The 72,089-nt window shown below is 43.0% G+C and overlaps 1 long non-coding RNA gene and 1 pseudogene across 1 annotated transcript; both read right to left on the bottom strand.

The window, feature by feature from the left end:
- Nucleotides 1-698: 698 nt before the first annotated feature.
- LOC118012200 lies at nt 699-54,059 on the bottom strand. The gene is made up of 3 exons (XR_004679637.1): nt 53,863-54,059; nt 1,931-2,035; nt 699-1,131 (listed from the first exon to the last, which is right to left on the bottom strand). It is a non-coding gene; the product is annotated as an uncharacterized LOC118012200 (long non-coding RNA).
- On the bottom strand, nt 46,914-47,478 carry LOC118012190 (annotated as a pseudogene).
- Nucleotides 54,060-72,089: the final 18,030 nt, after the last annotated feature.

A 72,089-nucleotide genomic window follows, 5' to 3' on the forward strand; every position in this document is an offset into this window, starting at 1 on the left:
TGACTCATCTTTGAGGAAAAGTTTCCTCTGTCATGTGAAAAGATTTAGGTCCCTTAAAAAAGAGCCCACTTCAGACCTAGGCCCGGCTTAAAAAGATATAAACAGGGGCACCTGGCTGGCTCAGTCAGAGGAGCGTGCAACTCTTGATCTTGGGGTCATGGGTTCAAGCCCCACGTTGGGTGTAGAGATTACTAAAAAAATAAACTTTAGAAAAAAGATAAACAGAGTTGTAAGTAATAAGGAAAAAAGATGCTTACAGACCTCAAGATTCACAAATTAGTGACTAAAATAGCACCTAATACTATTGTCAATAAATAGCTGAGGAAGGAAGGGGGTGATGAGAAGAAGTGATGAATAATGTGGAAATGCCTTAGAAAGGAGATTAGCATGGCGCCTGGGTGGCTCAGTCAGTTAAGTGTCTGCCTTTGGCTCAGGTCATGATCTTGGGGTCATAGGATCGAATTCCACCCTTGGAGCCTGCTTTTCCCTCTCCCTCTGCCCCTCCCCCTGCTTGTGCTCTCTCTTTAATAAATCTTAAAAAGAAAATTTTAAAAAACCCCAGTGGTTCTTAATGACAGTGCCTGTAGGAAGCAGGCAAGCCTTCCAGAAGGGGTTAACTGTCTGTGTCTCTATCTTCTTAGACCTAGTGAAGACGCTAATGATGAACGGGGGTGGGGGTGGGGGGCAGAAAGCTGAGAGGGGCCTGAGGAGGGCAAAGTTATCAGACATCAGGAATTCTGAAGCTGCTCTGAAACCACATGAGGAATCCAGGAAGGGAAAGGCGAGAATTACTTTGGATGTTGCAGAACCACAGCCACAGGCAAGGGTGTTCCGTGCCCGGAGTTACATGTGCAATTCTGTAGATTCAGGCAAAAAGTCAGGTCACGATACTGCGTAGATGAGTTGAAATCATTCTTTGAGAATCTGTCGATTTGGAGCTAGTTTCTTTTTATGCCCCAAGATGGAGCTAGAGCGATGCTGTCCTCCCAAAACTCAGTGTATTGATTGCTGGAAGAACAGGGGAGATTATGGGCCCTTCCGCCTGTCCACACAGCAAGTGCAAGAGAAGGGAGGCATCGGGTTTTCTTCTTCTAAAGCATGATGTTTTCCAGCTCAGGACCATGCCGGAGCCTGAGAGAAGCACAGAATCATTGTTAATGGTTTGGGCCAGCTTCTTTTCTCCACAAGGTCCCACTGTTTTCTCCCGGAAGGCAAGCCCACTTTCCAGGGCAGGCCCACAGGTGAGGTTTTGAAGGCCGGGGATTTGTTTCTCTCCCTTGTTATCCTTCCTGCCCAGGTTTTCACCATTCCAGAGGAATCAAGGCTAGATTGAGAGATACCGAGTGGGCCAGAAGTTGGATAAATAACCAGACATTTTCATAAAATGCAGGAGTTTGGTAATTGCCAGTTTACCCTGGGTTTGCTTCCAGCTGGTTCCCTTTTCAGCTGACTGACCCAAGTGACTATTGAGACCAATAAAGCATTTAAGGATTGAGGAGGGAGGAGTTAGCTCCGTTTTCTATTTCCTACTTGCTTGGGTAACTCTGCTTCCTCCTGAGCAAGGAGCTAATGAAGACCTCATCACTGGTTTTTTTAATGGAGAGAGATAATAGGTTTTTAATCTGCTTCTTGCATATAAGGACCTCTTAGCAGAGACTGAATCTTTAAAATATGATCCTGTATTTAAATAGAGCCAAGACTAGAAAAAAAAAACAAAACAAAAACCTCAGATATGGGGTTTCTAGAGTCACAGAGTTTTAGGCATACTGTATGACTATTTATCATTTATTGAGCACTTGCTATGGGCTGGCCACAGCACTAAGCTTTTGGTAGCTCATTAATCCTCACAACAACCCTATGAAGTAGCTGCAATGATTATCCCCATTTTACAGATGGGGAAACTGAGGCTTACAAAGGTTAGGTAACTTACCCAAGTCCGAAGAGCCAGCAACTGGTGGCACCAGGATTCAAACCCAAGACTGTCGTCTTCTCAATCATAGCACATGACAGGTGTGGGCTGGAATACCTTCCAGGCCTAAATAACATCAATACTTAACACAATTAGTGAGCGCTTATCATACGCTAGGCCCTATTCTAAACACTACACGTATCTACTCACGTGTCACAAGCCCGTGAAGACGGTACTATGATAAAAGGGGGCTACGGAGAACAAAATTTCCTACGTTCCGGGAACTGGTACTTGGTGCTGGGCTACCCGCTTGGGCGGTCTGACTCCAAAGGCCATCCTCTTAACCCCTAAGCCGTATGGAAGGTAATGTGTTCATCTCTGCGTGAGCCAGCCTAGTCCACTTGGAACACCAGCTTTCTTGTTAGACGGTTGGGCCTGTAACTTCTCCGAAGCCAACTGTAGAGTTCAAGAGGCCAGCCTCCAGCTGAGCCTCTTGTTCAATTCCTTCCCCAAATGCGTGTCTCCATTACCCCTTAGCTCGCGTCTTTGAACAAACTGATGGATGGGGAGTTGGGCAACGGCCGATCTCAGCTGTGCTTCCAGCATGTTTTCCATTTGATCTAAGGGAGATCTAATGAGGGATCGTTTCCTGATAACACACTGCTTTCCACATCACCAGGAAAGCACTCCGCTGCCAACAGTCTCCATTTGGGCATAATTGCCTTTGAAAAGGGGGCCCAAGAAGCGGCAGAAAGGCCTCGGAGTTTGGGTCTGATTTCCTGTGGTGTTCCATTTCAGAGGAGGCCCCTGACAACAGGCAGAGAATAAAAACAAGTGCGGTCTGGGGCAGACAGTGTTTTTCAAACAGTTGGCCAAATCTCTCCTGGCAGCCGGGAAGCAGCTGAATCATCAAACGCCAGGCGTCTAACGACATGGAGGCTGGGCCGCACTGCAGAGCATTCCAGACGGACTCCGCCGCCCGCCCCGAGCTGCCGCTTTACCAGCGCAAGGCTTCGCACAGCCCCGGTTTCATCTCTCCTCTCTCGCTTGATTTTCCTCCTCCTTGTGATTTCCCATGCAGCGTTTGCCTGCCTTTGGGCGGAATATTTGAATGACTTTGGGGTCACCCCAGGTAGCCAAGCTGAAACTAAGGAAACCCATTTCCTTGCCGGGAAGTCACTTGAGATGGGGCACTTGGGGACTGGGCAAGAATGGGCACACATTCTTTTCCGAGAGGCAGGAATGACGTAGGCATTCAGAAATTGCAAGCCAGGTGTTTGGATAAAACCCTAGACCCAATTTGAATCTTCAAAGTGTTGAAATCCCTTAGGAAATCCTTTGACTAAAGCTTCAGAGGGTGGAAGGTAAGGAAGGGGGCCTAGGTAGGGTCATGCTCCTTGCGAAGAAATAGATGCCTCCGTTTAGATCAGAAACAAAACAAATGTTTGGCCTCATGAAGCATGAAGAATGAAGAAGGCACGATATTTTCTGTGTCCTTTAAAGGTGACTACCTGCAGTTCGCACCATCCTAAGCCTCAGTCTGAGTGAGCACAAAAATATGGGCTTTGTTTCTCCATCTCTGTTAATGTGCATAGAACTATTGTTTAATTACATTTGTCTCTAATAAGTATGAGGAAAGTAAGTCATAAATATGTAAGTATAATCAGGAATAGGTAAGGGGAAAGATTCGGGGCCTTATACCCAAAAGTGCCATCCCGGGCAAGATCACAACCTGCTCAGATAGGTTTCTCATCTAAAGGAATATAGTGGAAGAGAGGAGCCTTCTTCTTCACTGTTAACAGTCAACTGTGAATGCATGAAGTGGGGGAGGTGTTGGGGGTGGGGAGAGGGAGGTTGTGACTTGGAAAGAACCTTGAAATTCCACAAAACTATAATCCATTGTCTGGACTCTGATGGGAAAAAGAAAGAAAGTGGATTCTCCTCCCTTCAGTCTCTGCCAACAGCATTCCTCCTCCAGTCTGCTCTCCCTGACCCCACCCATAATAATAATAATGTGTGTTATTTTTATAAAACCCTAAATCACTTTCACACACGCTTATATTTGGGCTGTATAACTTTGAGGGGATGGAAAGAAGAGATCTTTCCCTTTTTGCAGGTGAGAACACTGAGGTCCAGAGAAATTACTGGACTTGCCCAAAGTCACACAGGAAATGAGTTAGAGGGCCAGGTCCCCTGGGTCATCCGTTCCTGATGCTACTACTCTTTTTATACACCAAACCATGTTTGTTTGGGGTGCTGGTTCTCAAATTGTCCAGTGCCTCAGAATCCCTGGGAAGCATTTCACAACTGCAGATTTACAGATTCTACCCTCAGAAACAAAGTAGCTCCGGGATAGGTGTCCAGAATCCACATTTTTCACTGTTTTATTTTATTTATTCATTTGAGAGAGAGAATGAGCCAGAGTGGGGGGAGAGGCAGAGGGAGAAGCAGACTCCCCACTGAGCTGGGAGCCCGACGTGGGGCTCGATTCCAGGACCCTGAGATCATGACCTGGGCCGAAGGCAGACGCTTAACCATCTGAGCCAGTCAGGCGCCCTTAGAGAGCTATTCTTACAAGGACCGTGAGATGAGGGGTAGAGGAGAACTGATGTTGTCTTTGGCAAAGTACACTTGCTCCCCCAACTCCCTTCCTCTAAAACCCCTTTTCCGCATGAAGGTGGAGTCAAATGAGCATCAAAGGAGGCCTTGAGGATAAGGATATTTTGCACACCAGCCCCTAGATATGTGGCCAATGGCCAAAGAAAGGGAGTTTGCAAACATGGCTCAGGGCTGGCTTTATAAGGATAGATGTACTTGAGACTCAGGCCTTTTTTTTTTTTTTTGCACAGTTGGTAGGGTTGGAATCCTCCCTGTGCCAATTATTGGCTGTATAACCTTGGGCAAGTCACTTAAATTTTCCATGCCTTAGTTTCCTTATCTGTACAATGGAGATAAAATTACTATATATTCCCTAGGTGTGTTGTAGGGATTAAATGACCTAAGGTGCGTCTACCGCGTCTAGCAAGCAGTAGTCGTATTATGTCAATTACAGTTTCCCTGAGTCACTGCTGAGCTGCAGTCAATAAGGGAGGGCTTGTGCCTAGAATTACGCATTTCTGTGGTTTTCTGTCTCTGCCTCGGTAAGTGAGGAAACAAAGGTGCTCTGAAGAGCCGTAGATGGCAGTATTATGGCACTCTGCTAAGTTCCTTCCCCAGGCTAAAAGATGAATCCTGATGACCTACGGGGCTTCAAGCGTTTTCTTTCTTTCTTTCTTTTTAAGATATTAGTTATTTATTCATGAGAGACACACAGAGAGAGAGAGAGAGGCAGAGGCAGAAGCAGGCTCCCCGCAGAGCAGGGAGCCCGATGCGGGACTCGATCCCAGGACGCTGGGATCATGACCTGAGCCGAAGGCAGACGCTTAACCATCTGAGCCACCCAGGCACTCGCTTCAAGCGTTTTCTGTGGCAGCATCACGGGGCAAAGAGATATGTGACAACCAAACACGATACTTTTTCTCACCTCTTAAAAATTATTCAGTGGGGGCGCCTGGGTGGCTCAGTCTGTTGAGCGTCTGCCTTCGGCTCAGGTCATGATCCCAGGGTCCTGGGATTGAGTTCCACATCAGGCTCCCTGCTCTGTGGGGAGCCTGCTTCTCCCTCTCCCTCTGCTGCTTCCCCTGCTTATACTCTCTCTCTGTCAAATAAATAAATTTTTACAAAATCTTAAAAAAATTATTCAGTGGGATTTCATATAAATCCGGTCAGTGTTGGTATATAACAAAAATACCCAGTCAAAACACTGTAGGGCAATGCTATTATTCCTCTTTCAACTTTTCCATCTCAAGACAGCTCCATACGTGATGAAGGATGATGATGATGATGGTGGTGGTGATAATGATGATGGAGATACCAGGGGCCTGAGGCTCCTTTAAGAGTATTAGGAAGGCCTGCGGGGACACAGGCTCAATGCACCGCACAAAGGGCATGGCGGCTGGTTATAGAAGTTATACTCAGGGACTGGCTTCCCAGAATTTGCTGAAGGGTGATACTTCGGGATTTGGGCAGGGTTTCAGAGTTGGTAGATTTATTGGAAGCACGTTAGTGTCTGGAGACCCTAGGATATAGGTGTGTGTGTGGGGAGAGGAAAGAATAGAGAGACAGAAGGTGGAAGAAAGAGAAAGAAAGAGAGAAGTTAATGGAGACAGAGAGGAGGTTGAGGATGCAAAACAAGAGGATTTTTGCAAAGGGATGATGGGAGATGGGGAGGGGCCTAGCACTGTGTCTAGAATCTCCTAGAAGCTTCTGGAGCACATCACGTCTTGCAGGGAAAGCAAGAAAGTTTCATTCTAGTCTGACTCAGCCCACCTACCAGCAGCTTTGCTCCCTGCTGTCTGTACTGTCACTCATGTCCAGGCACATCTGCTCCGGTGTCCCCAAGCCATTTCATGGTAGATTCATCTGTACCTTCGCTGCTCATGTGACCGCCAGCCAGCCAGCAAGGCATCAGAGTACCAGCAAGTAGCCTAGGTGGGAGTGCAAAGGAAACACTGACAAATATAAAATACCTACATGCATACGTGTCTGGTACAAATTACAGCCAGTTAGCACTTAAAAAATTCAAGCAGTGGTATCAATATGGAGGCCCAAAGGCTTGTGCCTTTGATTATGTGCATGTGTGCATCTAAAGAACACACCTGCACACAGAAATCTTTCAGTAACTGGCAATTTTCATGAAAATGATGTAAGAAGGGTAAGTCCATGCCTTGCTTTCTCTTTCAACAGGTTCAGTTACATAGTGCAAACTGTTCACAGATCAGACCATTCATTCCCTGATGAGTGTCTGTTTGGCCTGGGCCCAAGGCCCGCAAGGCTGGGGGGCTCCGGTGGCTGGGGGAGCAGCTTCAGCTACTGCACTTTTTGCGTATATGCAGCCCCCACATAGTGCCCTTGGAATTGGATAGCCCCGTGCAGAGTACATTGAAATTGGAGGACTTTTTTCCACGTAATTTGCAGCCTCCAAACACAACCAAGGCTTTTCTTTCTTTTTTTTTCAATTTTATTTTATTTTATTTAAATTCAATTAATTAACATCCCAAGGCTTTTCTGATAATCGCAGTTCAGCCGAACTTTGACCAGCTCTTATACAAAGTTCAGGTGAATCATTTGAACAGAAGGACACCGTGGAATATGTTTTCATTGTGATTATTTTGCACCTAACTGGGAGACAACCACCAAATAAAAAGGCTTTCAGGATTTTTTTTCCCCCACTAGACTATAAAATCTCTTTAATTCTTCAATGGACATACAGTTTGGATGAACTAAAACCAGGGTTTATAGAAGGTCAGGAAAGAAGGCTAGAATTAATGGAAATTAATGGTTTTGCCTTTGGAGACAAACTGAATCAGACAGAACTATTTTTCCAGAGCCAGGTTCTTAAAAAATACCCAATGGAACAGAGAATAAAGGCATATCCTTTCACACTTCAATGTAAAAAAAAAAATTAAATAACTGGCTTTGGTGATAAACACGATTGAGATCATTTTCAGCAAGTTACATGTACCAGTATGGTTTGGAAACGTAAATCATCTGTGTCCTGTGTTTGGGATGTACCTTGTAGAAATCCTGACTGCATATCTTAGGACAGTTATGAAGATACACACTGGCCCTGGTTTACAGACCTTTTAATTTAATTTTTTTTAAAGAATTTTATTTATTTATTTGACAGAGAGAGAGACAGCGAGAGAGGGAGCACAAGCAAGGGGAGTGTGAGAGGGAGAAGCAGGCTTCCCGCGGAGCGAGGAACCTGATGCGGGGCTCGATCCCAGGACCCTGGGATCATGACCTGAGCCAAAGGCAGACGCTTAACGACTGAGCCACCCAGGCGCCCCTACAGACCTTTTAAAAAGTTGGTGAGGGTTGAGTTTTGGAAAGCTTTCTCTGAGCCCCCTTGAGTTGGGTAAAATGTCTGTCAATATATTTCTAAGTACTTAGCTGTTTAGATGTCTGTCATTCATAGTACACGGTGAGATCCTTGAGGGCAGAGGGCATATTCTACTCGTATTTAAAACACTACTACCAGCATCCTGCATGATATAGAGTAGGTGCTAAATAAATACTTGTTAAACTGTTGATGGAAGTCAGGCAGTGGGACAAATGAAAATTGGGCAAGGGAGTGGCCTAAAATGATTATTAAAAATATGGCCCACTTTCTACTCTGACTTCCTTGATTTGTATAAAAATGTATACTTCTGGATCTGCATGACAGGGCCAGGTTTATATAATATGATTAAAAAGCCCATATCACTAAATCTCTCCTAAACAGTATTTTATTCTGTCATTTTTCCTGAAACCTCAGGAAAATGAAATCCCTTTTGTAAAGTTTGAGAATCCTTGAGGGCCTTCCAAGAGATCATTCCTCCATATATTAGTATAAAATTGTTGGAGCAGGTTGCTATATTTTTAACACCTAGCTGACATTAGCACTGAGGTTAAAAAAAAAAAAAAGTTTTGACTAAAGAGGTAGGAGGATGAGAGAGAGGGTGCCTGATTAAGAGAGAGAGAGTGGAGGTGCCTGGATGGCTCAGTCGGTTAAGCGCCTGACTCTTGATTTTGGCTCAGGTTGTGATCTCGGGGTTGAAGGATCAAGTCCATCATGGAGCCCCATGTTGAGCCCCATGCTGAGTCCCACATCAGGCTCCATTCTCAGCAGAGTCCGCTTCCTCCTTCTCCCTCTACCTCTGCCCTCCCCGCCCCCTCACCCCAGCACACCCCTCATCTTTCTTTCTTAAATAAACAAAGAGAGAGAGAAAGAGTGTTTTTTAAATTTTATTTTATGATGTTATGTTAGTCACCATACATTACATCATTAGTTTTTGATGTAGTGTTCCATGATTCATTGTTTGCGTATAACACCCAGGGCTCCATTCAATATGTGTCCTCCTTAATACCCATCACCGGGCTAACCCATCCCCCCACCCCCCTCCCCTCTAGAACCCTCAGTTTCCCAGAGAACATATTCTCTCATGGTTCATCTCCCTCTCCGATTTCTCCCCCTTCATTTTTCAATTTTCTTTCTCTGATTGACTTATTTAGCTTAGCATAATATCCTCTAATTCCATCCATGTCTAAGTCTGCATTTTTACTTTTATAGCATTCATTCTCACCTTGGTCCCCATTCTCATCACCTCTCACGTGGATTACGACAATAGTCTCTACATTGGTATTCCTAGACCTATCGTCTCTCGTCCTCCAACTGATGCACACCTGTGACGGATTAATATTCCTAAAACATCACTTTAAGTGTATATGTCATAAATCTGTTCAAAAGCATTTCGTGCTCCTCACTGACCGAGATGAAAGGCCAAATTCTTATGCTGACTTCACAATCATCCCCTTTGTCCCCCTTTGTATTCATCTGCTTATGGATGTGTTTTGTTCCTGACCCTAGATTCTAAATTCATAAGGGCAGAGACTCTAGCTTCTTGTCTTCCAATTCCCATATCCTAGCACAAATTAGGCCCTCAGTAAATGTTTCTTCCTGACGATGATCACTTCTTACAATATAATATTAAAATATTTTCATTTAATATCCCATAATCAAATTTACAGAAGACATTTCTGCATTTGCTAAGGGCTGATGTCGTTAGTTATTTGATTTAATCTTTTACCTTTAGTTTTCAGAACATTTCATACTATGTATTATTTTACACACATGCTCACATTCATGTAGAGTTAAGTCAGGCTCTGGCTGAGACTGACCTAATTCCTTCATATGTATCCCAAACACCTACGCTGTTAGGACTTGACTTGCCTTCCATTGTTTAAACTTAAATTTGTCTTATCACTACTAAATATACAACCCATTCTGGGCAAGAATACCAGGAGGAAACAAATAACTCTCCCCTCTCTTTGTGCTTTGTGTTTGTTCTTTGTACTGGTTCCCACAGTAGGTATATTCCCATTGGATCCACAGGGAGTCAACGGGAGTTTAGAGGAAGGCAAATGATGGATTACGCTCACTCGGAGAAATTCCATACTCATTTTCATCAAGCTGGGAAACAAGATGTCACAGAGAAATCACTGACTTGGCAATCAGAGTAACAGGGTTCTAGACTTGGTTTTGCCAGGAATTAACAATATAATCTTAGAGTCGTATAAATACTTGCCATGAATCTATTTCCACATCTACCAAACAAAGGGGTGGTAGATTTGATTCATTCATTTTACAAATCTCTGATGCTTGCTGAATATGTGACAGGCATGGGGCAAGACACTTTTAAGGAATGGAAAGATGGACCAGACATGAGTTTCTGTCCTTGAGAAGATTATAAGTCTGGATGGCAGAAGGTACACGCTCGAAGGACTGAAGTACAAGGCAGACAGTCATAAGAACCACAAAATAGGTAACAAGAAATTATGTAATGATCTCACAGTTGCCTTCAGCTTCAACATTCTATGATGTATAATTACTTTTTCACAGAGAAAAGTCTTCTCTTCCCAAAACAGAGATATTATCCTTATTTATTAAAGTGATTTCTTCATTAGCATTACCCCCCACATCAATGAAAAAGTTAGGAAAGTCCCAACTGAACGATTCTGGGCCTTAATCCCAGAGAAATAGAAAAAGGCCATTTTGCAGAAAGAGTTAATACTCTTTGACAAGTCAGCAAAAGAAAACAACAGGAACTTTTTAAATGAGTTATATTTTTTAAAGTAACTATTTTATAAACAAATGTTGAAAGCAAAAAAATCAATCAGTCATTGCTGAGTCTGCGGTACTTCTAGCCCTCCTCAAGCAGTTGTAGGAGTTAAAAATGAATTTCAACATCTGGTGCTTCCCCTCAACCTAGTTAGCTTGTAAGTAGGTAGATAAGGACTAAATACACAGAGGATGATTTTTTTTTAAGATTTTATTTATTTATTCCAGAGAGAGAGAGAGAGAGAGAGCAACTGGGGGTAGGAGCAGAGGGAGAAGGATAAGCAGATTCCCCACTGAGTTTGGAGCCCGAAGCATGGATGGATCCCAGGACCCTGAGATCATGACCTGAGCCGAAACAAAGAGTCGGACGCTTAACCGACTGAGCCACCTAGGTGCCCACACAGAGGATGATTTTTAAACAGTTCAGTATAAGATTGCAATGATGCAGAAAGATCTGTCTTTAGAATCTGTCAGACCGCAGCGCCTGGGTGGCTCAGTCGGTTGAGCATCTGCCTTGGGCTCAGGTCCATGATCCCAGGGTCCTGGGATTGAGCCCCGCATCAGGCTCCCTGCTCTGCGGGGACCCTGCTTCTCCCTCTCCCTCTGTCTGCTGCTCCCCCTGCTCGTGCTCTCTCTCTCTCTGTCAAATAAATAGATAAAATCTTAAAAAAAAAAAAAAAAAAGAATCTGTCAGACCTAGGTTCAAAACCTTCTCTGCCACTTACTGGTTATGTGACCTTGGGCTCACTGCTTAACCTCCTTATAACTCAGTAACTCAATTTCCCCCACTGTACAGTGAGGATAGTTGTAGGACCTGCCGTGCAGGTTTGTTGTGAAGATTAAATGAGCTAATGCATGCTAAGTGCCAAACACAGTGGCCCACAGAGAGGTTTAATGGCTATTTGTTGATTTTGATAGTCAAGGTCAGTAGGAATACCTGAGGAAGAAGTTCAGACCCAAGACGGGCATTTAAAGATGGCAGAGAAGAGGAGTAGGTTGCAATTTTGACCTGTCAGGACAAAAAAAATCAAAAGAGAAAAATACACCCTATCTTATAGACTTCTGCAATATATGTAACAATAAACTAATGTCAGCAAACGCCAGCTAATAGCTAGTGATAATTAACGATCTAGTACTGGTCTGGTTGGCACACCTCTTATCCACTTAGTCATTAAACTCTCTCATCAGTGAATCTCCAAGTATCATTGCCCTATTGAAATTTGGTTCATGGATTATGAGAGTAAACACCAGCACAAGTTATTATTTGCTAAGTTTGACACATTTTCTTTTGATCTGTTAGCAGCCTCAGATGACAAAAGCTTTGAGAAATATTTCCAAGTAGCATAACTCTTTCTTACATTGACCTTTTAAAAATTGTCGAAACCGGGGCACCTGGGTAGCTCAGTCGTTAGGCGTCTGCCTTCGGCTCAGGTCATGATCCCCACATCAGGCTCCCTGCTCGGCGGGAAGCCTGCTTCTCCCTCTCCCACTTCCCCTGCTTGTGTTCCCTCTCTCGCTGTGTCTCTCTCTGTCCTATAAATAAATAAACAAACAAACAAACAAATAAATAAATAAAATCTTAAAAAAAAAATTGTCGAAACCAAAGTATTTGACCAGCCTTACACCTTTTTTTTCTTTTCACGTAGGTAATATTATGATGACTGGCAGACCAAAAATATCTTGGTGCTTTGGGATGAAATGTATTATTGGAAACAGAAGATACAAATCATCAAAGATAAAATTTGGAAGAAAGAGGCGTATCTACAGAATTCAGGTTCAAGGAAGAACACTGAGCACATTATCAAGAAAAAGTTGTCTTCTGAGTTCGATATGAACTATAGACACACTATCTTCTCGGAAGCATGAGCAGACCACAGTCTTGTGGTCTTTGACACAGTAGAGCTATTCTGAAAACATCACATCCCACTTTGAGTCAAGAAAATTAATTTGGAAAAAGCAAAATTCCCTCCTATTTAATTTCCCAAATAAAGTGGATTCCTGTTGTGTGTCCCCATTACTTGACTTTGAATGGAGGTAACCATACTCTTCCTAAGGTCCCTCGTGAGTAGGAAAACTCACGGCAGCACTGGCTCTAGATCAGCCTAGCCTGACCCAGGCAACCACCCCTGGGATCCTAGTAAGGCATACTTCCAGAGGTTAGAAGAAAACCATTTTCTGAGGAATTGATGGCATTTTGGAAGAGAGGGAAAGAGTTCATACAGGTATTTGCCAAGACCGAACACTTTATTTATTTATTTTTAAAATATTTTTATCTCTAAGGAATCTCTATACCCAACACGGGGCTCGAACCCACAACTCTGAGATCAAGAGTCGCACGCTCCATGGACTGAGCCAGCCAGGTGCCCCAAGACTGAACACTTTGTTTTTTTGGAAGATTTTATTTATTTATTTGAGCGGGGTGGGGGGAGAGAGAGCACGAGCAGGGGAAGGGGCAGAGGGGGAGGGAGAAGCAGACTCCCTACTGAGCAGGGACCCCGACGTGGGGCTCATTCCCAGGAATGCCGAGATCTTGACCTGAGCCAAAGTCGGATGCTTAACTGACTGAGCCACCCAGGCGCCCCAAGACTGAACACTTTAAAATGAAGTTCTTTTCAGAGAGTTCATCTTTCCGTATACAGCCAATACTTCCGAGAGAAGTAAATGTCACCTCCCCAATTCTCCATAACTGAAAGATTTCTATCATTTAGAGAGATCACCCCCAGAGGAGTGCATTTATTGTTAGAAGATGAGGCGTAAGTCTAGTTATTGAAATCAATTATTTAAAATCTCTCAAGTTGATCAGGAGTCAGGCAGCAGTTTTAGGAGTTAGTGATGTAAGCGTCCTTAAATAAACTTGAAGCCTGAGCCACAAACAGGAAGTATGTCATGTTCCTGTGGGGGACAAGCCCATTATTTCCTCCAAAAGACTTTTACAGAAATTTTAAAAATAGTCAAGTGTGTCTTGTAATAAATGTAATGGGACTTATTTTGAATAAACAGGTAATAAGATGCAGGCACACAAAAGACGTAATAAAATTGTCCTTCCGGTGACTAACATTAATAAACATTTTTCACAATTAAAGATTTTACGATGTTGTCTTTCCATCTGGAGATGGTTTTAACATAAAAATATGGTAAACGAAATGGATAATTCAGGTTGCAAGTCTATGAATTTTATATCCCTTTCCAACTGCCTGTTGTTCCCTCCCCAGATACCGTCTCAGAGGTTTGCCAATTACAACAGTGTGACTATTTTGAAAGAATGTTCATTTGGGTTCCCAGCAAAAATAAGTTTGAGGAGACATTGCCATTCAAAACACTCACAAATGAACTCCATACTTCATTACCTCAATTGCAGGCACAAATATAAAGGCAATATGGCTTTTTCATTCCAAATCTGTTTTGGACTGAAACAAACAAAAAATCACGCTCTCCATTGGGAAAAGATGCCCAAGGAAGGGGGAAGGTAGACTTGTCTCTACTGCTAATGGGAACTTAAGCGTTGTGTTCTGTTACTGACAAGGACACATACATTTTGTTCCCAGTGGAGCCTGTTTTACTACCTCTGACCATTTTATGACTGTTTAGGTTTGTAGGCTGTCTAATATCTGTGCCCATGGCAAACCACTGGAGATCAAATGTGCAGAGGAAAGAGAATGTTGTTTATTGGATGCTAAACTGAACTGAAAGCCAGCAGATTTCAGTTCTATTTCTGGCCTCTCTTTGGACAAATCGTACCTTTCTTGACCTTGAGCAAGTCATTTACCATCACTCCACCCCAGATGGTGCAATTAGGCCTCATTAGAAGACAACTCCAATGCCACAGTTTTTCCATAGCAGTATTTATAAAGTAGGGAATAAATGTAAAATGCATTCATTGAAGAATGGCTCACTCGAAATGTTTCAAAGCCCCACTGCCTAATGGTATCATCAACTGCATAGCGGTCCTCAGGTGAGGTCTGAGGGCACAGTGATGGGGAGAAAAGTAGAAACCCAGGACAAAGATGTGCCGTTTTTCTCCCTCCTTCCCTTCCTTTCTTCTAGTTCTTCCTTCTGTGGTTTTATTGGAAAAGGAATGGGAATTGCTGAATGTTGCCTGCATTAGGGACATCCACGGTGATGACACCACTGACCAGAGTTTTATAGGTGAGAGGAAGCGGGACAGTCCCATCATCAGCCCCTCTGATAGTGGAATCGAACTTCCAGAACAGGAAGCCAAGATGATTGCCAGAATATCTGGGGTTTTTAAGCAACGAGACTATAAACCAAGCTGCACTTTTGGGGCAAACTTTATTTTCAAGTTTGGGAATGTGACTTTTAAAAATGGGATGCCTGACCTGCCTGGGTGGCTCAGTTGTTAAGCGTCTGCCTTCGACTCAGGTCATGATCCCAGGGTCCTGGGATTGAGCCCCGCATCAGGCTCCCTGCTCCGCGGGAAGCCTGCTTCTCCTCTCCCTCTGCCTGCCACTCTGCCGACTTGTGATCTCTCTCTTGCTCTCTCTCTGTGTCAAAAAAAAAAAAAAAGGGATGCCTGAAATATACATCTTCAGCTGGGGGAGGATAGTAGTAAAGCAGAATTTCTTTTATTCAAGGTTGTTCTACCAAAAAAAAAAAAAAAAATCTAAGGATGCATTTATTTTGCATATTGAAGGATAGTTAGACCTGGTGATTATGATTCCTGTTCTATTTTATGGCATCAGCTGTATTCAGTATAATAATAAAATAGTGAGTTTGGGAGCTTGAAAAGCAGTATTAGAACCAAGCCAAGGGGGGCACCTGGGTGGCTCAGTCATTAAGCGTCTGCCTTCGGCTCAGGTCATGATCCCAGGGTCCTGGGATCGAGCCCCGCATCAGGCTCCCTGCTCTGCAGGAAGCCTGCTTCTCCCTCTCCCACTCCCCCTGCTTGTGTTCCCTCGCTCGCTGATTCTCTTTGTCAAATAAATAAATAAAATCTTAAAAAAAAAATGAACTAAGCCAAGGCAAGTAAACTGAGGCACAGAAAAAGAAAGTGTGTTGCCCAAGAACACCACTTAGTAAGTATTGAGATGAGAAATCTAATCTTCTGAATCTTTTTATAGCAATGAATATTCATTGCTTAGATTTGACATCAGATGAATTGACAAGTTCCTAAAAGTAGCACCAATTTGAATCTTCTTCTTTTCCATAAGAGATCCAATTACTAAATGTGAAACCAGTTGCTGAAACCATAATGGACCTTAGTTGGATGTTCCTTAGTTTTCATTTTGGCTTTAATTTTTCCACCAGTATGGCATAAGTTGTTGATTATTATGGTCGTTATGATTAGTCCCCACAGAATAACAGGAGGAGAAAAATATTAAAAGATTAAAGTGTGTTGCCCAACAAAGTCAGAGCACCTTCTACAGAAAAGTTTTAATAGGGGGGAAAAAAAAAACTACTGATTACTTACTTTCCTGCCTAAAGACAGCAGACAAAATTAATCTTTTCTTTCTTTCTTTCTTTCTTTCTTTCTTTCTTTCTTTCTTTCTTTCTTTCTTTCTTTCTTTCTTTCTTTTTTAAGTAACTCTACACCCAATGTGGGGCTCGAACTCACAACCCCGAGATCAGGAGTCACACAGTCCACCAACTGAACCAGCCAGGCACCCCAAAATTAATCTTTTCTAAAGTGGCAGTTCCTGTAGGCAGATGAATTGAGGAAGAAAAGAAAAAAGAGTCCCCTCTCAGCACAAGCTTCTGGAAGCACCTGTGCCAGTGGGATTTCCCCACTTCCTGCCCATCCACCCAACACCTTTGTGCAGTGTGCAGCCTGCACAACCTTAAGCAGAGACCCTGGGCATTGTCCTCCTTATTCCAAATGCTATCACTCCTGTCTGCATCTCTTTCATTAGTAATAAGTTAAAAGTCAGCTGCGGACAACACCCAGTCTTGAGTTTCCTTGGCTTGACTTCAGTATCAACAGGGACAGGAGCCCCAAGGCTCTGTGGTGTCCTAGCAGTAAGCATGGACTTTTGACGTTAGCGAATTCATCGACCCATTCCCACCCATTTGCCCACTGCCCTGCCCACCCCTTCTCTCTAGCCAAACCCCACTGATGCTTTAAGGCCTCCTCTTCTCTTCCAAGTCACCTTTGCTGACTCATTCCAACCCTCACTGATATTTCTTCTGCACATCAACTAAGACTCATTGTCTGCTGAGGATTTGGCATTGATTAATGTGGCGTGGGCTGGCATTTGGGGAGAGAACCCCACTTAACCACGAGGCCACGCGAAGATGACCACGGCATTCCTGCAGGAGTGGTTTCAGGACAAGGTGCAAGTCCGTCTGCAGGCTGTCTAGCAGCTCGCATGTGGAGTAAGGTAAACGTAGAAGAAAATAAGCACCCGGCTGCCCATTGCACCCAGTATCAGCATATGCTGCCCAGAATTCCCGCACCCCACCTGGGCTTCTGAAAACATGGGGTCGATCTCTCCCTGTGGCAGTTGTAAATAACAATTGAAAGTATGTCTCTTAAGTCATGGAGGCGGGGCTTTTATATCTCCATTCCCTTCAACAGGAGAAACTTCTGTAGCCTATTTAAAAATGTGAAGAAAGAGGGTCACCTGGGTGGTTCAGTCAATTAAGCGTTGGAGTCTTGATTTTGGCTCCGGTCATTGATCGCAGGGTCGTGAGATCAAGCCCCACCTTGGGCTCTGAGCTGAACGTGGAGCCTGCTTAAGATTCTCTCTCTCCGGGGCACCTGGGTGGCTCAGTCCCAAGCATCTGCCTTCGGCTTGGGTCATGATCCCAGTGTCCTGGGATCGAGCCCCGCATTGAGCCCCGCATCGGGCTCCCTGCTAAGCAGGGAGCCTGCTTCTCCCTCTGCCTGCTATTCCCCCTGCTCATGCCCTCTCTCTCTCTCTCTACCTCTCAAATAAATAAATACAATCTTAAAAAAAACAGATTCTCTCTCTCCCTCTGCCCCCCCTCTTTCTTTCTCTCTCTCTCAAAAAAAAAGTGAAGAAAGCTACTAAATTAACTGTCAGAGTAATGAAGAAGTTTATTTTCATAATGTAGCTAATCCCCTAAAACAGTTGCTACCAGATGCCCCCTTTCTTGAACTTGGTGTATGTTTGTGTTAAACAGATACAAGCATTTCAAGTCTACCTTTTCATCTTGGGAAGGGCTGAGCAGAGTGGGAGGAATAAGAGTAATTGATGTGACTCCTGCTGGTAGCTTTATCAAATATGTATGTGTGCTTATTCTTTTCTACTGGTTTGTATTGTGGTGCTAATGACTCTTACTTTTGAGGTTGCTTTGAAGTAAAGCTTGCCTTTCTATGAAATAACAAAGCAATCAAAAAAGGGGAGAGGGAGACCATTTTACTTCTCTTTCTATCCCAAAACCCATTTCAAATCTTAGCACTTCAATTGAGGAAAGGCCAAACAAGCCGATGAAATGATAGAAGAAAAACACATACTCATAAGATCCAGTGCCTAGATAGGTGTGTGGGGGGGTAGGGGGCGTTGGGTTGGCTCTTACCTAGCCACATGCAACTGAACACAGCACCGTAAGACAGACAGACAAGACAGCCCAGCTTGATCAGAGCAGCCCTTAGGCTCTTATGGAAGGGAAAGAGCCCACCTTACTCAATGACTCTAGTCACAGCAGAGTGAGCAACCTCTAAAGGCCATAATTATTTGGGGGGCATTTGAGTATATTCAATGTAATGCACATATTAGAACCTAGGGTGGTCTCTGTTTTATAAAATGTTTGTCTTGAAATCCCCAGAAAGATTCAAAACTCATTCACTAAGTGCCAGGCCAATATCCACACCATTTCTATTTTCTCCAGGGCTTAACTGAGACACATAGTAAGTGCTCAGTCAATAGGTATATGATTTGGGCGCCTGGGTGGCTCAGTTGGTTAAGCGACTGCCTTCGGCTCAGATCATGATCCTGGAGTCCCTGGATCGAGTCCCGCATCGGGCTCCCTGCTGGGCAGGGAGTCTGCTTCTCCCTCTGACCCTCCCCCCTCTCATGTGCTTGCTCTCTCTCATTCTCTCTCTCTCAAATAAATAAATAAAATCTTTAAAAAAAAATAGGTATATGATTTATGTAAAAACAAATCTTGGGGTTCCTGGCTGGCTCAGTCGGTAGAGCATGCGACTCTTGATCTTGGTGTCATGAGTTCAAGCCCCACATTGAGCATAGAGCTTACTTAAAATATAATAATAATAATAATAATAATAATAATAAAATAAATATTTTTGAAACTCAATATAACCTGGTTTTATAGATATGAGGATCATGGGATGGCAGAGTCTATTCAACGGAGGTAGAAAAGAGTTAAGAACTGGCAAAAGAGTTGAAACCATCAAGAGTGGTTCCAGTGGATGAAAAAAGCATACCCTCAAACCTTCTAATTATAGACTGGGTTCTGTGATTTAATGACATTTCTTTATAAGCATGTGATTTTTTTTTTTTTTTTCTGTCTGGAAGCAACACACAGTCAGGAATTGAGACAAACATCAATAGAACAAAAGCTGTAGCTCAGCTGTTTGGAGGAAATCAATTCAAACAACTCATAATTTGCCGGGTGACACACCATGAAGCATTAAGCTAAGTGGCGGCACCTGGCTTCAGAAGCGTGATCTCTAGGACAGCTACCAATTTATTCATGGCTGAAAAGGAAAGTCTCCCCCTCCCCACCTCTTTCATGTAAAGCTTATAAGCCAAAATGAGAATGATATCAAAGGGCTCTAAGAAAAAAAAAAAAAAAAAAGCTTCCCAACAGACAGTTATCTCTTTGTCAGGTTACTTCATCCAGCTTTCTCAAACAAAGTGAACCATGAGCTTTCCTAAGGAAATGCCTTGAGATCTCCAAGCCGTGAGCCAAACTGTTGAGGTTCAGTACGGAAGGGAGGCCTGCAGGGTGGCAGAATGCCGGTATAACGGAAGTCTGGTTCACAACCTGGCGAGGTTGTCAGTGAGGACATTTTCATTGGTACCTGGGGTCGGAGAAGGGAAGCACAAGCACCTCTGTACCTTAAAAATGGCAGACAGAGAAATGGGCACTGGTTCATCATGGTCAGTTATTGACTGTTGCAGAGAAACCAACGAAAGTGGAGTTCACAGAAGGGAAAAGGGAGGGGAGGCTGACCTTGGGTAGACTGAGAAAGATGACTAAACAAGGTATTAAGTGTCATGGAGGAACTCTGGGGAGCATTCACCACGACATTGCTGGCCCCTAGTACATGTTGAATGGAGACTTACAATATGGCGAGCTTGAGCTAGTTGAGATGGGGGATAGGGAAGAAATGTAGCCATTTTCCTCAAAGAATAATATATCATCTAATGGAGACAAGATTAATAGTGACCACTGAGGGCACCTGGGTGGCTCAGTTGGTTAAGCAGCTGCCTTCGGCTCAGGTCATGATCCTGGAGTCCCGGGATCGAGTCCCGCATCGGGCTCCCTGCTCAGCGGGGAGTCTGCTTCTCCCTCTGACCCTCCCCCCTCTCATGCTCTCTCTCTCTCTCTCTCATTCTCTCTCTCAAATAAATAAATAAAATCTTTAAAAAAAAAAGTGACCACTGAGTGTGTACCGTGTGCCAAATAGCGCTTTATATGTGTTCTCTTACAACATAGTCCTCACAAACCCTCCCAATGAAGTGGGTACTGTTATTGCCTCCATCACACAGATGAGGAGACTGAGTTCCAAAGAGGTTATGCATCTCGTGGAAAATCATTCATCCAGTAAGTGACAGGGCCAAGAAGTGAATCATGGCCTTACTCTAGAGTCTCTGTATTCAGTCACTAGGGCCAGCTGTAAAGTGGGGATAGAAAGGTTGTCAACCACAGAGTTGTTAGGAGAATAAATGAGTTAATACGTGAAAACAACAAGGAGAGCGATTGGCATGGAGCCAATGTTCAAAAACGGTCAGCTGTCATCTTTAATGTCAGCAGCATTGCCCTACATCTTAATGCATAAACCCTTTTTACAATATCCTTGACAGATAGTTCCCAGCTCCTGACTATACATCTCCCCAGGGGCAGGAAACCCAGGACTTGAGCAAGCTGCTTCATTGAGCAATAGCTATTATTGTTTAGAAGGACTTCCCTTGATTGGCTGAAACAAACCTTCCCATAACTTTTGCCTACTGGCCGTAGTTCTGCCATTGAGAATAACACAGAATAAGCTGCCACCCTCTTCCATTTGACATGACAGATTACATATGGGAAGAGGTAGAGAATCATTTAAGATGCAACAAAAGGGAAGGCAAGTCTAAGGAAGATGTGTCTGATGAGAATAAGCAGAGCTGGGTTGGGGAGCAGTGAGAATGGAGAGAGGGGGACCAGTGAGGAGGATGTGGCAGTGATCCGGATCACATGGACCAGGACAAGAGCCGTGGCGGTGAGAATGGAGAAGCAGCACAGAAAAAGGAAACGGAAACCTTTTGTGAGAAATTTGACAGAGCTTGGGCATTGGCCGGGTATGGGGTTGAGGGCATAAATGAAGTCTCATTGATGATCCTAAGTTTTCCACCCTAGCTATTGAGAGGAGCCAAGTTGTTGGGTGTTTTGGTTTTGTATATTTGTTTGGGAGGTGGGATGCCTTTGGAGGGTAGAAAGATGATGAGTTTGGGTTTGAGTTGACAATTAGATAAGCCAAAGAGATGATATCTAGTAAGTAGAGATTGGTGACCGGCAAGAGATATCTGGGTAAGAGATACTACTTTTTTTTTTTTTTTTTAGATTTTATTTATTTATTTTAGAGAGAAAGAGAGAGTGAGCAGGGGGAGGGGCAGAGGGATAGGGAGAGAATCTCAAGCAGGCTCCAAGCTGAGCATGGAGGCTGATGTGGGGCTTGATCTCATGACTTTGAGATCATGACCTGAGCAGAAACCAAGAGCCGGATGCTTAACTGACTGAACCACCCAGACGCCCCGAGATACTAATTTTAAAGTCATCATCCAGAAGGGTTAAATAGGTTAAACAAAATGTTGATTCAGGGCTTTGGAATGGTAGGGTGAAAATCTGAACATGGTCCAGCATGTAGGGTCGGCCCCGTGTGAACCCCTGAAGGACCTGACATTCTGAAGCCTCTAGCTGCCCTCCCACTCTTGGCTGTCCTTTTCTTTTCTTTTGCTGCTGTGCTTTTGTTTTTGTTTTTTAAAAGTAGGCTCCATGCCCAATGTGGGGCTTGAACTCATGACCCAGAGATCAAGCGTTGCACGCTCTACCGACTGAGCCAGGCAGGCGCCCCTGTCCTTTTCTTTTGATGGTGCCTGCTTCCATACCACTTAGGTCTCTGATACTCTTATCTCTTTCCACTTGCTTTCTTATTAATATCATGATGAAGGCAAAACTAATCTGGATCAAGGTGGTCATGTGGCAAGAACATAAACTAGTAGTTGAGAAACCTGGATTCTTATCTCAACTCTACCACTCCTCCTGAATCCCAGAAGGGCTCAATGGGCCCCTACGGCTCAAGAAAATCAATGTGTGTCCAACCTGCCTGTACTGAACATTGCCCCAGTTCACTGGCTCTGTGCCATGAACCTGTTTCCAGATTCTCCACTCACCCTAAGGTGCAAAAGACAGTGCACAGCTTAATGCGTCTTGCTGGAAAGAAGACAGTAGATAATATGTTTACTGGACAATCCCGAAATAATAGTTTTCGGTCTTGAAATGCAGTGTGATATGGATGTCCAAACACATGCCTTCTAGTACAACGACTCATTCTCCCTCTCTTGAATTCAACTGGATGGGTCACTGCTGGAGCTGGGGAAGGTGCAGTCAGCAAAGCGAGCAGTTGCATTGAATAGACTTCTCACAGGGAAAACCTAGAGTTATCTGTTACATCTAGTTCCTGTGCGAATATACGGATACGTATAAAAAGGTCTGGAGGGTTAGAGATGAAATAATTAGCAGCAGTTCCCTCTGGGGACCAGAATAAGATCAGAATGAAGGGGCGAGAGTAAAGGGAGACACATTTCACGCTAGTTTGTTCAGCATGTGAACTTTTACAATGAGGATGTATTCCTATGTTACTTGTGTAATATACAAAGCAATCAAAATGGTCTTCACTTATTTTTTTTATTTTTTAAAGATTTTATTTATTTATTTGAGAGAGACAGGGAGAGCATGAGAGAAGAAAGGGAGAAACAGACTCCCCACTGGCAGGGAGCCCAATGTGGGGTTCAATCCCAGGACCCTGAGATCACAACCCCGAGCCAAAGGCAGATGCTTAACTGACTGAGCCACCCAGGCACCCCATCAAAATGATCTTCATTTAAAACACAACAATTGTTTATTAAATCTGAGAAGCTGAAAAGGTTAGAGTAGCATTTCTGGAATCACCGTGATAAGTGATGTCATGTCTTAGGGTGCTTGCATGTTTTTGCCTGGTGGACAACTTCCTCCTCTCTCTTCCCGAGATCACCAGCCTCCTTAGGCTCACGGCCACCTAGGAAACAGAATCCAGAAAGGGGGTGTTTAAAAAGAAGGCAAAGAAGAAATGGGGTGTTTCATGTGGCCTCCGGAAGGATAGCTGGTGGGCAACAGTCCCCAAAGGTTAGCCGAGCAGCGTGTCAGGCAGAGAACCAGAGGGGCCCCTTTCACCGCCTCCCACCAATTGCCAAGCAAACAAGAGAAAAACGGGCTGGTGTGAGTCCACTGCAGAGGTGGGGAGCTCTTTAGCATGGTAGTGACAATGCCCTGCTTCCCTAGATCTGGCACATTTCAGAAGAGCTGACGTGTTGATGCCTGCTAAAACATGATGTGGGAAGAAGAATGAATGTGGGCAAGCTCGGCTAGCCACTCAGAGGGAAATGATCTCATTTCCCCTGCTGGGCAACCCCCCGTTGATGGTAAATGGAATAAGACAGGGTAGCATTTAAATTCCATCATTATGGCTTTTTTTTCTTGAAAGCCACAACTTTACAGATGATGGCTTCTATTGTCTTTTGAGCTCTTTTATCATAGCTGTAGCCAGAAAAGGAGAGAGATTCAGAAACACTGGGTTGGCCAGAATTTTATTCTCCTGCCTCTCTTTTGGGGATATTTCCACTGTTTTTGTGTTTTGTTTTTTTCCCCCAAATATACAGGGGTGGCCTTTGGCACTTGTTATGGTCTTATGTGCTGGCTGGCTGAAAGTCGTGAATATTGGAGCCTTTAATCCATAATCTCTCCCAGTACAATTTGTCTATGAGATTCCTTTCCTGTCCTGCCAGAGGGTAGTGGAGTTATAATTTATGATCCTGTGATCTTCAACATGGCTTCTGGCGTAGTGAGTAAGTTCTTTGTTCTTTTAGGACAGAACTGTCACTCATCACTAAACAGCCCTTCATTTTTTTCCTGAACACTGACTCATAGAATCATAGATTCTCAGGGATGGAAGGAAGCCGAGAGGTCGTCTAATCCAACCCCTTATTAGTTGACTCCAGGCAGTGCCTCGGCTTGGTGAATCACTTCATGCCCCAAGTAAGTAAGAGTGAGGGAAATAAAAAGGGTGATTTGTGAGAGTCAGAGATGGAACACCTCCAGGAGGGCTCTGAAGAGATGCATGCTAAAAGGTATGATGTAGGAAAAAGGCATATTTAATAAACATCTTTGTTTCTGTGAGAATTAATCAGGTAGCAACCCAAATTCAAAACTGAGCTCCCCCTAATTATATAATAATAGTGATAATGAGGAGGAGGAGGATAATTAGAGTGATTAAAATCAGTCAAGATTTTTCTGAACACTTGCTATGTGTCTGGCACAGAGCTAACTTATGCATGTGATTTATGGAATCATCAAATCACTCCTATGGGCCTGATATTACCCTGCATTTCACAGAGGAGGACACCGAGGCTTTAGGAAGGTTGGAGTGGTTTACCCAATCAAATGCCTATCAAGTGGCAGATCCAATATTGGAACCCCTAGTACCCTCAAAAGAAGATAGCAACTATAGAAAAATAGTTATCTCCTGCATGAGTCCCCAGCTACCTGGCTAGTGAGGGGATATGTTTCATAATCCTTTCCCCTAGACCCCTTGAGATCCTTCTCAGTTTATAAGCCCTCATTTGAGCTGAAGCAGAAATAGTTCTTGCTTCTATCTCTTCACACAAAAGATGTTTTGGTTTCAGCCAAGAGCAAGAGAAAGGCTTCCCTGAGCTTTGGTCATCCTACTAGTGCATTTGGAGCAGGTGATAGGTTTAAAGGGATAATAATAGCCTATGGTCTTGGACAGCTGGTTTGAGAGGAATTAAAACCCTACTCTCATCCAAAGAATAAGGATCTTTCATACGATCTCTCTGCCCAGCTAGTCAGAAACCATCAATCCATCAAAGAGAGTGAAGTTTTTGTCTTAAAACGTTTCAAGGATAAGTTTTTCTATTAAGCGCATCTTCCTTTGAATATTGCATTTTAAAAAACTGGGTTGCTGTGCTGTGAGCAAAAGCGGGTAAGGATGCCACAGAAATGACCAGAATCACGAGTGACAAAGAACCCGAGCCTCTGTCTCACATTCAGACTTAACCAAATGCTTTTCCATGCTTTACTTTTTTTGATCGTCATAATACCCTACGAAGTAGGCAAGACATATTTTAATTTCCTAATTTGGTGACAAAGAAAGAACACAGTTTAAGAGGATCGAAGTGGTGAAATGACAAAAAAAAAAAGACGAAACTAGGAGCTGGGAATCTTTTCATCTTGTTCTATCCACATGGAATAGCTCTATACTGATGGACACCATGTTTACAATTTCTTTTTTTTTTTAAGATTTTAAAAATGTATTTATTTGACAGAAAGAGACACAGCAAGAGAAGGAACACAAGCAGGGGGAGTGGGAGAGGGAGAAGCAGGCCTCCCGCTGAGCAGGGAGCCCGATGTGAGGCTTGCTCCCAGAACCCTGGGATTGTGACCTGAGCTGAAGGCAGACGCTTAACGACTGAGCCACCCAGGTGTCCCCCATGTTTACAATTTCTTAATCATTATGAAATATCCCAAACAATTTTATTATTCCCCTTTGGTCTTAGAGGTCTTGGAATGAACAATGTCCTTGTTCTTTGATCTTCACAGGAAATTAGTATATGTCAAAGCATTAGTATATTACATCTGTGCTGGAATTTCCTGAATCTAATATTTGTAAATCCAATATGTGGTCATTGTCCTTACTGAAGGTTAGCACAGCAGTCATTTTTAATGAATTTGTAAACGGGATTGCTTGTATATTTGGAAAGAAGAGGGAAAAAGAACTAATTGAATATTGACTACACACGCTGGTTATTTTACATTCATTATCTCATTTAATGTTCTCAATACCAAAGCCGGAAAATGACACTATTGCCCCACTTTACATTTAAGAAATTGACTCTTAGAGATGTTAAATAACAGGACCAAGAGCCCAAAGATATTGAATGATGAAGCTAGGGTGCAAACTGGTAGAGTCTGACTCCAAAGTCCGGGTTTTTAACAACTGTGCACACAGCTTTCCAGTAGCTGAAGCTAAATTGATACCACTAGCTCATCTTGAGTGTTTATTATCTGTCAACCAATGTGCTAATGACTTTGCTTTTCTTATCCCTTTAATTTTTAAAACCTATGAGGTAGGTACTAATATTAGCTCCAATTTATAGATGAGGAAACTTGAGACTAATAATGTTAAGTGATGGGGCGCCTGGGTGGCTCAGTCAGTGAAGCGTCCGCCTTCGGCTCAGGTCATGATCCTCGAGTCCTGGGATCGAGCCCCGCATCGGGCTCCCTGCTCAGCGGGGAGCCTGCTTCTCCCTCTGCCCCTCCCCTTGATCATGCTCTCTCTCTTAAATAAATAAATAAAATCTTCCAAAAAACATAAAAAATAATGTTAAGTGATTTAAGTCACACAGCTAATAAGGGGAGGAACCGAAATGATCACTGTACATCTCTGATTTTCCGTGTGCCGTTTACAAAATACAGCCCATGAGTATGAAAGAGGGGTAAAGAATCGCTTGAGCACTGGGTGTTATATGCAACTGATGAAGCACTAAACTCTACCCCGGAAACTAATAATACAGTATGTGTTACCTAAATTGAATTTAAATAACAAATTTTAAAAAAAGAAACCCTTTGCAGAAATAATTTGAGCTGGCATGTATATGCACAAAATCACATATCAAAAACTCAAGGCCCATGAGAAACATTACTCTTTTGTTCTCAAGGTTGCTGACCAGTTCTATGTGTGTGAGTGTATGGGGGGGCGCATTTTTGATATGCTAAGAAGCCCCTAGTGAAGACAGAAGCCATTAAATAAATCAGTAAGGTTAAGAACAGAAGTGTCAGCTGGGACACAATTTATCAGTTTGTTGGCTGTGGTGATATTAGCCAGTTCATAAACTTGAGCCCTGACATATATAATCTCTTGCCTTGTTCTTGATTTGGAAATTTTAGAGATGAAAAGATTAAAATAATGATGTGATGAATCGCTATGTAATGACACATGAGCTATGTTGTCAAAACATCCAAGATATACGCCTGGGTGGCTCAGTCGGTTGGGCATCTGCCTTCAGCTCAGGTCGTGATCCCGGGAGTCCTGGGATGGAGCCCCGAATCAGGCTCCCTGCTTGGCGGGGAGCCTGCTTCTCCCTCTCCCTCCGCCTGTCGCTCCCCCTGCTTGTGCTCTCTTGCTCTCTCTGTCAAATAAGTAAATAAAATCTTAAAAAAAAAAAAAAAAATCCAAGAGCTAAAAGTATATACAGACGGACAGGTATCAACAGAGATCCCAACTCTGCAGCTTCCTAGCTGTGTGATTCTGCTCAAGATACTTGATTCTCTGAGCCTTTGTCTATTTGTCTTTAAAATGAGGCAATCAGGGGAACCTGGCTGGCTCAGAAGAGCATGCGACTCTTGATCTCAGGGTTGTGAGTTTGAGCCCTACCTTGGGTATAGAGATTACCAAATATAAATAAACAAACAAACTTAAAAATAAATAGATAAATCAAATGAGGCAATCCTACCTACCCCCACAGGGTTGCTGTGGGTCTCTACTGAGTTTTAAATATGCAAAACACCAACTCCTGTATTTGGCACATAGCAAGAATTCAAAATATTTTATCAGTGCCCTTTGCCTTTCCCTTGAGAATCGTTATTTAAAATTCATCTCTGTACAGCCAGGACTTTTTCAGATCTGAAAAATCAACATGTTTACATGTATTTATTAGCAGTAGTAGTTTCCTATTATTTCACCATTTCTGCTTCATTAGGCAGCTGTGGCTACGCCAGATCCCGAGTTTCTTCGCAGCATACGCCAAAATTGACTCACACAAAATGGATCCGTTTGTGGCTGACTTAAAAACGATTTGCAAAAAATTATTGCTGCATTTTAATTTGTTTATTCTTTTTTTTTCTTTCTCTTCATCCTGCTTCGCAGAACTGCCCAAATAGCACTTAGACGACCAGAAATACATGGGAAAGTAAGTTCTGCAAGCAGACACTCAGAATTGCTTGGCAGACTTTCCAACAACTGGCAAACGAACCTTCGCACACACTCTGATAATACGGCTGAGTTCAAGAAGCAATTGTATGGGCCTCTGTGCAGCTGTCTAGTTTGCTAATGCGTGTTCCTAAAATAAAAATTAAAAAAAAAAAAAAAGAACCACACACATACTAATTGTCTTTTTCCTTCCAACAATCCAACTACTCAGTCCTTCTTCTGGAAGCCCATTTTTGTAAACACTATGTTGACCAAGAAGTGTCTGGAGATGGGAGGATGGAGAAAGCTTGTATTGTTTATTGACTATCAGAGGACGTTTCCTTCAGGCGACCTCAGGCATGTGTGAATGCTGCTATCATAAGAGCCACATTTTAAAGGGGTGAAGTCATCGCAAACACCGCCTTCGAAGAGTGTGCTGGTCCAAAGACTATCCTCAACAGCATTTCCAGATTTGCTTTTTTAAAAATCCAGAGATTTTTTTTTTTTTTAACACATAAATCAAGAGTGAACATGGCAAAGGTTCAGCAGTTCACTTCCATGCATTGCTACCCTTCATCCCCTTCATCTTGGAACTCAATTTCTTAACCAGGTTGCCTTTTGGGGCTAAAAGAAGGGAAAACAGAGACGGGGGGAGGAAGAGGAGACAGACAGGGCCAAGAATCCAATAAAGGGACAAGCCGCACAAAGGTATAATAACCAGTAATCCTAAGCAAGAGAAAGCAGAGGAAAAGGAAAGTTACTTAAAATCAGAGAGAGTGGAGGGGAAGAAAAGTTACTTAAAATTGGTATACAGCAAAAAAAATAAAAAATAAAAATTTATAATTTCCATTTTACTGATGAATGCCCTGTAGTCTAGAATTCTATAAAGTCAAACAAAGAGCCACAGTTAATTCCCTGGGAGACTCCAATTTCAACTTGTATTGGTTTTAACGATAAAAAAAATTTTGTGTGCAAATCTGTAAGACAACACACACACACAAATGAAAGAATGTAAAGGCCTCTCCTGGGTGAGCATGGTAGCCTTGCCAAAAGGGGAAATGAAAATCTTTTCATGCAAATGCCTCTTCCCTCCGAATTCTATTAACCCTGACCTTTTATGTTTTGTAACCCATCAAATGTAGATTCAATAAAAATCAGATCACGGGGCTTTGGGTTTTAGAGAAAGGAAAAGGCCAGTCAGGAATACTTGCTATTGGCAACAATTGTTCAGGTGAATATGGTGCTTGGTAATTGTTCATCTAAGAAAGGGGGCATAAGCTTTCTCTCCTACCATGAGGCCGTGTGCACACTTTGTTCTCTAGGGACAAAAAATCTCTACATATTCAATAAAAGAGAGGTATTTACCTTGGACTTTAGTGGGAGTCTGGCCAATAGAGCTCTGGCCCTTTCTGGAAATATGAGCAATTCCCAGTGTGGAAAATATAGAAACGCACCTGCAGGCATCACCACCCGCCCCCCTCGCTCTCCTTTTGTCTCCAAACCTAAGGGACCAGCCACACACCGTCTTCCTTTCACAGCCCCCTGTTGGACACTCTAGCATTTCAGGTTTATCCTGGTGAAGCCCATATTTAATATTCTAGATGAAAATCAGAGGAAGTTGGTGCTGGAAGGTGCCATATATATAGTTCAGCCAGTCAGCTATTGGCCTGAACCATTTATGCCCTCCCGTCCCACAAGGGCTCATCCTCTTGATGATAGGCAACATTGTCACAAGTGAAAGTTTAATTGGCAAAGTCAAAGTTCCTCCTGCTTTTCAGGAAAAAAAAAATATCTATTATGTCAAGTTAGGTTGGATTCTATACAGTATCTGTGCCTTAGCTCTAATTTCGCCAATTCATTTTAGTGATCATTCATGGAAATAGATCATTCCAAGTCCTGTTAGGCATTTAGAGGTGAATTGAAAATACTTATTTCTCAATTGGTTTTGCCTCTATTTCTTTCGATTCTGACTCCCATACACGTATACCTGAGAAAGAGATTGGGAAAATCGGAAAGAAAAGAAAAATAGATGGTAGGAGAGGCTGAGGGTGGCAACTGGGAGTTCCCTTGCGTTGTACTGCACATTGAGGATGCCTAGTTGGCTGCAGCTACAATAGATTTCCCTTGATGCCAATCTTCCTAGTGTCGGCATTTCCCCCAGATTAAGAGGGGGAGTTGGGATCGACCTGAACAACGATGGAGAATGCATAATACTCAGTAGAGTGCAAAGCTGTTTCCAGGGATGAAAGTGTGGAAAAGCACATCCACACAGTTTAGGGGAAAACAGAATATGGTAATATCCCACTTACCCAATCATCTAGCATATGGCCGTGTACAGAAAGACCCGTCATTTCTCTCGGGACTAGAAAGCGTGTTTTAGGGCGCCTGGGTGGCTCAGTTGGTTAAGCGACTGCCTTCGGCTCAAGTCATGATCCTGGAGTCCCTGGATCGAGTCCCGCATCGGGCTCCCTGCTCGGCGGGAAGCCTGCTTCTCTCTCTCCCACTCCCCCTGCTTGTGTTCCCTCTCTTACTGTGTCTCTCTGTCAAATAAATAAATAAAAATCTTTAAAAAAAAAAAAAAACAGGTTAGGTCCCTTCTTACATGTTCTCGCCACACCCTGAAGTTTTATCAAAATTGTAATTGAGTATGTGGGTCATCATTTCATTAACCTACAGGTTCCTTCATTCGCCACATATTTATTGCTCATCTACGGTGAGCCAGGCACTGTGCTAGGCCCTGGGGTACCACAGTGAGCTGAACGGACCTGGGCCTTGCTCTCATGAAGCATCGAAGGAGACTGACTAAAGGCACATTTCATTATTTCGGCGCATTGACTTCGTGACATTTACTTTCACGACTTTAGGCACATTTACTTCTCCTTTATGAGACTATAAACCCAGCGAGGAAGGAAACGTTCTTGTCTTGCTCAGTCTTAGAGTATTCTCAGTGAGAAGCTGTTTAGAAAGCTTTTGCTTCAGTTCAAAGCATCTCTTGGGCTTCTGAGGTAGGCAAGGAGGCTGCCTGTTCCTGTCAGTTCTCAGAAGATAACACACCAGGCTCCCCTCTGGCCAAGGCAGTCCGCTTCCCGAGGTCTAGAGGTTCAGTGGGTCAGGATTGAATTAAGCTAGGTCAGTGAGGGTTCTGACAAGGGGAACTGTGCTTGGAATAAGGAATTTACTGGCTCCTGACTTGGCTGCACTGCTAAATGGTCAAGATTGACCCAGGGGCCCAGGTGACTTAACAGAAATAGTTTTGCAGTATTTCAGAGCCTCAGGAAAGGAGGAGGACAGCCTCCACAGCTACACATGAAGAGTTCAGACAAGAATAAGTGTGGGTTTCCAAGAAAAGAAAAGGAAGTTTGTATAAATCCCCGGGCATGTTGAGGCTTGGATTCTGAGGTTCACCAGGAATGGCTTTCTATTCTCAGCAATTCATTCATTATCTTGCAGGGTCAAGTGGGGGACAGTTGACTGCCTAGCATCACCCTTCATGAATAGGACACAATTATTACTGTCATTTTTGATCACCCGAAACCAGTCTCTGGTTTCAGTCACAGGTAAGCTTAAACTTGTCACAAGAATATTACCGCCCGCTCCAGAATGCAGTGGAAAGTTCTAGGACCATGAACTGTCCATTTACATCCTTGACAGAGGTAGTTCTCAGGCTATAGATGGTATTTTTTTTAGAATTCAAGAATAGTTTATTTTTTTATTATTAAAATAATACATGTTCCTATAGAAGATCTGGAAATATATTTTAAAATGTGAAAAAGAAAACAAAAGTCCTACCTCCCAGAGATAATCACTGTTTTTTTTTAGAGAGGGAGAGGGAGAGACAGAGAATGAGAGACAGAGAGAGCTAGAGCTGGGGAGGGGAGGGGCAGAGGGAGAGAGAGAATCTTAAGCAGGCTCCACACCCAGCACGGAGCACGAGGCAGGGACTCCATCTCATGACCCTGAGATCATGACCTGAGCCGAAATCAAGAATCAGACACTTAACCGACTGAGCCACCCAGGTGCCCCACGTATGAACGTCTCAGTACATATCCTTCCATTTTTCCTATGGAGAGAGCATGTAATGCAGCAGGGTCAGTATAGTGTCAAAACCAAGATCCAAGTAACTTTCCTCTTGCCAAGCCTCTCATATACAGTTCCTATGGTTTCCCTGACTTAACATCTCTTTGGACCCCTGAGAGAGACTTCAAATGTGAGAGCTGAGCTGGAGAGATCAATCTGGGAGTTGTCAGCCCAAAATGGTAGCAGAGGCATTTGGAGGCAATACAATCTGCCATTTATTGACAGCTTACTGTGTGTCAGGGGCTGTGCTAAAATAACAGGAAATACATTCCCTCTAATCCTCAGAAAAACCTTTTGAATCTGTATCATCTCCATTTGCAAATGAGGAAATTGAAATTCAGAAAAAAATAAAAATAGGTGATGTGTTAGCCCTCTAATGCTACCAGTTAAAATCCCTATGCGCTTAGGGGTCAAAAACATCACACGTGGGTTGGCTCACAGTTCTATAGGTTGGAAGTCCAGGCACAGCATGGCTTACCTGGTTCTCGGCCCAAGAGTCCCACAGGGCTGAAATCAAGGAGTTGGCTGGGCTGCATTCCTTTCTGGAGGCCATGGGCAGGAATCTGCTTCCAAGCTCATTGAGGATGTTGGCAGAATTCCATTCCTTCCGATTGTAGGACTGAGGTCCCATTTTCTTTACTGGCTGTCAGCTGAGGGCTGTTCTCAACTTCTAGAGGCTGCCCTTCCTCCATCTTCAAAGGCAGCAAGGGTGGGTGGGGTCTTTCTCACACTTCCGATCTCTCTGACCTCCCCTCTGCCTTCTCTTCTCTGCTTTTTCCTTCCTTTCAACCACTCAGCGGAGGTATGATTGACATATAAAAGGAGGTACATATCGAATGTATACAACTTGATGAGTTTGAGTATAAGGACACACCTGTGAAACCATCACCACCAGCAAGGCTGTAAACATACCCATCACCTCCCAAAGTTTCCTCCAGATCTCCCTATTATAAGGTCCGCTGATTAGCAAATTTAGTTATAGCTGAGAAGTCCCTACACAGCTGTACCGAGACCAGCATTTGGTTAAATAACGAGGGGGTGGGAATCTTGGGGAAGCGTCTTTAGAATTTTGCCAGCCACAGGTGATTTTTGCCAAGGTCACATAGCTAATTAAGCGGCAGACCTGGGATTAGAATGTAGGGTTTCTGTATCCAAAAGAGCTTGCTCTGTGTGAGTCCTAATTCTTTTTTCAAAATTAATTAATAAAAAGGAAGCTGGATGACATTTCAAGAAAGACTATATAAAGAGCAGAGGGCCAGGGCCAAGATGTTGGGAGCACCTGGCAGAAGACTGTGGAAAGTAAGTTCAAAAATACTTATTTTATTCAGCTACACCTCACATACTGGAGCCACTCCCCTAGGCGATCACCCTTAAGTGTTTTGTTAAAACCAGGATAGTTTTTGGGAAAAAAAAAAAAAAAGCCGAACTCACAGAAACGGAGAGTAGAATGGTGGTTACAAGGGGCTGAGGGATAGGGGCAATGGGGAACTGTTGGTCAAAGGATACAAACTTCATTTTTTTTTTAAGATTTTATTTATTTATTCATGAGAGAAAGAGAGAGAGGCAGAGGGAGAAGCAGGCTCCCCGCAGAGCAGGGAGCCCCATGTGGGACTCAATCCCAGGACCCTGGGATCATGACCTGAGCTGAAGGCAGACGCCCAACCGACTGAGCCACCCAGGCGTCCCAGGATACAAACTTCTAAGTTAGAAGATGAATAAGTTCTGGAAATCCAATGTACAGCACAGTGATTATAGTTAATATTAAAAGTTGCTAAGAGAGTAGATATTAAATATTTTCACCACAGAAAAGAAATGGTAATTATGTGACGTGATGGAGGTATTAGCTAACGTCATGGTGGTAATTATTTTTGCGGTATATAAGGATATCAAATCCACACACAGTGCACCTTAAGCTTATGCAGTGTAATATTTCAACAAACCTGGGGGGGGAAAGAAAACAAATCTGAATATTCTTGGGTATTTATACTTCCCAATAAAATTTAGAGTCCGTTTACCAGTTTTAAAAAAAAGGATAGTTTTATTTATTTTATTTTTTTAAAGATTTTATTTGTCAGAGAGAGTGAGCGCGTGCAAGCAGAAGCGGGGGGGAGGGGCAGAGGCAGAGGGAGAAGCAGGCTTCCCGCTGAGGAAGGAGCCCAACTCAGGGCCAATCCCAGGACCCCGAGACCATGACCTTAGCTGAAGGTAGATGCTTAACCGACTGAGCCACCCAGGTGCCCCCAAAAACCAGGAGAGTTTTAACTCACAATATTGGATATGTATGTCATCTGCATGAATGCTAGCTTTAAAAAGAAAATGGTTCTAAATTATCTGTAATGCTTACAGCTTTAGTCAGGCACGTTCCTGTCCTTGCAGTGTCCCAAGCAATAGCAAATGATTCTGTCAGCACCCGGGACAAGCAAGGTGTCACTGCTGCATGTCTATCTGCCTTCTCCGGGGGTGAGGGGCCCTCCCTGCCTCCATCTGGATTTGGGGCAAAGCTTGTCACATTTGATCAAATTAAGATTTCATCAAGTGCCTAGGTAGTTCTGGGAAATGCTTTAGGTTAGCCTCTTGACCTCTGATTTGGGATATATTGGAATCCGTAAATGGGTGAGCCAAGGGCAAGGTGGTCACAAGCAAATACCACAGGAAAAAAAGTGTCAGGACCTGGAGGTGGAAAATTAGTATAGGCTCAGAGAAATTGGACAATGTTTCTCTTTGGAATAAAAATCAGGGCGCCTGGGTGGCTCAGTTGATTAAGCAACTGCCTTCGGCTCAGGTCATGATCCTGGAGTCCTGGGATCGAGTCCCACATCGGGTTCCCTGCTTAGTGGGGAGTCTGCTTCTCCCTCTGACACTCCCCCCTCCTGCGCTCTCTCTCTCTCTCTCTCATTCTCTCTCAAATAAATTTAAAAAAAAATCTAAAAAGAAAAATCAATGAAAACTCCTCTAATCACTTTGATCCCTTTCTTTGCCTCCTCGATCCCACCACCTTCCCGAACCCCGACCCTGCCCACCCCCACATTCACATGTATGCGTATATAGACACTCATGCGCACATGTGTGCACAAAAGAATGCAGGAATAAGCTTGTTGAAAGTAAGAAAAGGGAGGAGTTCAAAATTTAAAGGTTGTTGAAGACCCTTCGAAAGATCCTGAGATAAACCCTAAAAGCAGTCCGGTAGGCAATGGGATCTTGACCAGTCCCTGTCATCTGGTAGAAATAACTGAGCACCACAGGTTTCTGTTTTAAAGTCAAAGACTGTATGCCCTTAACCTTGCTGAGTGCAATATCACCATTTACTCAGACCTATAAATCCTTTATTTCCCTAAGAAATTCCATCAGTTAAAAAGCCAAATACTTGGCCCTTATTAGATCCAGACTTTCATTTATTATTTTCAAGGACCTGTCTGCACTTTTGGGTTTAGTTTGCTAAACTAAACTAGTCTGACTTCAAATGGGAATGAATGGGATATAAATATAGGAAACAGTTCATTTATTCATTTTCTGCCTCTGTTTAGAGGATAGATGGGAATAGCGACATAGCATAATATTTTTAAAAGATTTTATTTATTTATTTGAGAGAGAGACACACACAGCAAGAGAGGGAACACAAACGGCGAGTGGGAGAGGGAGAAGCACACTTCCCGCTGAGCAGGGAGCCCGAAGCGGGGCTCGATCCCAAGACCCTGGGATCATGACCTGAGCCAAAGGCAGATGCTTAACGACTGAGCCAACCAGGCTCCCCGAGAATGCTTTTTTGCTTCTTAGCTTACTCCAGTATTTCACTCATGTGGAATATAAGAAATAGTGCAGAGGATCATAGGGGAAGGGAGGGAAAACTGAAAGGGAAGAAATCAGAGAGGGAGACAAGCCATGAGAGACTCTTGACTCTGAATTTACATTTTAAACACACCTTAGAGTTAACCCAAAGGCATAAATGCCTTGGGGAGTCCTTTTGGACCCCAGCCAGGAAGTAAAGTAGCAAAAGAATTGGGGGGACCCAGTCCCCATCAGGATTTTTGGAAATCACATTCCAGTGGCCCCCAAAACTAGGTCTTCTAGTTGTCCACTAAACCCACTCAAGGAGGATGAAGCAATTAGGAAACTGCTGGTGCAAAGGTTTTGAGTAACTGCGTGGTTCATAGAGATCTGGTACTCCCACCAAAACGTCACAAGATACCGTCTACTTTCATCCAAGGAAAGCTTGCTGGAAGCAATGAAGATACTAACAGCTAACATTTGTTCAGCACTACCTTTTGTTAACATAGTCACAAGCACAAAGTCTTTCTAGGACTATTTTCTTATGTACTTATCTCCCTAAGAACATCCTATGGATGATGCTGCTGAACTACTAACATGAACCGATTGGTTACCATGAACCAGGCAAAAACTAAAGTGTGTGTGCGTGCTTTAGCTCATTCAATTCTGATGACCTCATAAATTCATCTGATAAACTGATGAATGAGGTACTAGTATTATCTCTATTTTACAGATGGAGGCCTTGGGGCTTAAAGGTTAGGTCGCTTGCCTTAGGTCACACGGCTATAAACAGCTGAATGTAGATTCAATCCAGGTTGATGATTCCAGAAACCATTCTAGTCCATGCTACTACCTCCAGTTTGGCTTTACCATTTAGCCCAGGCAAGCTATTTAATGTTGTTGGTTTTTTTTTTTTTTTTTCAGATTTATTTATTTTAGAGAGAGCGCACAAGTGGGGGGAGGGGCAGAGGGAGAGAATCTCAAGCAGACTCCCTGCTGAGCACAGAGTACTATGCGGGGCTCCATCCGAGGACCCTGAGATCATGACCTGAGCCAAAGTCAGATGCTTAACTAGACTGAGCCATCCAGACACCCTGAGATATTGAATGTTTTTAAGGTACATCCATGAAACTGAAATAACAATTCCCACTCTCACCCATTCAGAACATCGTGAATTTGTCATTTTGACCTCAAGAATGATGAAGCCCAAAATAAAGACTACTCCTTAGAGTACTCCTGGAATATCTAATTTCATAATTTCTCCTGGATTAAATAACAAATAAATAGAAAACTTTCCTGTTTTTATCCAATTCATAATAACAATTACTGATAATAAAACAATCACAAAATAAGGCTGGGAAAAAAGACAACTGTATCTGATTAAAAAATTATTATAGAGGAAAAACTAAGAATGGTATCTTTTCACTGAGAAAACTGTAAAAATTGACTGATAAATTAGACTTGGTAGAAGTTATCAAGGTCAAGGAAACAAAATAGAAAATGGATAAAAAGGGCGCCCGGGTGGCTCAGTTGGTTAAGCGACTGCCTTCGGCTCAGGTCATGATCCTGGAGTCCCTGGATTCAGTCCCGCATCGGGCTCCCTGCTCGGCAGGGGGTCTGCTTCTCCCTCTGACCCTCCCAACCCTCCCCCCTCTCATGTGCTCTCTCTCTCAGTCTCTCTCTCAAATAAATAAATAAAATCTTTAAAAAAAAAGAAAATGGATAAAAACACACTAAGAAAAATATGTCATTAACTGAAAACTGAATAGGGAATCTTGCAAAATATAGATCTACAAAATATGACCCAGGCAAATTGGACTGTATAGATGGTCACAAAAGTAAAACTATATATATATATATATTTCATTATAACCTTTATAAAGATTGATTCTGATAAAAATAATGTAAGCAAATTAAAAGCGAAAATGGAAACATTTTGCATATTTCAACTTCAATGCATAGAAAAATTGATAAAAGCAATGGAAGGGCTTAATGGTGTTCTCTCCAGGAAATACTTAAATGAAGAAAATTCATCAATGTTATAAATAAGAATCATGATAACAAAATGTTTTAAAAAGTGTGGGCTCTGGAGCCAGACTACCTTGGTTCAAATTCCAGCTTTACCACCTAACTGTAAACTGTAGCTGGTGGCTGAACCTCTCTGTACCCCAATGACCTCATCTGTAACATGGGGATAAAAACAGTATGCACCTCATTAGGCTCTTGTGAGGAGTAAATAAGATAGTATATATAGAGGTACCTGGGTGGCGCAGTTGGTTAAGCGTCCGACTCTTGGTTTCAGCTCAGGTCGTGATCTCTGGGTCATGAGATCAAGCCCTATGTCGGACTCCGCACTCAGTGCGGAGTCTGCTTGAGATTCTCTCTCCCTCTCCCTCTGCTCCTCCCCCCACTCATCCTCTCTCTTGTGCAGGCTCTTCTCTCTCTCAAATAAATAAATCCTTAAAAAAAGATAGTATATATAAAGCACTTAAAAGAGTGCTCAGCACATTGTAAAGGCTATATAAGCATTAGCTACATATATAAATATGTAATATTTATAATCATTGCATGACAAGGTGCAATAGGGTCATTATGATATGCCCATAGTTGAAAGAACTCACATGTTATCAATGACCAAAAGTCCCAGGCTTGATAAGCAAGTTTCAAGTTGCTTCAGTTGCCAGAATTAAGTTGCAATGATTATAGAAAGGTAAATTAGAAGTTTTTCAAAAGAGTTTCCTGCATTGCTTAAATGTACTATTTTGGTTTGTTTTCTATTGTTGGAGAGGTGCGTGGATAGCGTCTGTAGATAGAAATTGGTCTTGTAAAAACAGATAATGTGATTTAGATGCATATCTATTCGGGCAGTAAATTTGCCCTTTGATTCAAAGATGCTGCGTCTGGACACATTTCTACTAGGTGTTTTTGTATTCTGCTCATCTTGATCCCTTTGTTAAGTGTGAGTCTCCCTCAATAATGCATTCTGTTTAATTATGTAGCAATGTTTAAGGCCTGGGTGTAGCGAGGGGGAAAATCCAAGGGGAAAATGGGCCAGAGAACATCTTCCCTTCACCACCAGTTTTTCCTAATCCCATAGTGCAAATTTTCAGCTTTTTCCATTTGCCCTTATCCTGGAAATTTTTTGACCCTTCCCATGCCTGTCATCCTCTCTTAGGCCCTTTGCCTCTTTGCTGCCCACTTTTCAGGCTCAGTTCATTTTCCATCTCCTCCTCCCTTTACTCATCGAGACCCTCTCTTGTCTGAATTCCCGTCCCATTCCTGATCATGAGCATGGAACTTCAGACCTCATTATTTGTATTGGTCTCTGTGTCCTATACTCTTTTCATCCAGAGTTCTCAACCGCAGCTGCCCAGTGGAATGACCTGGGGAGCTTTAAAAATATGGACACCCCGGCAGCACGCTAGATATTCGTATTAAGTTGGGTTTAGTTTGCGATTTTTAAAAGCTCCCCGGGAGATCTTATCGTGCAGCCAGGGTTGAGAACCACAATTTTTGCCCCTCGTGAAGGTGAGCTCCTTTATAATAGAGAATGTTTTCCATTAACAACCCTTGAACTTGTTCAGATGCTGGTGTACCTGCAAGTTACGGTGCTCTTTGAAGACCGCTATAAAATATTGATGTATTTGATTGATTCATATAAATGAGGAACAATTTTAGCGGCAAAGAAACTTCTGTGGTTTGGGTATACAACATAAAGGCACAGCCCTGAACACATTTAACCAAAACAGACTTTTGAACTAAACATGATTGGCTGATTCCCAGTTTCCCCCCTAGTATTCTTTGGCTGCTTCTTCCGTCATCTGTTAGCATTCACTAACAGTCTAGCAGGGACAGGTATCGAAGTATTAAACAAAAATTTTGAGCCCCCCAAAAAGTGATTGAATTCCATCTTTTTTGCTTTCTTTTTCCTGCAAAGTGAGACAAGCCTACTGTTATTAGATTTCTGGTCTTGGAATACTTCCATTCAGGCGGCAGAACACCCAACACATTAATAATTGCTAACATTTATTAAACTCATTACATGGCAGATGCTCTGCTTTAAATCCATTCTTTATAACATATGTACTTTATAGATTATAAAGATATAGATTATTCTGTAAGGATAGTTTTTTGTCAAAAGGGATGAAGGCTATGCAAAAAGTATTTTATTTAGAAATAACTTGTCAAAGGAGGCCCCTTAGATCTCATTTTGAAAGCATTTTCTATTTTATTAATAACAATGGCATTGACATGAATTTGTACGTGGTACTAGTTATACAGGTAAGCTATTATTTATTTATGTACAATCTTTGGAGCCCTAGAAATAACTCCACACTTAGTCATCGGAGGCCTACAGGTTGTAAACTAAATGTGGACCTGCAAATCTGGAGTCTGTGGTGGGCTGAATAATGGCCCCCCTGAATTATCCAGGTCCTAATCTCTGGAACCTGTGAATGTTACCTCATAGGGCATAAGAGACTTGCAGGTGTGATTAAATTAAGGCCCTTGAGATGGGGGGAGTAATAGGGATTATCCAGGTGGGCCCTGGATGCAATTACATGTATCCTTATAAAAGGAAGCAAAAAGAGATTTGACACAGAAAGAAAAGGTAGTGTGATGGGGTGCCTGGGTGGCTCAGTCGGTTAAGCGCCTGCCTTCGGCTCAGGTCATGATCTCAGGGTCCTGCGATCAAGCCCTGTGTCAGGCTCCCTGCTCAGGGCGGAGTCTGCTTCTCCCTCTCCCTCTGCTCCTCCCCCCGCTCATTCTCTCTCTCTCTCTCAAATAAATAAAATCTTTTTAAAAAATTAAAAAAAGAAAAGGAAGTGTGACAATCTCAGCAGAGAATGGGGAGAGAGGGAGGGAGGGGATGAAAAGGCTATGCTACAGTCATTTTAAGTGGAGGAAAGGGACACAAACCAAGGAGTGCAGCTCTAGAAGCTGGAAAAGGCAAGAAAACATTCTCCCCCCGCAGAGGTTCCAGGGGACATGGCCCCACTGATGCCTTGATTTCAGCCCAGTGAAAGGGATTTTGGATTTCTGGTTTCCAAAACTGTAGAAGAGTAAGTGTGCATTGTTTTAAGCCACCAAGTTTGTGATAATTTGTTACAGCTGCCATAGGAAATTAATACAGGGTTGTTCCCCACTTAGAGTTGTCAGCGAAAATGAAGGTCATGATTTTAGGTATAGGCTATTCCTACACTTATTAAAAAAATGGAGGGACGCTTCAAAACCAAGGAAATATTGACTGAGCCTATTGCTTTGTTTTTAAATTAATGTGGTATGCAATGGAAAACTGGGCTTATTGCTAATGTAGAAACTACTTTAATTGAACAGTCTTTGAAGAAATTTGGCTCTATTTTTGGATTGTGTCCACCCAGCCTGAGATGTGCCAAACCAACCCCATCTGTGTGGTTTACATCAGGAAGTGTACTTTTTTAAAAGGATGTTTTGGGAAAAAATGACTAAAACCCTTACATAGTGGTTAAATTTCAACTTGAAATTCTTTATAAAAAATTAGAAAGCAATACATGAGTTATGGATGATCAGTTGTATTGAATTAAATGAGGCCATTAGACCGAGGTGGTTCTAATCCCTTCGAGGCTGATGTAAGCAAACCAGACCCTAAGCATGTGAATGCCTCAAGATTAAGAAATCAAAACCTAAAGATAACCAGTTACAACCAGCCACCTAGGTGTCTCCAACTAAGGCAATGCTTAAGCTATAGCCAATCAAATCATTTCCTTCTTTGCTCCCACCTTTACTCTGTGGGAGTCTTTGCCCTGGCTTCTGTCTGGAGAGCACTCCGAACCACTTTCAGCTTGGTGCCGCCTAATTTGAATCCATTTTTGCTTACATAAAACTCCTAAAATTCTTTTTTTAAAGACTTTGTCAGAGAGAGCACAGAAGCAGGGGGAGCGGCAGGCAGAGGGAGAAGCAGACTCCTGGCTGCGCAAGGAGCCAGACATGGGATTCGATCCCAGGACCCCGGGATCATGACCTGAGCGGAATGCAGATGCTTAACCAACTGAGCCACCCAGCCGTCCTGAAACTTCTAATGATATGCCTCAGTTTATCTTTGACCTAGTTCTTTGCTTCTAAACGTATTTGTGGATCAGATAGGCTACTGATAACTCAGTGACTCAGAAGGTCATCAGATTAACCATTGCCTGAGGAATTTGGGTCCCCCCCCCCCCCCCGGCACTGAAGGCGCTATATAAACAAGCTAAAAGAGTGCACTCACATCTTGGTAACAAGTTGGCATGCTCCTCACATATTTGGCTTCACTTAGATTTTCTGGAAAATAAACTCACTTTATCTAGAAGTCAACATGGATGTTGGAGGGTCATTAGTAATTAAAACAGGGGGAGTCCAAATGAAGGATACAAAAATAAAACATCTCTTAATGAAACAGGTGTTCTCTTGGGAAGGCTTGTGGGGGTTGGGCTGGGGAGTGAAACGACTTTTCAAAAAGCTTGGATAATTTGAAAATGACTAACCCCATCAAGGGTCAGTTTAATGACCACTATAGAAGGCTAATAAAAATAAACAACTATCCCTACAAGTACTAAGCCATAAATTCTCAACCAGTGAGTCTATGTTTTGCAAAAGAAGAAAAAGGTATCTGTGGATTTTTGTTCGGGAAGTTTTTTGTTTTGGTTTTCTTCAACAACAATAATATGCACCCTGGAGACTAATTCTCTGCCTTTCATTTCCTGGTCACAGATTACTTCTAAGCTTCATCTTTGGTTTAATATCCATCTGGTAGCATAGATTTTTCTCTTTTCGCCATGAATACAGATACTAGAATAAGGACATGTAGACCTTCCATAAGCAGGAAGGATGTAAAGCAATTTGCTACATACATACCCAGTGTTTCCGTCATGGTAAGTGTCTTATGCTTATAAGAGCAAATTATTTGCCCTTTCCACGTCCACTAAAACTCACTTTCACCAACGTGGTCTTAGACTAACATAGTTACTGAATTAGATACTGCTGAATTAGTAAGTTTATACTCCCCCAAAGAGTATTTAGTAACTCAGCACATCTGCAATTTCTAAATCACTGCTCTTATAAACAAAGAGAAACTGGAGGCTACAGTCTAAGAGCTCTCTAGACCTTGCCTTTTCCAGTTCATCACTGGGTGATTATTTTTTTATGGGGATTCTTTATATCCGTGTAACTCGATATAGTAATAAGCCGGTGACAGCAGCAGAAGCAAGGTGTCTGGTTGTGTGACAGGAAGCTGGGGCTCTGTTTCTCTAGTGAGGACCCCTGAACCACAGATCTAGCCTCAGAAAATCTGGATTGGTGTTGATTCAAATTAGTACCTATCAGGCCTCTTGGGAATAAAACCGAAGCTGACTTTTTGGCTGACAGCAGGTTCCTGTGCCACAAAGAGTAAGACCCTCAAACAAAGGAATGAGGCATTCGCTGCTCCCACCTTAGGGAATGTAGCGAGTAGTGCTAAGAATGACCTGGGAACCCCAAAGTAGAATAGGGTTGAGGAGCCTTGTCACAGACATTGGTTTTGATTGGACTGTTTTCCAGTAAAACCCCGGGTGGCTATCACTCAGATGCCTATGGAGGGGTTGGCAAGTTTTTCCGTGTTGGCCAGATAGTAAATGTTGAGAGCTTTGGGTACCGAGAGGTCAAATTGAGGATATCATGTAGGTGTTTATATAACAAAAGAGAACAGGACGCCTGGGTGGCTCAGTCAGTTAAGCGTCTGCCTTCAGCTCAGGCCATGATTCCAGAGTCCTGGGATCAAGCTCCACATTGGTCTACCTGCTCAGCGAGGAGTCAGCTTCTCCCTCTGCCCCTCCCCCTGCTCATGCTCATGCACACGCGTGCTGTCTCTCTCTCTCAAAAACAAATAAATATTTTTTTTTTAAAAAAGAACAAATTCCACACATTTACTATTTAATAATAGCAATTAAGGGCAGATCTCATTCAGAAAAAAATCCACTCAGATTTTTTGGAGCTCAAAAAATCTCAATAAAACTTTAGCACTGCTAAGCCATCAAACTTCAGCAGCATCCAGCAAATCAGGATATTCAGTTTCTATTTTTTTTTTGAAGATTTTATTTATTTATTTGAGAGAGAGAAGGAGAGAATGAGCAAGAGAGCACAAGCAAGGGGAGGGGCAGAGGGCAAAGGGAGAAGCAGACTCCCTGCTGAGCAAGGAGCCCGATGTGGAACACGTCCTGGGATCATGACCTGAGCCAAAGGCAGACGCTTAACCGACTGAGCCATCCAGGCGCTCCTCAGTTTCTATTCTTGAAATAAAACTCACAGAACTGTCAGTGGTTAAGTCCAGGAGAGCGTACTAGTGGTTCAATAACACAGGATGGACTCAATTATTTTCTGCAAGTACGTGCTGATGAATAATTTGATGAATAACCATAGACTGTAGACATCTTACGTTTTCACACGTTTTGTGAATTTGTTCCCCTAGGCCTTTTTCTGTCCCACACCGATTATCACCATCAGTTGTAACACATCTTCGCATATTTCTACCTCAAGTTGTACTGAATGAGTGTTTTCTCAATGTTGAAAACACACTCTCCCGTAACTGGTCCACACAGACCATTCGTAAGGGCTAATTTTTCGATCACTTCAAACAAATAAACAATTAGGAAGCATTGATAACATCTGTCAAGTCATCAAGACCCAAGCAAAAGCACTCACAATCATTTGCTTGTTTTTAATTGACTACTGATGTTGCTCTCACGATCCTCAACTCTTCGAACAACTGTTCTCACCAAAAATTCAAGCTAATAGCTTGAAACAAATTTATTTTCTCTGGACACATTTCTTTAACTGCTGCAATCAAACATGTTTAATTAACCCACCATCAGTAAATGGCTTTCTTTGCTTGGCTAAGAAGTGAGCCACTTGGAAACTTCCTTTGGTGACGGGCTCAGTTTTATTGTTTAGTTTTGTGAAGAAATTCTGCTGTGATGAGATATTCCATTTTAAATGTTCCAGTTTTTCTGACCATTGCTTTCCTGTGGGTTGGGAATATTGTGATGAGTGCTTCGTCTGGAAATGCTGACATATGTGGTATTCTTTTAACACAGCTATCGTTTCAATGCATGGTAAACACGGTATTTTGCTCTCTGCTTTCAACTGTATCGTGTTGCCCCCAAATTCAAATGTTGATGCTCTAACCCCTAATGTGATTGTATTTGGAGATAGGGCTTTTAGGAGGCACTTAAGGTTAAGATCATAAAGGTGAGGTCCTAATTCTATAGGGTTCTAAGATGGCCTTATAAGGAGAGTGAGAGCGCTCTCTCGCCCCACACGTACACACAGAGGAAAGACCATCTACAGCTCAAGGAGAGAGCTCACACCAGAGACTGGCCCTGCCTGTACCTTGATCTTGGACTTTCCAGCCTTCAGAACTGTGAGAAATTAATTTCTGTTAAGCCACACAGCCTATGGTGTTTTGTTATGGCAGCTCGAGCTAATACACCATCTAATTGGATAACTAAGTAATCCCCACTCCGCTGTGCCTTAAAAGTACGGCAATCAAAATCCATTTTCCTTTTCTTGTTTTGACATAATGGGTATGCCCTGGTAATTAAAAAAAAAAAGGTGCAGTATGGAGTTACACATGACACTTTAAATGCTGTAGAGTTGTAAATGTGTTGCTGTGATTTATAGTACTCTAAGCAGTAGTACAAAGAGATGAGAGAACCACATTTGGTCTCTGTTGCAACTACTTAGCTCTGTGGTTACAGCTCAAAAGCAACCATAGATGTGTATAAATGAATGTATTTGGCTCTGTTCTAATAAAACTTTATGGGCATTGAAATTTGAATCCATATGATTTTCGCAAGTCAGGAAATATTTTTATTGTTTTGATTTTTTCCCCCCAATCATTTAAAAATGTTAAAAATCTTACTAGAAGAGGGCACCTGGGTGGCTCAGTCAGTTAAGCGGCTGCCTTCGGCTCAGGTCATGATCCTGGAGTCCGGGATCGAGTCCTGCATCGGGCTCCCTGCTCAGCGGGGAGTCTGCTTCGCCCTCTGACCCTAACCCCTCTCATGTGCTCTCTCTCATTCTCTCTCTCTCAGATAAATAAATAATAAAATCTTAAAAAAAAAATCTTACTAGAAGAAAACATAGGGGGAAAGCTTCATGACGTTGGAGTTGACGATGATTTCTTGCACAGGCAACAAGAAAAAAAATGGACAAATGGGACTACAACAAACTAAAAAATTTCTGTACATCAAAGGGCACAATCAACACAGCGAAAAGGCAGCCTATGAAATGGGAGAAAACATTTCTAAACCACTATATCTGATAAGGGGTTAATATCCAGAATAGGTAAAGAACTCCAACAAGGAAACAACAACAAAAACAGAATAGCCTGATTTAAAAAATGGTCAAAGTCCTTGAGCAGACATTTCTCCCAAGATGACGTACAAAAGGCCACCAAGCATATAAAAAGACATATAACCTCACTAACCATTAGATAAAGGCAAATCAAAGCCACAGTGAGAGGTCATCTCATACCTCTCAGGACGGATACTATCAAAAAAGAAAAACTAAGAAATGACAAATGTTGACAAGGATGTGGAGAAACCCTTGTGCACGGTTGATGAGACTGTAAAATGATACAAGCAATCTGGAAAACAGTACGTGGTTCCTCCAAAATTTCAAAATAGAACTACCCTATGATCTGGCAATGCCACTTCTGGGTATATTCCCAAAAGAATGGAAAGCAGAGTCTTGAAGAGACAGCTGCACATCCATGTTCATAGCATTATTCATAATAGCCAAGTGGTGGGAGCAACCCAAACGTCCGTGGATGGATGAATGGATAATTATCACGTGGTATATATATACCTACAATGGAATTTTTTTTTTACCATATCATTTTTTTTAAGATTTTATTTATTTATTTGAGAGAGAGAGAATGAGAGACAGATAGCAAGAGAGGGAAGAGGGTCAGAGGGAGAAGCAGACCCCCCGCTGAGCAGGGAGCCCGATGTGGGACTCGATCCCAGGACTCCAGGATCATGACCTGAGCCGAAGGCAGTCGCTTAACCAACTGAGCCACCCAGGCGCCCAGCCATATCATTATTTTTAATGTCCAGCATTTATAATATGAGGGCCAGGGCTTTCTCCCCAACTCAAGTTTACAAATTTTTGATTGGCTTGTGAGGCCGATAGGGAAACTTCTCTTGTCTAATTTGGTTTCTGGGAAGACTTCATTCAGGTGCTCAATGGTCATCTGATCAAATGGAATTATGTTCTGCATCTTCTCCAGCTCTTTTTCACATTCCTCAATCCCGGCCTTTGAGAGAGACAAACACTCAGCACAACTTTTCACATTTTCTTTTTCTTTGGCATCCACCTGAACAGTATGCTTATCCTCTGGCACAGGAAACTTCAGGGCATTGAACTTCTTCTCAAAGTCCTCTACCAAGCCAGCCTTTGCCACATTGGCCTTGTAGTAAGCCCAGTCACTAGCAGGTGGATTCCCAGGGTTAGGAGTGGCCAGTGTGGAGGTGAGGGGTTCATTCTAGGATTTCAGGGAGTTAGAAGTGGCCTTCTGGTTTGGGGCCTTATGATCTCTGCAAAAGCTACCAAGTCAACGGCTTTTAGAGCAAGTTTTCACCCACCCATCTTTTTTTTTTTTTTTTAAGATTTTTATTTTTTTGACAGAGAGAGACACAGCGAGAGAGGGAACACAAGCAGGGGGAGTGGGAGAGGGAGAAGCAGGCTTCCCGCTGAGCAGGGAGCCCAATGCGGGGCTCGATCCCAGGACCCTGGGATCATGACCTGAGCCAAAGGCAGAGGCTTAACGACTCAGCCACCCAGGCGCCCCTCACCCAGCCATCTTGAGAGCTTCACTGACCCTGGTGGCCCACAGTCCTCCCTAATGGAATATTATTCAGCCTTTGAAAGGAAGGGACTCCTGTCACATGCTACAACATGGATAAACCTTGAAGACATTATGCTAATTGAAATAAATGAGTCCCAAAAAGCCAGTTTCCGAGTCCATCTATATCAGGAATGTAAAGTAGTCAAATTCATACAAATAGCAAGTAGAATGGTGGTTACCGGGAGCTGAGGGAAAGCGGAAAAGGAGAGTTGTTTAATGGGTACAGAGTTTAGTTTTTCAAGATGAAAACGTTCTGGAGATCTGTAGCACAACAGTGTAAATAGACTTAATACTACTGAGCTGTACACTTAAAAATGTTTAGGATGGTAAATTTTATGTCATGTGTTTTTACCACAAAAAGGAAAACATTTTTAGACCATGTGCCATACAAAAACAGACAGCAGGCCTGACTTGGCCCACAAGTTGTAATTTGTCAACCCTTCCTCTTTGGCCCAGCCTCAGGAAAGTTCTCCCAGGTTCCATGCTTAAGGGAGCTCTATACGGGAAGAATCACACAGCTTTGGAGAATGTAACAAAACACCTGTAACACACCAGTGGACGAAAGAACCCTTTCTTCTTTGAAGACTTGGCAGTGGATACAGCGGTGGAAAGACCAGCAGAGCTGGAATGGGAGTCCTGAAGAGGAGACTGGATAGTGGTGGGAGGAGGACGCATGAATGGTGAGGGATTTGAGAGCCTGCTTGGGGGAAGAAGAAGTTGTGTGGACGTTGACAGTCCATCACTCACCTTACCCCCAGGATGGTGTAGTTTACTTGAGCAAGAGTTCAGCCATTCACTTGCTGTGTCTACCTGGGCAAGTCACAGCCCCTTGCCCTCCCTTTGAAAGGGGGAGGGTTGGGCAACATCCCTGGCACCCCTCCCAGCCTTAAAAACCACGAGACTCTTCTCTGACCAAGTTGACACAGTGCCAATGTCTTTATCCCTTCATCTGAGCAGCTTTAAAGACCGGAGACCCTCCACGTCTCCTACGGAGTTGCCATTGTTTTTGTTTACTCTAGTTAAGCAGGGGTAAAAAAAAAACTAATCACAGTCTATGGAGTCCTGACTCACTCCATTTCCACAGCTGGGGCTTCTCTTGCTACCTCAAGCTCCCCTGCCCCTGGGGACCCGAGGAAATAGCGCAGACAAGGAAGGGACTTGGGAGCTGTTGTTAATGCTCCTGTCAGTCCCCTCCCGTTCACAATCTCTGATGTCTCTTCCAGTTCTTTAACAAGAGTGGTTGGGGAAATGGGTCTTGTTTATAGGAAGAATGCAAGTCTCGGTGTTCACTGTGAAAAATTACCCTTCTGTGTGACAGCCTTTTCAAAAACAACGAGAGCCACATTGCTTTAGCTTTTTCAACACTTCCTCTGCTCCCCTCGGCCGTGACTGTGCAGGGAAAAGCAGGCGTTCAAAGGGAGTCCCAGGGCTTCCTCCTGCCAGTTGTTCACCAGGCACTGTGTTCCAGAAAGGAAGAGGCTGCCTCACTCTTGGCCTCTAGGGCGTTCAGGGAGAGGGCCTCGGGGAGCCGGGTTAGTCCGGTAGCTGCCTCGTTTGCTTTGCCGTTTGAGCTGGCCCGTGATGTGTTTATTTGAATCTCCGGCTCAGAACTGGCTTGCCTTTGTCTCTGGCCCGAGGAAGCTCCAGTGGGAATGGAAAAGTTCAGCCACACTGTTCAGGTTCAACACACTGAAGTGGGAAATCAGGAGCGAGCGAGGGAGCGAGCGAGCAAGCCTCGAGACTGTGGGACCGGGTTAGGCTTTTCAAAGAAAATGCCTTTAGCCGTGGCACGCTTTTGTTCACTGCTGGGGCCTGTTGTCCTGTGAACCTCAGGTTTGCTCAGAAATGTCCCGGGGGTGTTTTCATTGCCATGAGGTTTTGTCCCAGAAAAAGGAAACTAAAAACTCATCGACTTGCTTTGTGTGTTTGTTGCCATGTTACACTGGGGCTTTAATAATAAAAATAAAAATCTTAACAAGTCAGGAAACTCCAAGTGTTGGCGGGGATGCGGAGAAAGGGGAACTCTCCTACACTGTTGGTGGGAATGCAGGCTGGTGCAGCCACTCTGGAAAACAGTACGGAGGTTCCTCAAAAAGTTGAAAATAGAGCTACCCTAGGACCCAGCTATTGCACTACTGGGTATTTACCCCAAAGATACAAACCTAGTGATCCAAAGGGGCACCTGCACCCCAATGTTTATAGCAGCAATGTCCACAATAGCCAAACTATGGAAAGAGCCCAGATGTCCATCAACAGCTGAATGGATAAAGAAGATGTGGTACACATACACAATGGAATATTACTCAGCCATCAGAAAGGATGAAATCTTGCCATTTGCAACAATGTGGGTGGAACTAGAGATATTATGCTAAGTGAAAGAAGTCAAACAGAGAAAGACAATTATATGATTTCACTCATGTGAAATCTAAGAAACAAAACAGAGGATCATAGGGGAAGGGAAGGAAAAATAAAAGAAGATAAAATCAGAGAGGGAGGCCAACCACAAGAGACTCTTAACTATAGAGAACAAACTGAGGGTTGCTGGGCGGGGGATGGGGTAGCTGGGTGATGGGCATTAGGGAAGGCGCTTGGTGGAATGGGCACTGGGTGTGATATGCAACTGATGAATCACTGAACTCAACCTCTGAAACTATTAATACACTATATGTGAGTGCCTCCATTTAGCCGCTGATGAGAAAGTCAGCCTCCCCAGTACAGCATTCCACTTCTGGAATATTTTTTATTTATTTTTTTATTTGATAGTGCATGAACAGGCGGGGAGAGGGGGGGGAGGGGAGAGAAGCAGACTCCCTGCTGAGTTCAGAGCCCGATGCCGGGCTCGATCCCAGCACCCTGAGATCATGACCTGAGCTGAAATCAAGAGACGCTTAACCGACTGAGCCACCCAGGCACCCCCTGAAATATTTTTGATATCATTCAGATTTATAATCCAGAGCCAACAGCAAAACTCTGAAGTAGATCCCTATCACTGAGAGCAGAGCGCCCCTGAATGGGTCTCTGGTTCCTCCCATTTCCCTGCCCCTCATACCCAGTCGGCTGGATTCAATTCGCTACACTTCAGGGTCATCTGCAGGCTAGATCTTCTCAGGCTTTTCCTCTCTCACTTGTATCCTACCTTCTATCTAAGCTGTCAGAGCCTGACTTTTGAAAATGACTGGCAAGGGTTACTTCTTAAAGACACCAGGTGTGGGAGGTGGGATCGGAGTTATTTTTCAAGAGCTGTTTTTTCTGCCCTCAAGCCATGTCATGTAATAAACACCTACAAAACAAAGTGGTTTTTTTTGAATGTTCAGTGTTTCCAATGAACACCGAAACATTTCTAAGATCCACTTTTAATGTTTCATTACCTCCTATTCCACAGGAAAATAGGGAGTCATACTTAAATACAAGAAATATGTTTGGGAGGAGGGCATCCCCTCCCAAGGCATAACTTTTAAAATGGAAATAAGATGCCGTATTATATGGTTAAGGGCACAGGCTTTCAATTTCTTTTTACAAGTGGCAAGAAAAAAAAAAAAGAGAACTCTATAGATGAAAAGAGACTTCAGAGACATATTAACCAAATGCTATTATATGAGCTAGACCTTGTTTGAATCATGAAACTGCTGTGGGAAAAAAAAGGAAAAATATGAGACAGCTGGGGAAATATGAACACGGACTGGATATTTGATGAGGCTAAGAAATGATTATTATAGGTGTTATGTGTTTTAAGAGAGTCCAATTCTTTTGAAGACCTGCATTGAAATATTTACAGATGAAAATATGAAATTCTCTGTGTGTGTGTGTTGGAGGGTGGCTGGGTGGGGTATGGATGAAACAAAACTGTCCAATTGTTGAAGCTGGGTGATGGACACATGGGATTCATGATACTACCTTATCTACTTTTGTTTATGTCTCAACATTGCAATAATAACAAAGACTTTTTAGATGAGAGCATGAGGTTGACATCAGACCTCCATGAATGGGAACCTTGGCTCCACTTCCTAGCCATGTGATGTCCTTAGAGAAGTCCCCTCTCTGAGCCTAACTGTCCTCATATAGAAAGTGATGAGAACATGAAGACTGGGTGAAATAATATAGGTAAAGAATTGAGCAGGAGCCTGGCACATAGTAAGCAATCAAATAATAGTAGTTCTTATTATAGCCAGGTTTTTTTTTTTTTTTTTTTTTTGGTCTAGTTTTCTGAACCTATAATTGCAGGTCCTAAGAGAATTTACATCCTAAGAAGTTCTTGCCACTGAAGTAGAAGAATTTTGCAATACACAAGATGTCTACTGCTGTTTTCCAGATGGGGAGCATGTCTGGGAAAGACAGGCTCTGGTAGCAGCCCAAATGGAAATAACAGCAAAGGATCAGGCAATTGGTCCTAAGAAATAAGAAAGTCTTGCGTGGCAGTGCTCAGCCTTTAAAAGCCTCTCCGAGAACACACAGCGCCTGATATTTCTTTTCTACTTGTTTCCCCCTCGCCCTCCCACCCACACTGCCCCATAGTGCACATTGACTGACAAACCAATTCTCTTCAGAGTTGTGCAGAATACAGATGGTTTGCCCCTGTGTCCCCGCTAGGAGTCCATCCTGTGCACGTAGGACTAGTTAATTCTTCTAACAAAAACTTACCAGATGCTTACTGCGTGTCAGGATACTGAGATACACTTAACATACAAGATCTCAATATCTGGCCCAACCCCATTTTATTTTATTTTATTATTTTTATTTATTTAAAATTTTTTAAAGATTTTATTTATTTGAGAGAGAGAAAGAGAGAGAGCACGAGAGGGGGGAGGGTCAGAGGGAGAAGCAGACTCCCCGCTGAGCAGGGAGCCCGATGCAGGACTCAATCCTGGGACTCCAGGATCATGACCTGAGCAAAAGGCAGTTGCTTAACCAACTGAGCCACCCAGGTGCCCCCAACCCCACTTTAGACATGAGGAGACCGAGGAATTGGAGAGATGAAGTGGCTTGCCCAGAGTTCCACAGCTAGTAGGTGACAAAGCTGTTATTCTGGTTTTTGTTCTTAAGATTTTATTTATTTGACAGAGAGAGAGAGAGAGAGAGAGAGGGAACACAAGCAGGGGGAGCAGGAGAGGGAGAAGCAGACTCATGCTGAGCAGGGAAGCCGATGCGGGACTCAATCCCAGGGTCCTGGGATTGTGACTTGAGCCAAAGGCAGACACTTAAACAACTGAGCCACCCAGGTACCCCCAAAGCTGTTATTCTGATCGAAGAGCTATCAGACCCGGAAACTATGTTCTTGTAATTAGCTTGACCATAGTAATCATTTCACTCTATATGTGTACCAACACATCGTGTCACATACCTTAAGTACATACAACTTGTATTAAAATAATAATACAGAAACCATGTCCTTTACTTCTAAGTCTTTACTGTAACTTCATCCCCCCTATCCGAATGAGGATAAGTTCTAGGTGATCTTTTTTTTTTTTCCTCTCTCTGAGCTTCATAAATATCTCAAAGATTCCTTCCCAGCACAGATTATTTATGTTGGGAAAGCCGTGATGTGCAGAGGGAAAGGCGCTTTCAGATAGGCAGGGTGCTGCATTGATTTCCACTGGGTTTTCATGAACTTATTAAAGATGTACAGAACCAAAGCCTTCTTTTGCCATCAGGTCATCCCTGCTTCCCAAGGCCACATGGCCTACGTAGAGGAGAGAGTTGCAGAACAAAGAGGTCCTTCATGTGCAGGCTCTGTCCCGAGCCCGGGCTACACATGAGGGTCAGGGGTAAGGGAGCAACGTGGAATCCAATGAGCCCGGCTGAGAGGGAGAGGTGGGCTGCCAGACAGGCCCCTTGCCAGCTCTGAGTCATTGCAGGCTTCCCGAGCCCAGCCAATTTACCTGCTTTTCAATAAGATCTTTATTTGTCCTTCTATTCTCGTCAAAAGCTGTTGTCATTTCCTTTTCTGTCTGGAGACACTGGGAGCTGCCTCCAGGCAGTATGACCATGCCAGGCCCCTTGTGCAACCCCCAACTCACCCAGATGAAGCATCTCATAGAATTTCCCCTTGTTTGGCTTTTTCTTCCTTAGTGGGCAGAAAGCGTCCTATTTCTCACATTTCCAGAGCTTTGGCTATGCAAGTTCTTTACCTGGTCAGCAAGCAGCTCGGGTGTTGGGGTCAATGCTGTCCTGGGGTCATCAAGTGGTTGCATGTGGAGACCTATGGAGTCATAGGATCAGAACCTGGTAGGCCCTCAAAGCCGCCAGAAGCTGCCGAACTGGGGGCCGGACTAGAGTGACCTCCACTTGGTTCTGAAAACTTTCATTTTGTTCATTCAATCCTTCCTTTATTCTTTTACTCCAGAAACACTTTTTTTTTTTTTCCAGAAACACTTCTTAAATGCCTATTAGAATATCAGTGCCTTGGCCCCACCCTCAGGAAACTCTCATCTTGAGGGAGGGGATGGATGAATAAGTAAACAGACAGTCATAATACAGGGTGGCCCATTCTGAGAAGGAGAGGCAATGTCAGAGAGCAGTTGAGAACGTACATTTCAAAACCAACAGTCCTGGTTGAAACCCCAGCCTTGCCACTTATTTCTTGTGTTAAATTACGAAATCTCCTATGTTCCCTCTAGAGCATGAGGACAATGGATGTACATAAGTACACGGCACCAGAACCAAACGGATGGCCAGCAGAACATCTATATCTGACTACTGGGGTTCCAGGAAGCCAGGATGTTGTGATTAGCTAATAAGATAGAATTTTATCCTTAAAAGTATCCTATGGTGAAGGCAGGCGACAAGCAGGTGGATGGCCAGGGTTGCCCCTTGGAACTAGAGGAGCTAGCCATAAGGGCTCTGGTTCAGGGTTCAGATTCCTAATCCATAAAAGGACCTGGAGAACAAAGGAGACCTTGGTCCCAGAAGACATCTATGGCTGAGTTTGTGGAGGAAGGGTATAAAGTAGGACTTGAAGACAGGGATGGAGGTAAAAACAATATATGGGTATACTACCTATATTCTAGATAGTAACTAGAATATGGGGGAAGACACAAAGCAGGATGGAAGCCCTGCTGACAGTACCGGGGCGGGCAGGCATGGCAGCCATGAGAATGTGCTTCTAGATCTCTCACTGCTGGGAGAGGGACCAAGCTGCTGCTGTGCTCTGAAATCATCACTGCATCTGCATTGAGGCCATACTTCCTACGGGCTACTCCTGCGCAGGGAATGGGCACAGCAGGGGTACTAGACAGGCCTGTTCTTGGGAGACACTGGGCTCCTTTGACTGTTGACTTTGTCTAAAGACGCCATGATGGCTAAAACACTTCCCTCTGACCTCCCTCCTTCCCTCCCTCCTTCCCTCCCTCCCTCCCTCCCTTCCTTCCTTCCTTCCTTCCTTCCTTCCTTCCTTCCTTCCTTCCTTCCTTCCTTCCCTCCCTCCCTCCCTCCCTCTTTTCTTCACTCAAGGTCAGACCTGCTTTGCATTGCAGTACATACTGGTAGCACTCTCAGACTCTCCCCCTGCCTTCCATTTTCTATCATGGAGGTTGCCCCTAATAACTTTCTTATGCTTATTTAAAAGATTTTATTTACTTATTTATTTAGAGAATAGAGAGAAACTGTACAAGCGAGGGGAGGAGCAGAAGGAGAGGGAGAGAGAGAATCCCAAGCAGACTCCGTGCTGAGCATGGAGATCACGACCTGAGCCAAAATCAAGAGTCAGTCCCTCAACCAACTGAGCCACCCAGGCACTCCAAATTTCTTATGCTTTTAATCCTATCTTTTTGCTTGCTTCTTGAAGCACCTGGACCAACATAGGTGTGGTTTATGGGACCTCAGCGGAAAGGAGAGTTGCAGTGACAAAGAGTTCATTGGACAGTTGGCCTAATGGTTTTCACATTCCATTCCATGAAAAATGTAGATTCATTGGGTAGGCCTCAGGGCCCAGGCAGAGTGCTAGGCTCTAGAAAGACAGTAATGAACAAGATGAACAAGATGCCCTTATGAAATTTATCGGGAAAGACAGCAGAGATTCAGTAAGTAATCAAGAAAATATCTTTATTGCTTTTTAAAGAATAAATCCAGTGATATAGCCCAAACCCTTTAGCATGGCCTACAAATTTTCATGATCTGGCTCCTACCTACCTCTCCATCTTCCTTCCTCGCCATGTCCATATTGCACTCTGCACCAGCTAGCGTGAAATAATTGCATTTCCCAGAACTCTCCATCTTCTTCTTACCTCTAGGCTTTTGCCTAAGATAGCCCTCACCCACCAGCCTTAGACCACATCCATCCACCAAGTTTAGTACAGTCTTTCCCTGAGCGACTGAAGGTGCTCCTGTAGCGCCCTGCACCCTTGTCATTGATTTCATTCTAGGCAAGTAAGTGGAAAATGGCAGAAAAGAAAGATGCCAGGCATGAAAAATGCGTATTCTTTCTTTCCAAATCAGTTGGCTCATATTTAAGAAATGATATCTCCACTCTGTATGCTTAAGCCAAACTTGACTTCTGTTTGGTTGCCCAGACTGCTAACTGCCTCTCCACTCTCTGTTCTTCCCTGCCTCTTCGCTATAATAATGAGCCCGGCTAAAAATATCTCTGCTTCCTAGTGTCTTGCAAATAGAGGTGGGCAGTGAGATGCAAGGGGAAGTCTTGGGGTGGGGCATCTGGGAAGCCCTTTTTGCCTTTGACCCTCCCTTCTACCCACTGCCTGGTATTTGAACGTGATGCTTAAAGTTCCAGCAGACATCTTGGGACCATGAGGGAAAGGTCAAGAGAATTACAAACAGCCCTGACATTCTTGAGCTCCTAAACCAACACCAGCAACCGCCTACCTTTGGACTTCTCATTACATGAGACAAATAAACCCTCATGTGTTTCAGCCACTGTGATCTTTTTTTTTTTAACTTACAGATTCATCCAATTCTGAGCCAATCCACCTCAACAAGTTCTGTTCCCTTCTCCTTAGCTGTACTCATGCCTGGAATGTCTCCCTTCCTACCATCTTTTCCCCTCAATCTCTGCCTACCAAATCTTTTTTTGTTGTTGTTGAAGATTTTATTTATTTATTTGAGGGAGAGAGAGCACAAGCTGGAGGAGGGGCTGAGGGAGAAGCAGACTGCCTGACAAGGGGAGCCCGATGCGGGACTCGATCCCAGGACCCAGAGATCGTGACCTGGGCTGAAGGCGGATGCTTAACTGACTGGGGCACCGAGGGGCCCCTGTGCCTATCAAATCTTATCCATCACTGAAGACTCAAACAACAGCTACTTTATAAGATGTTATTTTATCCCCTCCCAATCTAGATGTGCTATTTCCCTCTTTTTGACTCATTCCTATCGTACTTTATCTGGATATCTGGACCTCTTTTGTGAAATGAATATATGTATATTCATTTAAAATTATGGAAGTTTATGATATATTCATATCACATTCATATATATGAATGAATGAATAATATATATTCACATTCATATATATATAATTCTGTCTATGTGATAAGTATTAGTGATCTTATTTGTATTGTATATTTCTTTGCATTTTTCTGCAACAAATAGCAGAGACACAATAGTAGACATTTAGTAAATCCTTGTTGAATTAAATATAAACTTGCAATAAAAACATAACTTCTTGGGGTGTCTGGGTGGCTCAGGTGGTTAAGTGTCTGCCTTCTGCTCAGGTCATGATCCCAAGGTCCTGGGATAGAGCCCCACATCTGGCTTTCCACTCAGTGGCAAGTCTGCTTCTCCCTCTCCTCTCCCTCTGTGATCTGTCTCACTCTCTCTCTCAAATAAATAAAATCTTAAAAAAGAAAATATAACTTCTCTGGGGCACCTGGGTGGCTCAGTTGGTTAAGTGTCCGACTCTTGATTTCGGCTCAGGTCATGATTTCAGGGTTGTGAGATCGAGCCCCGAGTCAGACTCTGCGCTCAGTATGGAGTCTGCTTGGGATTCTCTCTGCTTCTCCCCCTGCTTGCGTGTTGTCTCTCTAAATAAATAAATAAATCTTTTAAGAAAAACAACTGGATGCCTGGGTGGCTCAGACGGTTAAGCATCTGTCTTCAGCTCAGGTCATGATCCCGGGGTCCTGGGATGGAGCCCCACATCGGGCTCCCGGCTGAACAGGGAGCCTGCTTCTCCCTCTCCCTCTGCCTGCTGCTCCCCCTGCTTGTGCTCTCTCTGTCTGTCAAATAAAAAATAAAAAATCTTTTTTTTTTTTTTTTTTAGATTTTATTTATTTGACAGAGAGAGATACAGCGAGAGGAGGAGCACAAGCAGGGGGAGCGGGAGAGGGAGAGCAGGCTTCCCGCAGAGCAAGGAGCCCCATGCGCGGCTCGATCCCAGGACCCCGGGACCATGACCTGAGCCGAAGGCAGATGCTTAATGACTGAGCCACCCAGGCGCCCCAAAAATCTTTTTTTTTTAAAGAAAAACATAACTTCTCTTTAAATACACACATTTAACCATTGACTACGGTATTTTTTGGAAGCGACTACATAGATAAAATATGCCTTCAAATGTTATATTCTTTCATTGATTTGGAAAATGGAATTATTCACATGACAATGGAAGATATACTTCTGTTTAATTTTATATTGAACCTTCTTTTGTTTCAACTCTTATTTATTGAATGTCTCCACTATAAAGCCACAGTGAGTGAGGGTTTGACGGGGAATATCATGATCAGAGCTGAAATCTGGAGATTATAAAAAGCCCAGGTGAATGTGGTGAGACCCCCAGCTAAGTTGGGGGCAGGGAGAATAGAAAGGAAAAACAAGCCTGTTCTCTTTGACCCAATCTTTGAGGTACAGAAAGGTTATTTGAAGGTCTACCATTCATGCTCATACCAGATCCTGGAATGTTCTTGAATATTACATGCTGCAAAATGATGTAGATAAATAGGAAGAAAGAGCTGACCATATGTGTTTAAGGGGATATTTTGATGAAAGATAAATATTTATTCTGAATTCTTAAAAAGTGACTGTGAGATAAATAGCTGAGGAGAGCTCATTAGAAAAATCATCACACGGGGTGCCTGGGTGGCTCAGTCGTAAAGCATCTGCCTTCACCCAGGGCCCTGGGATCGAGCCCCGCATCGGGCTCCCTGCTCAGCGGGAAGACTGCTTTCCCCTCTCCCACTCCCCCTGCTGTGTTCCCTCTCTCGCTGTGTCTCTCTCTCTGTCAAATAAATAAATAAAATCTTTAAAAAAAAAAAAAAGAAAAGAAAAATCACACAAAAGAAACCTCCTTCCCTCTGTTCATGGACCATTTTGCTCATGTTTATTACAGCCTTAGTCACATTGGATTGTAAACTTTTGTTTACATTTCTTCCCTAATTCTAAGTCCCAGGGTTACATACATCTAGTACTGTTGTCTGACGTATAGCAGATACTCAGTAAGTGATTACTGATCATCACCGTACTCGACGTGTCTGCAACATTTAGAATTACTGACCACGGCCTTCTTGAAACATACTCCCTCTTTGCTTCCTGACACTGAATTCTCTTTGTTCTTCTTTCTCCTCCCTAATAAGTCATTTTCAGTTTTCTTGGCTGATTCCTCTTCCAAGCCCTTTCAGTTCTTCAAGACACAGATTTTTTCCCCTCTCGTTTCATTTTTATTAAATCTCAAAAAGTTATTACCATGTTATCTCCTTGAATAGATCATTCCTTTAACATTCCTTCTACTCTTGCCTTCTTAAACTTAATTAAGATGTATTTCAGACATTTTGCCAACTTAACCTCTTTCAGGCTTTTTTTTTTTTTTTTTCATATCTTTGTCTCCTCGTGCTTTTGACTACGTAATATCATCTGACCTGTTTTCCAATCCACAGATTCTCTTTGGCTCTGTTTAAGCCATCAAGAGAGGTTCTATTTTTCTACTTAAATTATCATATTTTTTATTTCTCAGAGTTCTCTTTAATTCTTTTTTTTTTTTTTTAATTTATTTGCGAGAGAGAGAATGAGAGACAGAGAGCATGAGGGGGAGGAGGGTCAGAGGGAGAAGCAGACTCCCTGCCGAGCAGGGACCCCGATGCGGGACTCAATCCCGGGACTCCAGGATCATGACCTGAGCCGAAGGCAGTCGCTTAACCAACTGAGCCACCCAGGCGCCCATCTTTAATTCATTTTTTCCAAACCTGTTACTCAGTTTTCATAGTTGATTTCCTTTTTTTTAAGTTTTAATTTTAATTCCAATAGCGTCCTATTAGTTTTAGGTATCAGCAATGCCATACATCACCTGGGGCTCACCACCTATTTCCCTCATCCCCCACCCCCCTCTGGTGACCATCAGTTTGTGCTCTATAGTTAAGAATCTGTTTCTTGATTTCTCTCTCTCTCTCTTTTTAATCCCCTTTGCTAATTTGTTTTGTTTCTTAAATTCCACATGAGTGAAATCATATGTTACTTGTCTATCTCTGACTGACTTGTTTTGCTTAGCATTATACTCTCTAGTTCTATCCATGTCCTTGCAAATGGCAAGATTTCGTTCTTTTTTATGGCTGAATAGTATTCTATTGTATAGATATGCCACATATTCTTTATCCATTCATCAATTTCATCAACTGATGGATGCTTGGGTAGCTTCCATATCTTATTTATTGAAAATAATGCTGTTGTAAACATTGGGGTACATGTTTCCTTTGAATTAGTGTTCTTGTATTCTTTGGGTAAATATCTAGTAGTGCAATTGCTGGATCATAAGGTTGTTCTATTTTTAACTTCTTGAGGAACCTCCATACTGTTTTCCAGACTGGCTGTACCAGTTTGCATTCCCACGAACAGGGCACGAGGCTTCCACTTTCTCCACATCCTTGCCAACACCCGTTGTTTCTTGTGTTTTTGATTTTAGCCATTCTGATAGGTGTGAGGTCATATCTCATTATAGTACTGATTTGCATTTCCCTGATGGTAAGTGATGACGAACATCTTTTCATGTGTCTGCTGGCCATCTCTATGTCTTCTTTGGAGAAATGTCTGTTCAAGTCTTCTGCCCACTTTTTAAAAGATTTGTTTATTTATTTTAGAGAGAGAGGGAGACTGCAAGTGTGGGGAGGGACAGAGGGAAAGCAGAAGACTCCCCATTGAGCACAGAGCCTGACTTGGACCTCGATCCCAGACCCTGAGACCATGACCTGAGCCAAAATCAAGAGTCAGACACTCAACTGACTGAGCCCCCCAGGCTCCCCATGCCCATTTTTTAATTGGATTATTCATGTTGTGGGTGTTGAGTTTTTAAGTTCTTTATATATTTTAGATACTAACCCTTTATCAGATGTGTCATTTGCAAATATCTTTTTCTAGTCTGTGGGTTGCCTTTTAGTTTTGTTGATTGCTTCCTTTGATGTACAGAAGCTTTTCATTTTGATGAAGTCCCAATAGTCCATTTTTGCTTTTCTTTCCCTTGCCTCAGGGAACATATCTAGAAAAAAGTTGCTATGGCCAATATCAAAAAAGTTAGTTACTGCCTGTGTTCTCTTCTGGGATTTTTATGGTTTCAAGTATCACATTTAGGTCTCTAATCCATTATTTTGAATTTATTTTTGTGTATGGTGAAAGAAAGTGGTCCAGTTCTTTCTTCTGCATTTTGCTGTCCAGTTTTCCCAACTCAACCATTTGTTGAAGAAACTATCTTTTTCCATTGGAAGTTCTTTCCTGCTTTGTCGAAGATTAATTGACCATATAGTTGTGGGTTCATTTCTGGGCTTTCTATTCTGTTCCATTGATCTATGTGTCTATTTTTGTGCCAGTACCATACTGTTTTGATCACTATAGCTTTGTAATATAATTGAAGTCCAGAATTGCGATGCCTCCATCTTTGCTTTTCTTTTTCGAGATTGCTTTGGCTATTCAGGGTCTTTCATGATTCCATACAAATTTTAGAATTATTTGTTCCAATTCTGTGAAAAATACTATTGGTATTTTGATAAGGATTGCATTAAATGTGTAGATTGCTTTGGGTAGTATAGATATTTTAACAATATTTGTTCTTCCAATCCATGAGCATGGAATGTCTTTCCATTTCTTTGTGTCATCCTCAATTTCTTTCATCAGTGTTTTATAGTTTTCAGAGTCCAGGTCTTTCACCTCTTTGGTTAGGTTTATCCCTCTGCATCTTACTATTTTTGGTGTAATTGTAAATGGGATTGTTTTCTAATTTCACTTTCTGCTGCTTCATTATGGATTGGTGTATCAAAATGCTACAGATTTCTGTATGTTGATTTTGTATTCTGCGACTTTAGTGAATTTTTTTTTATCAGTTCTAGCAGTTTTTTGGTGGAGTCTTTAAGGTTTTCTATATAGAGTATCATGTCACCTGCAAACAGTGAAAGGTTTACTTCTTCCTCGCTGATTTGGATCCCTTTTATTTCTTTTTGTTGTCTGATTGCTGAGGCTAGGACTTCCAGTACTCTGTTAAATGACAGTGGTGAGAATGGACATCCTTGTCTTGTTCCTGACCTTGGGGGAAAAGCTCTGTTTTTCCCCATTGAGGATGATGTTAGCTGTGGGGTTTTCTTTGATGGCTTTTATTATGTTGAGGTATGTTCCCTCGAAACCTACTTTGTTGAGGGTGTTTATCATGAATGGATGTTTTACTTCCTCAAGTATTTTTTTCTGAGTCTCATAGTTTATTTCTTAATCATTTTAAAATTCTTCCATTTAGCATATCAAATGTACTTATTGTATATTCAATATCTGATCATTTTTGTATCTGCACTCTTTGCAAGTCTGTTTCTGCAGACTCCTACACATAATGCCTTGCTTCTTTGTAGGTTTAATGATTTTTTTCAATTGTGAGCTCATGCTCTTTGGAATTTTATCTGTGGGAATTCTTTGAGGCCACGTAAAACTCTTCCAGAGAAAATTTTCATTTACTACTGCAGTGTGCCCAGAGGCATTATCAACCAAGGACCACTATAAACTAATGTTTTTGTTTGGTGGTTTTGAAGACACATAGTATTCTGCTCCCAAAAGTGCTTGAGTGTGAGCATGTGGTTAGGAATTCTTAGAGGAAAGAACTTTTCTCCAAACCCCATGCCTGATCCCTAGGTAGGTAAATATCTTTATGTAGAGAGGGGGTATTTTCTAGGTCATTCACTGAAGAAGTCACCCTTAGAGTATTTTAGCTTTATGGCAGGGTCTCCAGTCAGCCCAACTACCTTGCTTGGGTCTCAACACTTTATCCCCTGTTCCTGGTCCTGCCACATGGTCCTTTAATACCAACTGTGGCCACCAAGGATAAGTAGATTTGGCCCAAGGCAAATTCTAGCTTGATTACTCTAGAAAATCAGGCCCTGTTGTTTTCTCTGTTTCCCTTGCTTAACTTCAGCTCAGCTTCACTTTAAAAACAACATGGAGGGGCACCTGGGTGGCTGTCGGTTAAGCATCTGCCTTCAGCTCAGGTCATGATCCCAGGGTCCTGGGATCGAGCCCCACAGCTGGCTCCCTGCTCGGTGGGGAGTCTGCTTCTCTTTCTCCCTCTCCCTTTGTGCTCTCTCTCTCTCAAATAAATAAATTTTTTAAAAATCTTAAATATATAAATAAAAACAACATGGAACATATTTTTTTAAGATTTTATTTATTTGAGAGAGAGAGAGAGAGCATGAGCAGGGGGAGCAGGAGAGGGAGAGAGAGAAGCAGACTCCCCGCTGAGCAGGGAGCCCAACACAGGGCTCGATCCCAGGACCCCGGGATCACGACCTGAGCTGAAGGCAGACGCTTCACTGACTGAGCCACCCAGGTGTCCCAACGTGGAACATATTTTATCCAGACTTCTAGGCACTCTTTTTTTTCCCCACATTGTGCTTGGTGTGTCAGGGGCCGTTCTAAGTAGGCATTCTTTATTGAGAGAGTATTCTCCATACACTCATCCTATTGCCAGAAACAGAAATCATTTTCTTATTTAACAATATTCCCCCTGAGTAGTCTCACTTCTGTTTAGACTATATCCTCTCCGGGGGTGACTCTTAAATCTACCTTCTTGCCTTTTCCCTGAGCTTCAGGTATGACTAACCACAGCCCGCTGTAGAGCCTCCTACAAATCACCTAATTCATGGTCACCTCCTGCCTCCAGACTTACTCTGTTCGGCGTCCCCTGTCTCAGGGGCACAATAAGCTGCCTAGTCAATCAGTGGCATCCCCTTCAAACCATCCTTTTCCCTTGCAGTCAGTTACCACCTGCCCTGATTACCAACTGTTTCAGGTTAGCTGCTTCTACCCCATTGCCCATGAAAGCGCCCTGGTTCAGGTTCCTACCCAGCCCTCGCCCAGCCAATATCTCTAGTCACATCCTGACTTCTTTTTATTTTATTTTATTTTATTTATTTATTTGAGACAGAGAGAATGAGAGAGACAGAGAGCACATGAGAGGGGGGAGGGTCAGAGGGAGAAGCAGGCTCCCCGCCGAGCAGGGAGCCCGATGCGGGACTCGATCCCGGGACTCCAGGATCGTGACCTGAGCCGAAGGCAGTTGCTTAACCAACTGAGCCACCCAGGTGCCCCTGAATTTAATTCCTTTTTAAAGGCTGAATAATATTCCACTGTATGTAGAGACCACATTTTGTTTAGCCATTCATCTGTCATTGGACATTTGGGTGTTTCCTACCTTTTGGTTGTTATGAACATGGATGTATAAACATCTGTTCAAGTCCCTACTCTGATTTGATTTTATATTTTTATATGAAATTACCAGTGTCACTGACTATTATTTTATGGTGCTCTTTATAAGAGAGCTTTTCCACCAGGTGGTCAGTAACATGGTAGTATAATGTCACCTATCGTAAGAAAGGATATGAAAGTCAGTCATTTCTGTTTCATAGAAACAGAGATGAGCTCTCTATGAGTAAAAAAAGAATGCCATTATTTTATTTTTCTTTCTTTCTTTTTCTTTCTTTCTTTCTTTCTTTCTTTCTTTCTTTCTTTCTTTCTTTCTTTCTTCTTTCTTTCAGATTTTATTTAATTATTTGACAGAGAGAGAGCACAAGCAGGGGGAGTGGCAGGCAGAGGGAGAAGCAGGCTCCCGGCTGAGCAGGGATCCCAATGTGGGACTTGATCCCAGGACCCCGGGATCATGACCCGAGCTGAAGGCAGTCACTTAACCAACTGAGCCACCCAGGCGCCCAAAATCCTGACTTCTTGACTTGGCATTCAAGCTATGTGACAGTGAGATGCCAATCTTTTTTTTTTTTTTAAGATTTTATTTTATTTAAAGAGAGGGGGAGAGGGGCAGAGGGAGAGGGAGAGAGAGAATCTCAAGCAGACTCCCTGCTGAGCACGGAGCCCTATGTGGGGCTTGATCTCACTACCCTGAGATCATGACCTGAGCCGAAATCAAGAGTCGGACACTTGACTGAGCCACCCAGACACCCTGGGGTGCCAATCCTTATAGCCTTTACATTGTGACCCTGTATTCTCTGATACATGCAGTGTTCCGTTAGGTTGTACTTGTCATTCTGTGACTTAACTCCTTTACCTGAAATACTCTTTTCCTCACTTCTACCGACCCAAAACCGGGTCTTCACTTAAGGTCCAGCTCAATGTTTGCTCTATCCATAAAGTCTTCCTGGAAAATTAATTGCTTCTGAGTCTGTAGTCCCATAGCATTTGCTTGATCTTTTGTGACTCTTCCCATATCATGCCTTTTATGAGAGGTCATTGTGCATGTTTCTTTCCCTAAGTAGACACCAAGTCTCTGAAGGCACTAGAACATAGTGGTTATATACTCTGGCTTTGGAGTCAAATAGACCAGGCTCAAACCTCGAGCCCATCACTAGCTGTGTGACTTTGGACTTACCTCTCGTAGTCTCAACTCACCTATAAAAGAGGGTATAGTAGTTTTGTAAAGCATAAACTGTCTAATCCATGTAAAGCCATGAGGACAGCGCCTGGCACAAATTAACTATCGAATAAAATATTAGCTCTTATTATTAAAGGCAGAAGCTACTGCCTGTTCATCTTTGTGTCTCTCCAACATTTCCTGTAGCGTCTCCTCCTCCCCTGCCCCTTCCTGTTCCAGGGCTTAGCCCGATACTTTGCACAGACTGAATATCCAGTAAATTCTTCTCGAGTGAATGCCGCAAACATCACACAGTTTTCTAGAAATCATTTCATTCAGTCTGGGCAGAAACAGTTGACGTTTGTATGAGACACCAACAGACAAATGCTTATGGGCTGTTCCAGCAAGATAGATCAATGGAACATCCTGTCTGCACACCAAAGAGCAGCCCCTTTCAGTATTGTGTGAACAAGCCAGCTTTGCTAGGAACGGTGAAAGAGAAAGAGGAGGTTTCATATCCTAGGGAAGTGTTTGGAACTTAATGAGACATGTGGGCTGAGAAAATGACCCCGTTCTTTGAAAAGCAAATGCAGCTACTGAATGTGAGGCCTAGGCCATGTGTGAGCAACAAGGGGCCAGAGATCTGCACAATCTTTTTCCTGGCCTGTGGTGAATTTGGAATCAAACCCACTCAGCATTTTACTCTCTATAGACACAGCACATTTTTTCCTCTAAATCCTCACTCTCAGCATGCTCCCTGACCAACATTCCTGATAAAACCAATGAAACCAAACAGGGCTAGATACGAAGTTGGTCTGCTCTCTTTCTTGTTCCAGCACCAAAACCATTTGTGCAATGACTTTCCATTCCCTAAAACTGCTGCTATTCCAAAAGGATCACTATTCACTTGGATTCTGTATTTTTTTTTTCTGTTCTATTTCAAAGATGAACACACCATATTTTATGACATTACCTGTTGTAATATTATCAGTAAGATTCCCGTAAGGGTGAGACATTTAAAACTCCAACTTTTGTTATTTAACTCTTCCTGAATTATGTCTTGCCCAGCTGCAAATCCATCAAAATGCCTAACTGATGCTATATGTGTTTCCAATTTTATTTGTCTTCTAAATTTGAGAAAGATTTAGACTTTCGCTGCTTTAAGCTAACTATTTTAGGAATGTGGAGCTTTATCATTCAGAGATGATAAAAGTGGAATTTTTCTTTAATAGCCCAGAAAACTCCCCGGTATTCCTGACATCTAATTATTGCCCCTCGGGTAAAGAGGTATGGAACATCTCAATGACATCATACATTTAAGGTGACCCACTCCCCCCCACCCGCCCCGCACACACACACGCAATTCAATGAAAAGACTTTGTTCTTGAAACCAAAGGTTATACATGGCTGCCTGGCTGATTTTTTTTTTTTATCTGAGAGAGAGAATGGGAGACAGAGAGCATGAGAGGGGGAGGATCAGAGGGAGAAGCAGACTCCCTGCCGAGCAGGGAGCCCGATGCAGGACTCGATCCCGGGACTCCAGGATCATGACCTGAGCCGAAGGCAGTCGCTCAACCAACTGAGCCACCCAGGCGCCCCTGCCTGGCTGATCTTTATTTGTATATGTAACCCTTCATTCTTAACCTGATGCTTCCATTGGAAAAATCAATGGCCCAGGATACAGTGAATATTACTCAGTTTCATCCCCTAAATAATTTTGCTTTTATAGTATCTGCCCCCTTTCTCCCTAAGACCCATCTTGCTCTCAGCCAGCTGTCAAGTCATCACCAGCAAGGTCTTGGCTGATAAGGTTTAAACGGGGGGGGGGGGGGAGGGGGGTTCTAACAGTTTTGTGTGTGTGTGTATGTGTGTATGTGTGCGTGTGTGTGTATAAATGTGTGTGTGTGTGTGTGTGTGAGTGAGTGCGAGAGACAGAGACAGAGAGGGAAAGGGGAAGGGAAGCGAGAACCTAGAAAGTGGAAAATAGTGGGGCTTGGCTGTGGCAACCATTTTAAAGATCTAGAAAATGAGGCTAGGATATTGTTTTCTGGCTAGGAATTTCTAGTGTAAGATATTAGCTTTTTTTTGGTTAATAAAAGCTTCTTTAATATGAACCAGTTTTCAATACTTGAAGGAATGTGTTTCTCATGGCAGGATTTCGGGCACCTTGACAACCATTTGGGAAAGGTAATTTGGGGACGGTTTTATAAGGCAGAGTGACCATCCCAGTGCTGTCATCAGTGAGGGGCTACACAGAATCCCTGGCTCCAATCACTCCTCAGACTTTATTGAATCAGAGAGGCAGAGTGAGAAACTATGAGTTCAGCTGTCTTCTTTTCTATTGTAGTACCAACTTGCTCTAATGTTACTGAAGAGGTAGAATGTGAGGTGAAGACAAACCTAGTTCTACACTCTCAAATAGGCCAGCAAGGAATAATTGGCCATAGAAAGTCCTCTGGAAAAGCAGCTGGATCTTTTAGATTGTGTCTGTGGCCTGACCTCATGTCCAAGTCTCACCTTTTAATCATGACTATGACTTAGATGAGGCTTTGGGTTGCTCCCCTCTTGTCGGCTCAACCCCAAATGGCTAACTCTCTTGGGGCCTTGGTCTGACCCAACCCACTGTAAAAGCACCTTTACTTTTATTTTTTATTGAAGTATAATTAACATACAATGTTATACCCATTCCGGGCATACGCCATATTGATTTGACAATTCTATACATTACTCAGCGCTCACCATGATTAAGTGTAGTCGCCATCTGTTGCCACATAGCAACGTTATTACAATATTATTGACTATAACCCCTATGCTGTACTTTTCATCTCCATGACTTACTTATTTTATAATTAAAAGTTTATACCTCTTAATCCCCTTTATTGGTTTCACCCCTCTTCCCAACCCCTCCCCTCTGGCAACCAGCAGTTTGTTCTCTGTATTTAAGAGTCTGTTGTTTGTTTTGTTTGTTAGATTCCACGTAGAAGTGAGATCATACAATATTTGTCTTTCTCTGATTTATTTCAACTTAGTATAATACCCCCTGAGTCCATCCGTGTTGTCACAAATGGCAAAATCTCATTCTTTTTTATGGCTGAGTAATATTTCTGTGTGTGTGTGTGTGTGTATCACAACTTTTTTATCCATTCATGTATCGATGGGCACTTGGGCTGCTTCCATATCTTGGCCGTTGTAAATAATGCTGCAGTAAACACAGGGGTTAACAGTACCTCTGCTTTGGTATCAGGTCTATTCATGGTAACGTTTTGTGATTGACAATGTTTTCCTTGTGTAGTCTTTTCATCTTCTGGGTCAGACACAAACATGAGGGTAGGTGAGCCTTTCCAAACAGTTGAATTAGGGCTTCCTGAAGACAGAAAATCCTTCTAAAACTTAATAGTTACTGTTTTCTCTTCCTGCCTGCCTTTGCTAATGTATCTCTAGAGGAAGATTGTTGATCTTCAATAGTGCCATTCTAAGGGTGCCTGGGTGGCTCAATAGGTGAAGAGTCTGCCTTCGGTTTAGGTCGTGATCCCGGGGTCCTGGGATGGAGCCCCACATTGGGCTTCCTGCTCAGCGGGGAGTCTACTTCTCCCTCTCCATCTGCCCCTCCCTTCCCCGCTTGTGCTTTCTCTCTTTCTCTCACAAATAAATAAAATCGTTTTTTAAGAAATAGTACCATTTTGGGGTGCCTGGGTGGCTCAGTTGTTAAGCGTCTGCCTTCGGCTCAGGTCATGATCCCAGGGTCCCGGGATCAAGCCCTGCATCGGGCTCCCTGCTCAGCAGGAAGCCTGCTTCTCCCTCTCCCACTCCCCCTGCTTGTGTTCCCTCTCTCACTGTGTCTCTCTCTGTCAAATAAATAAATAAAATCTTTAAAAAACAAAAAAATTAAAAAATTAAAAATAGTACCATTTTGGATAATGTAACATTTGATGGGGAGGGAGGGGCAGCAGAGACCTTCTTAGGATCCTTCAGTCATACAACATAAGTAGCTAACAACTCCATCTCCTCACAAACCACATGCACAGTGAAGAAAAAGGACGCTTCATTGTTACCACAGTGATTCTCACCCTGCCTGTATATCGTAACAGTTGGAGGTACTTTAAAAGCACTGCTGCCTGAGTCCCACCCCAAGAGATTCTAATTTAATTGGTCTTGTGTGCAGCCTGGGCAGCCGGATTTTTCTGAAGTCCTCCCTCCCAGGTGATTTTATATGCAGCTAGAATCGACAACTACCATGTTACAGTGTGAAGTCCTTTGCTTGCTGACAAATGGCATCCTGTGAGAGATCCCACCAGCAACCTATTGATGTAATATCAGGGTTTGATTGAATTTTCCTCTTTCAAAAATCATCTTTGAGAAAAATAGGTGAGGGCCAAAAATGGTGATCAATATTCACTGAGCTGAATTCTGGTACCAAACCTTCTGATTGAACCTCAACAAATACCAGTAATATTAGCTTTTGTTCTCTAGTGTTAGTTATTAATCTCTGGGTATATCTAGGGTGACCAATATTGCTGTTGCCTGGGACTGAAGGGATTCCCAGGAAGAGGGACTTCTGTTTTAAATCCGAGCAGTTCTGGGAAAACTGGGACGAGCAGGTCAACTGAGATACATATTGAGAAGAAGGTATGAACCGTGTAATCATTTGCACTCATACCCTGAGGAAAACAAATTGGGAGAATGTTCAACATGGAGGCCAGGCCTTTTGTAAAAATCAACCTCTTTCTAGGGAGAATTGAAGTTATCCTGCTTTATTGTTGGTACAGTCCTCCAAAGGAGAAGTTCACTGTCACCATTGTAATAAAAGTAGCAAAAACTCAAAAGTCACAAAAACAAAACAAAACAAAAAACCAAGAAAAAAAAAAAAAGAAAACCCACCAAAGCTCCACAGTCACTGAGGACTTTTTAACCTACATTTGTGTACTTTCGTTAGAGTTTGGCTCCTGCCTAGTGATTGTCGAGAGGCACTTGGGCAGTTTGCATGATGGATGGTGTTAGCACAGAAGTCCAATATAATCCAAAGCCCAGAAAGAATTCATCTCATCATGGGGACGTTGGATAGAATTTGAGAATGGATCTGCAATTGGCCATCACATGAAAATGTTTCAATTGGAAGACACCCATGAGTGGTAAAACATGTCATGTTGGTATGTCCGCATCTAATGCGCCTGACTCAAGTCTGTTTTCTATAGGACAAAGCTGTTGTGTTATTCTCAGATGGAAAAGGTTTAGAGTTGAGGGGTGGGTCCTAGGTAAACTGAGGAGGAATGCAGATTTCAGTGTAGTAACCAATATATTTTTAGGAAAAATTATTCATAAGAGATATTTGGGTTTTATGGTAGTCTGTATGTCTTGAATACAACATGGCCGTGCATTTAGTGGTTTAAATTTGACTTTGGAATCAGGCAGAGGGGTTCAAAAGCTGGTTCTTCTTCAGACCTTGTGATGTGACCTTGGGCATGTTATTTAACCTCCCCAATTTTCCATTTAATTATATATATAGTAGAGAGACTTGTACCTATCATTTTGTGTAATCCTCACAACAGTCCAGCAAGGAAGGTATAGTTCTTTCTAATGTCAGTGGGTTTCTCCCCCTTGGCACTGTTGACATTTCGGGTGGCATAAAGCTTTATTGTGGAAGCCTGTCCTGTGCCTTGTAGGATTACGTAGCAGCTTCGCGGGCCTCTACCCACGACTACCCCTCCAAGTTGCGACAATCAAAAATATCTTCAGACATTGCCAGAAGTCCCCGGGGTTGGGGGGGGGCTGGTGACGGTGGTAGTGGGAATACATGGTTGAGAATCACCAAACGTGAAGTGATGAGTGTCAGATCTGGAATATAGGAGGCACTCATTACGTGATAACTATTATAACTGTTAATACTGTAACAAAATTAGAGCTTTTATTATTGATGCTGAACCTTAAAGTTGTGTCAGCATATTTAATTATATCTAAGAAGAGCCTCTCCGACTTACTCTTTTTTTTTTTTTAAGGTTTATTTATTTATTTTGAGAGAGAGAGTGCACTGGGGAAAGGGCAGAGGGAGAGAATCTTCAAGCAGACTCCCTGCTGAGTGCAGAGCCCAACGTGGGGCTTAATCCCAGGACCCTGAGATCATGACTTGAGCCGAAACCAGAAGCCAGTTGCTTAACCGACTGAGCCACCCAGGTGCCCCCAGACTTATTCTTTTTTTGGGGGGGGAGGTTTACTGCTTTATTACTATGAAGTTTGGAATTTAAATTTTCTTAAGGAGTATAAAAAAAGTCTTTCAGAGTTTTCTTTGACAGAAAGAATTATTGAGGTGGGAGCACATCTTAAACTGACTTGAACTCTGGGAAGAGGAAAAAGGCTGAAGGGGAAAAAAAATCCCTAATTCAGCATAATACATGCTTACTTTCAGCCTGACCTTGTACCAGTAGGTAGGAATCCCATTCAGGAGAGAGGAAGAGAGTGGGAGAGAAGCAGCTGTGGAACAAGAACCAAACTGCCAAGGACTGGGCGTTCCACCCACCCTCGGGGGTCTCCCTCCCTCGGTCTCAGGAGCAAGGCCGACTCCAGAACGGGCCCCAGAAATTCAGCCCCAGGCTGGTCGCGCTC

This window comes from Mirounga leonina, unplaced genomic scaffold (assembly GCF_011800145.1).
Source record: "Mirounga leonina isolate KUSES-001 unplaced genomic scaffold, KU_Mleo_1.0 Mir_101664, whole genome shotgun sequence".
Taxonomy (NCBI): domain Eukaryota; kingdom Metazoa; phylum Chordata; class Mammalia; order Carnivora; family Phocidae; genus Mirounga; species Mirounga leonina.